Source organism: Anas acuta, chromosome 1, assembly GCF_963932015.1.
Source record: "Anas acuta chromosome 1, bAnaAcu1.1, whole genome shotgun sequence".
Taxonomy (NCBI): Eukaryota; Metazoa; Chordata; class Aves; order Anseriformes; family Anatidae; genus Anas; species Anas acuta.
In genome coordinates, this window is record NC_088979.1 from 185,353,750 (window position 1) to 185,425,838 (window position 72,089).

The window sequence follows — 72,089 nt, forward strand, 5'->3', positions numbered from 1 at the left end:
ACCCGGCCGGCAGCTAAACACCACGCAGCCGTTCGCTCACCCTCCCCCCTCCCTCTCTGGGACGGGGGAGAGAAATGGAAAGTGAAGCCCGTGAGTTGAGATAAAGACAGTTTAATAAGACAGGAAAATAATAATAACAAAATAATAATAACAATAATAACAATAATAATAATATGGTGATAATAGGGAAATAATAATAATATGTACAAACAAGTGATGCACAATGCAATTGCTCACCACTCGCTGACCGATGCCCAGCCTAACCCCGAGCAGTCCGGCCCCCTTCCCCCGGCTAGCCACCCCTATATATTGTTTAGCATGACGTCAGATGGTATGGAATACCCCTTTGGCTAGTTTGGGTCACCTGTCCTGGGTCTGCCCCCTCCCAGCTCTTACTGCACCCCCAGCCTGTCCGTTGGCAGGACAGAGCAAAAGACTGAGATGTCCTTGGCTTAGTATAAGCACTGCTCTGCAACAATTAAAGCATCGGGGTGTTATCAGCACTCTTCTCATCCTAAGCCAAAACACAGCATTCCACCAGCTACTAGGAAGAAAATTAATTCTGTGCTAACTGAAACCAGGACAAGTGCACCCTTACTAAGAGAGGATATCTGAACCTGCTTTTGAAGAACTCCAGTCCCAGCGCCTCAAGCTTCTTGCTCAGCAATCCATTCCTGTTCTTCACAGTCCTTGCCATTAAAGCTCTTTAATTGGGCTTTCCATAATTTGAAACTAAAACCATTGTTTCTTGTCCTGTAATGGACAGCACAATGAGAACACAGGTCCCCTTTGCAACAAATTATCTGGAAAACTGTTTTCACATCCAACTTTCTATAGCCTATATGGTAAACAATGCTAACTCTTTCATTGTTTACTGTGGTTTTGAGACCTTTGGTAACTGTCTCCTCTCCTTTTTTTTTTTCTTTTTTTTTTTTTTTTTTCCCAGTTAGTCTCCATTGTTCTGGAACTCTTGCGCTCAAACCTAAGTAGAATAATCCAGCTGAGACCTTGTAAATTTTCAGTGGAGTAGAAGAACTACTCTGTATGATTTTCTGATTATCAGACCTAGAATGAGGTTAACCTTTTGCAAGACTATGGCTATATTGACCCTAGATCACATCTGATCCCCCGTATCTCTGAAGTCATTCACCATTCACTGTGAACTAATACTTGTTCCCTTTTTCCTTCATTCTTTTTTTTTTTTTCCATATCTCTGTGTGGCACATAACTTATTTCCATAATAAATATTCTTACATTTCCACAATAAATATTCTCTACATTTTTTTGGTAGAGACTGATTTATGGATATCCATCAGTTCTGGTTTCTGGACATTCAAAAATATAGAAAAATGTTCTTCATATTGCAAAGTGAAGGTGACTTCTACAAGTACAATGAGTATGGTGCTCCCAGGTTATGTTATACATGTTGTGCTTACCCAGCTCAGATTTAGAACTTATCCAGACACATTTAGAACTCCCAATAGATGGGATACATCAGTTCTATCACTGCCAGTACTGTCAGCATATTATCTACCTGGATGGGCTTACAGGGACAAGGAATTATTTGCTTTTTTGTAGCTGTGTTTTGAAAAACAGCTTCAGACTATAATGGGAATTAATCTTATGCAGATATAAACCAATGAGCATTTAAACTTGAATTAACACTTTTTCTTTGCAAGCATTTATGTCTCTTACTAAAATAAGTTGTTGAAAATACTGTATGAAATCAGACAAATAAATGAATTCCATCTAGTTCATTACATTAAAAAAGTAGAAATACAGAAGATTCAATTTATGAAAAGAATGGAAAAATGAAGCAATGTCTATGAGTTTCAATTCACTGATCATAGATTGTGTTTTCTACTACCCATTGAACTACATAAAAATCCAGTTTTTAGATGGGATTTGAGTGGGGTCATGGAATGCCTGGGATGAGGTTGTCCTCCGTACACTGAGAAAATTGAAGCATTAAACTGAAGTCATGTCAGAAAAAAAAAGAATAATTCAATGAAATGTTTAATAGACAGACTGTAATAGCTATTCACATGATTTTTAGATGCATATATAATAGCACATCTGTGACCATAAAAGCATGCCATTACACATCTGTAGAGTACACAAATATTAATATGACCAGCAGGTTGAGAGAGATGATTCTCTTCCCCCCTTCACTCTCCCACTCCCCCACCCCCCCTTGTGAGACACCACCTGGAGTACTGCATTCAGCTATGAGGTTCCCAATATAGGAAAGACATGGATCTATTACAGCAAGTCCAGAGGAGGGCCACAAAGATGATAAGAGGGCTGGAGTACCTCTCCTATGAAGAGAGGCTGAGAGAGCTGGGGCTGTTCAGTGTGGCAAAGAGGCTGAACAGGTCTCTTATAGAGGTCTTCCAATACCTGAAGGAAATACCCACTTCCAATACCTACAGGAAAGCTGGAGAGGTACTATTTATCAAGGAGTGTAGCAATAGGACAAGGGGTAATGGTTTTAAGCTAAAAAGAGGATAGATTTAGATTAGATATAAGGAAGAAATTCTTTACTGAGAAGGTGGTGAGTCACTGAAACACAGTGCCCACTGAAGCTGTGGATGTCCCATCCCTGGGAATGTTCAAGTCCAGGTCGGTTGGAGCTTTGAGCAACCTGGTCTAGTGGAAGTTAGAACTAGATGATTTTTAAGGTCCCTTCCAACCCAAACCATTCCACAATTTTATGATCCTACCTCTACTTTTTGGTATCTCTTTTTTATATTTAAAATACTTGAGTTACTACTACTAGAACAATCTTGTGCTGTATAAAATACAATCCAGATGAGATTGTTCCCACACAAGTTTTAGCTTTTTATAATTTCAGTATGTAGTTTATGCTTATCTAGTTTCTTTTTGTAAACAATGGATGTGTATGTGGAGAACTGAGTACTTTGGGTGCAATGAATCTCTCTTTCCATTAACTACACAGAGGATGTGATCAACTAGCTTTAGAAGGATAAAGCTAAGTAAGATAAAGCCCCTTCCTTACAACTAAGGGAAGCAGAACTAAGAAGGTGGGGGAAACTTAAAGGTACAAATCTGCATTCTTGCATAAGAATGTTCACAGATTCTACCTACAATTTCAAGAAAGCGAGGCTGTGATCCAGCCGCATATGTATTTAAGTAATTTGTGGTTGAATGGAAGTTCTTTTCACTGCCTCTTCCCTGATAGATTTTTCATCCCTAAATTACTCTACTCTGTAATCACAAGAGCTTTTCTTTACAAGTAAGTGATAAACATGTTGGCCTCAATCTACACTACAAAAGAACCATACTTCAATGCACAGGTGTGAAACAGATTTGTTGCCATGCAGCTTTACTGTGTAGCAATTCGTTTTGTGAGTTTGTTGATGTGATATGCCTACTTGAGAAAGCGAACAACACAACTGCAAAACATAAAGTTGTCTGGCTATATTTCCCGCTGCAGTAAACTGATATATTTCCTTCCAGTCTACAGAACTGTACTAGTTAACACAAACTGAGGGCCTGAACATAATTCACCTCCTGGAGATGAAGGAGAGCACACAGTCACTCTGTGGTTACTAGCTATGTTTCAGTGTCAGCTAAGTCTCTGTGTAAGTAGAGGCATTTTCAAGGAAAAAAAAAATATAATACTCCCTTTAAAAAAAAATATATATATATATATATATACCTGGATTAAATGTGTGTGTTTTTATCTCCTTCTTTTGGAGCTGGAGAGAATGAGTAGAAAGGAACAATCAGAGAAAGAAATAAGATAAAAAAGAAAAACAGAAAACCTTAGTTGGCCCTGCTGAAAAACACATTCAAACAGCTCTCACACCAATCTCAAATGAGAGAGCTATTTAAAAATAATAATAATAAAAAATAATGTTTTGCTATTTGCAACAGTTGAGTGCATCTATAAAAAAAATGTCAGAAAACACTAAAAAGATTATTTAAGGGAAAATATAAAAGCAGCGGAAGAGAGACAGATACCTTTTTTTTTTGGGGGGGGGGGGGAGGAGTGAGAAGACACATAGGAATTTAAGAAAAAGCTGAAAACAAATGCTCCAGCAGTAAAAAGGTGGAGTAGGAAACTTGGTGAGCAGCTGGGAGAGAACAGAGACAGAAACTGTGCCACTGAGTGGAAAGGATTAACTTACGGTCTCTGATGCTGAGGAGAAGACGACAAAATCAAAAGTTGACTAAACCATGTAAGGAGACAGAGTTTTTAGGTAACTTTGCAGGATATTCTTTAACATGTTTTATATATTTTTGCTTAAACTGAATTTTGCTTACATACTGGCCATTTCAGATCCTATTTTCCATGTAGGACATTTTTGCTCAGAAAATGACCCATTTCTGAAACCAAGCCTCAGAATTCATAAGTCTGACTTTGAGAAAGAGTTGTCTTATGGAGAAGAGGGAAAGCTGGGTGAGGACCCACACACCTCCCTCTGCCCAGGCTATTCTTGGCTCATTCACTTCCCTGAGCACTGAATTCATTCACAAATTGGGAACATCTCCTGCTGTTACTTTCTAGCACATTTGGTAAAGTGATGAATCCCAAATTAGTACTGTGGTGTTGCTAGGTTTTGATAAATGTGCCTATAAATTCATTGCAGCAGAAGAGAAGTCCCTTCTTTAATCAGAAAGCCTGCTGCTGTCAATAACAGAAATATTGCTTGAAATTAAACATTTCAAAGAAAATACGCCTTAACAATAGGTGTAATGTTCTTCATGTACAGCTACAACAATGACCTAGCTCTATTTGCAGAACTATGACATTAACCCTTACACACCAACAATACTTAGGCTTTTAGTTAACCTCACAAATATTTTGTTGTGTGACTGCTGCATTAACATGTATTAGTAAGCAGTTGTCCATAAGGAATTTGTGGGATTGTCATCAAAGGCTAAAACAGGCAGTCCATTCTCAAAGTAAAAACACCTGGGGATCACAGCAATCACTCTGAAGGGAATTAAAGCAACAGATTAATTGACCGTAAGAATCATTTTCCTTGTTCATGAATCTGGATTTCCCTTGGCTGCCAGAATTGTAGATGAAAGTGAAAAACATCCTTGACCTTCTCTATCAAAGAAAATGCTTCTTTCTTTCTCCTTGTCTAATGTGCAGAAATGTGGATTTTTTGAGTGATTTAAAAGGTTTGAGAATTGCAAAGAAAAGGTGTCAATAAAATAGTATTCAGGTTCTCATTTATTCTGCTGTGTCCTGACCCATAAAAAGGTGTTACAGAACATTTCAAAAGTTGTCAGCTTGTATCCTTGTAGTCTACCACACTTCCTGACTTTAACATCTGTGATGCAGCTCTACGAGTTAGTGTGTGTAAATAGTATAAATACATGAAATAAGACTGCACAGATCTTAGAAAAACAGTGTCTGTCTGGAGAAAGGTGATACGTGCTCAAATCTTTGCACTCTCTCTCACTCTGTGCAATCCTTGGCAAAACAGCTAGTCTGTCTTCCATTTTCCCATCTGAAAAATATCCCTTCACAGAGTAGTCAGGAGGTTCTATCAATTAGTCCTTAATTAGGAAAACACTTAAACAAGTGTTTCAGTTAAGCCCTTTTCAGAATAGCAGTTTAAGCATGCTCTTAAATGGCTTCCTGAATTAAAGCTTAATGCTTACAAAACTCTTCATATCTAAATACAGAAGATAGTATATACATGTTATGTAGGTAAGTTAGGGTTTATTTATATGTTGTTCAGTAAAAGACTAGGCTGATCACTTCACAGGGCAATTAGCTTGTTTACCTTTTTACTGAATGTGCTTGCTGGCTCTTTCTACGTGCATTACTTCTGGATGGATTATATTAATGAACAGAGCTTGATTAAGACATAGGAACAACAGGGCTAAGTAGGGAATGAACTGTCTGACCTCTGAAATATTTTGAGATTGCAAAAAAAAAAATATGTTCCATTTCCATGTTGTTATGAAATCAAACCATTTCAAAGTGGGGAAAAGTATGCCTAGGGTAAGGGTAATTATCTGGGATGCAAGAGAGAAAAATTCAAGCCTCTCTTCCTCACTTTCCTGCTTACTAAACAGGTAGTAATTCTATCAACCAATAGAATTTTGCAGTGGGTCCTCTTAGTTTGACCAGAAATTCTACACTCATCTTCTCTCTCTCCACTTTTTTTTTTTTTTTTAACACCCAAGATGATATTTCTTTGAGATGTGTTTGGATTTTATAATATCTACATATTCTGATCAAATCATGTTTCCTTGACAGATCTGTTCTCTCAGATAACCAGTTCTCCACAGCACTTTGAAATGCTGTTAAATTCACAGTAGGATTCAGACACTGAAGCAGAATTTCTGCTAATTATAAGAGCAGAATATGTTTTATTTTCTTCTCAAACTCCTCTTGTTATAGGTCTTTATCTAATTAAATATTTCTTTCTTGATAAAGCCTGAACTTGGAGCAAATATAATCAGTTAATCACAACTATTCATTAATAAATGGCTCTGAATATGGAGATGTTATTTGCTACAGCTCACCTTTTAAAGCATTGGAATGGCTCACAGTTCAATTAATTTAATTATTTTTTGCCCCAGTTTAAATAACATTTACTTCCCAGTTAAGTTCCACTATTTCTTTGTAAATAAAAACTGAAATAGATAGATATCATTTTCATTTTGGAGTAATGACTCATCGGCAAGGTATAGCTTTGTGGGCTTGGAGTCAGGGAAGGTCTCATTGTGCATGGAGTTTTGTTACATCATGAGGAAGATAGACCTGTCTCTGATGAGATGGATAAGTAACAACAAACATTTGGTCCTTTAGGAATTTTCTAAGAATTGACTCATTATTTCTTTCATTTTTTCTCCCTATTTCTTCCACATACAGATAAATACCTGCTAATCTGTGCGGGTGTTCTGAGAATGAATTTGTTAATGGGCATGAAATGATAAATACTACAGAAATGACTGTGCACATATGTCCACACCCTCTTATTCTTCCCTAGTTTTGGTTACTACTCTTACCTTAACCTTTCCTATGTTTGGAGCTGCCTTTTGAAGAAGATCAAACACTTCTGTCAGGAGAGAGACAATCACACCTAACGAATGCTAAGGCCATTCCCTTTGTTTCTGGGACCCCACTTCTAGCTCCCTGTGGGTTATATGAGGAGGGAAAAAAATGAAGAAAACAAAACAAAAAGATTATATCTGTGTTATTAAGGATAGTGCTCTGTTTCAGAGGGATCAGTGTTGTCAGCAAAGTCAGATGAGATCTGCAGCTGCCAGAGAATAAAACCACAGTGGGCAGGTATTCCACCAGAGTGAATTGGTCAGGCACAAAGAGATTCCCAGTGTTTACTGAACATTTACATATAATTTCTTTTATTCCCGTTTCAGCTAATGGACAAGTGAAATAACAAAGGTTCTTCAAAGCACAGTGATGAAGACTACACATCCAGAAACAGCTTGTGCAGAGCACATTTGCTTAGTAACAAATGTCACTGTGAAAGCATTACCCTTTATCACTATATTGAAAATCACAGAACGTAGAATTATTTGATAGTATTGTTATCCATGGACAGGATCCATGGTCACCATATGGTCAACATCACAATGAACCCCTCATCTCCAGGGGCTATGAGAAGTGCCTGCTGTGTAGGCAGTGTGACTTCCAGGAGCTCTGACCTACTAGGCCCCTGGAAGACACATGTGGACAGAGGAAAGTAGCTGTATTGTAGCACAGGTACCAACCATCTTTGGAAATATCAGCCTCATCAGGCACTGACAAACTATCCAAGATGTCAATACTTGGTCCCCCTGCCCTCCACAGTGGAGAAATGTGCTGATGGGAAATAACTGTCATCTTCTTCCTCATCAAAATACAAGGTACAGCTAGGTGCTACTTAAGTACGTGTCTTGTCAGGTTGAGAAGTTCAGCCAAACCTCTTTGGGCAAGAGAGTACTAACCACAGCAAGAAGAAAAATCAGATCAATTTCTGCAGGCTAGTTTTACATCAGTATTCATACACAGGAAACAAAAACAACAACAACAAACGTTTTAAGAGATCTCTAAAGGGTAAATTTATTTTTTTTTTGTACAAATTTGACAGAAATACATACATAAATGAGTGTGTGTATTTGAGAGAATAGCAGACAATGCAATGCAGACGCAATTGCAATGCACACTAGGAATTTTTACTTTTTGGCTATCTAAACACATATACTTGTAAGAGCATAAAGACAAAATATAACTCCACAAAATAATTGAAAAGATCTTATGGTGAAGTAATTAACATGCTTTCCATTTACTAAAATATCTCACTGGTTGCCAGAAATACTCAAGAATATATGAAGTTAAATTCTAACACTGTGAAGTTGATCAAAATAATATTCCTACTAAATTCAATGTGAAATAAGACGTCATCCTCTTTCTCTTTAGGATTTTCTGGGGGATGATGCAAAGGGCATGAAAAGGAACAAGCAATAAAATAAGCAGAATACACAGGCCTCAAAATTTGCTCAGAAGAATGTGATAAAATGGCAACCACTGCTGTGAAAAAAACAGAAGCTGTTTTATGATATCCGTAATGGTTTAGGGCTGGGATACAGGAGTTCCTGGCTGTGGTTACAACCTAACCTTGAAGGAATGGCTCTGTTATTCAGTTTTCCTTTGCATTAATAAGGATAGTAAATTCCTGTTAGAGATAATTTATTAATGTTTATGGAAATATGTTAATTAGTATCAGAAAGTTCTATTTAAAAAAAAAAAAAAGAAGAAGAAAATATTAAATAGGTATTTGGATTAATGAATCTGAAGAGATATGTAGGTTGACTAGAGAAAGTAATGAGTGAGCTCTCAGGTGTTTCCTGTGTTAATAAGAGCTGTTAGTCAAATAAGTGACTTGAGTTTATAGTAAACTCAGGCTTATTCTGTTTGATTTCCTAAGGAACTTTTCCCAAGCCTACTAAATATAGTGAAACTCTCTTCCATGATTTCTTGTCATTCCAGAACTTCTGGGATCAGTCCCAGAAAGAGTAAGGAATGACTCTCATGAGAAAAGATAAAGGGTATGAAACTGGGGCAGAGGAGAAGTCCCAGGACAGATGCAGGGAAAATCCATTGCATAACTCAGGCTTAAATCTCCCCAGAGCAGCTGGGTCAGCAGGGCCTGGGGAAGCCATCCTCCACCCAACAGCTCACAGACCTTCCCCTTCCCATCAGTGAGAGTCAACATGAGAAACTGAAGTCAGCCTCAATCCCCAGGCTCCCTGACCCCACCTCACTGAGTTTCCCACAAAAAGGCATGAGATGCCTGCAGGACTTAATATTACTGGCTGCTTACATTTATGCAGAATCTAAGGGCACTTAATCACGTATATCAGCAGAGGGACCACCCAAAGTTTTCTAGAATTTTTCAGTTCCACAATCAGATATTTTAAGTTACAAGGGGACTTCCATTACTTTATGATCTTTTTTTTTTTTTTTTTTAATTACTCTCATATTTGCTTTTAACATAGTCCAAGTAATTTAATGAAGGAAAGGTGGTAATATGTGGGTTTACAAAGCTTTCTGTGAATCTGTGTAATACAGAAATGTCTGATTTATTTTATTAATCTTAGCAAAGCTTTGAGGAAAAACAGTATCAACTTAAGAAAATACAATAGGACCTAAAAGACGCTTTGTGTCAGAAATTCCAGAAAAATGTTTATTTTAGTGATGTCATTAATTGTTTTTTCTTTAAGGAAAATAATCTCACTATGCCTCAGCTGTGTGCATTACTGAAAAATTGTTCATGTTTGCTCAGATGAAATTTTTTAAAAGAGCTCAGCTCAACACCCATTTGAACTACATCAGTGTCCATGTAAATAAACATTACAGCCATCTTCCATTTAAATCAACTAATATCTAGTAAACTGTCCATTCGACCTAAAAGATTAGTATCGACCTAAAAGATTAGGTCAAATGGACAGTTTGCTAGTTGTTAGTTGATGATGGAAATGTATCTCACCAATATTTAATTATAGCTCTGTAGAAGTTGTTTCACAAATTAGAAATGTTTTGAATACTGTGTACTCTGAGGAGCTGTTAGTTTGCAATATAGCTAAGTGTTTCAGCTAACTGGTCATAAAAAGATGACATGTGAGTACATGATTCACATGCTGTTAATTAAAGTTGCTAATAACACTCAAAGCTTTAATACATAACCGCTAGCTACCTGGATACTTGGTACACATATAGCTGCACCTGTAAATGTGATTCAGACATCATGTGATGTAGAAGACCATCTGGAAAGGGGAAAAAATGAACTTCACAAGTGCAAACGGAATAGAACAAAGACAGCTCCAAGGGGAAAACAGTGACCAGGCCTGGAAAGAAGAGTCTCCATCCCTCTTTCTTCTTCTTCCTATAAACACTATGACTTTCTCTGAAAGGAAGATGAACACACTAAGAAACAAATCAAAATACAAAGAAGAAATATAAGAATTGTGAAATGATGTGGCATCATGGTACTATCTATAGAAGTGCAAATTAGAGAAAAAGACAAACTTGAGAAGTTTAAAAGTATTCTTTACCTGGTAAATTTTAGTCCTGAGTAGAACTGTTAATTTCAATAATATTCAGTAGTTTATTTCAGAAGGCCAATTTCAAAGATAATTTATAATGGTCCATTCTTCATTCATTAAACCCCTGACTTGATTATACTGGGAATTCAGAGTCTGCAAGACAAACAAAACTGTACAATAATGAGATGATTAAAAATAAATCAGATGAAATTGTTTTTTATTTAAGGCTCTTTATTTATTTTATTTATATCTGATAAATATATATCTGATATTATTTATCTCTAATATATATATATGAGAATCATACAATATCTGAGTTAGAAGGGACCCACAGGGATCATCAAGTGCAACTCCCAGATCCCCAAAGTACCACCCAATACACAAATAAATAAATAAATACATAAATCAGATTATGTGTCTGAGAGTGTTGTCCAAACGCTTCTTGAACTCTGGCAGGCTCAGTGCAGTTACTGCTTCCTGGGGAGCCTCTTCCAGTGCCCAACCATCCTCTTGGTGAAAAACCTTTTCCTGTTATCCAGCCTGAACCTCCATCTCATTCCCTCAGGTCCTATTGCTGGTCACCAGAGAGCAGAGCTCAGCACCTGCCCCTCTGCTCCCCTTGTGAGGAAGTTGTATACCATGATGAGGCCTCCCCTCAGCATCCTCTTCTCCAGGCTGAATGATCCAAGTGACATCAGATGCTCCCCACTTCTTCCCCTCTAGACCCTTCACCATCTTTCCAGCCCTCCTTTGGGTGCTCTCTAACAAAATTTTCTATCTTTCTTGTGCTGTGGCATCCAAAACTGCACACAGTGCTCAAGGTGAGGCCTCACCAGCACAGAGTAGAGTGTGACAATCTCTTCCCTTGACCGGCTAGCAATGCCGTGTTTGATGCACCCCAGGATACAGTTGGCTGTCCTGGCTGCCAAGGCATACTCCTGGTTCAGCTTGCTGTCGACCAAAACCCCCAGATCGCTTTCTGCATGTCTGCTCTCCAGCATCTCATTCTCCAGTTTGTACATATAGCCAGGGTTACCCTTTTACAGGTGCAGAATCCAGCACTTGCTCTTCTTAAACTTCATACTGTTGGTGATTGCCCAGCTCTCCATTTTGACCAGGTATCTCTGCAAGGACCCACCACCCTCGATGGAGTCAACAGCTCCATCCAATTAAGTATCACGCATGAACTTGCTTAAAAACCCTTCAAGTTCTTCATCCAAATTATTTAAGAAAACATTGAATAGAAATGGTCCTAAATGGAGCCCTGGGGAACCCCATTACTTACAAGTTGGCAGCCTGATATAACACTATTTACAAGAGCCCTCTGGGCCTGACCCATTGGCCAATTGTTCATCCATCCTATTTGTACTGGGTCTGGCTGGAATGTTAACTTTCCCGGCAGCAGCCCATACAGTGCTGTGCTCTGCACTTGTAGCTGGAACAGCAGTGTTATCGCACCAGTGTTGTGTCTACTGCTGAGCAGCAGTGGCACAGCATCGGGCCTCCCTCTAACCCTCCTAGGGGGTGGGCAAAAGGTGAGGAGAGAAACATCACTAGGGCAGCTGACCTAAACCAACCAAAGGGATATTCCATACCATGTGATGTCACACTCAGCAATAAAAAGTGAAAACAGGAAGAAGAGAGGAGGGGTGGACTCTCGTTGTGAAAACGTCGGTCCTCCTCCCGAACACCGGCTACGTGCGTTGAGGCCCTGCTTCAAGGACGTGGTCAATCATCGCTCATTTGTGGGAAGTAGAGATTCTTTCCTCTACACTTCCACATAGCCTTCATTTGTTTTATTTGTTTGTGTTCCTTCCTTTTTTTCCCTTCCCCTCCCCTTTTCCCCTTTCCCTTTTTATTTCCATTTAGTTAAATTGTCTAGTTCATAATAATCTTTCTTTAATTATTATTATTATTTCCCTTTAATTAAATTATCCTTATCTCAACCCGTGAGTTGTTCTTTGCTTTACTTCTCCCCCTCCTCATCTAAAAAGAGGGGGAGTGAGAGAGCAGTTGTGGGGTTTAGCTGCCCAGCACTAAAAACCACCACACTATTATGCTTTTATCTAACTGTATTCTGGTCATTTTGTCCATAAGGATACTGTGAGATACAATATTGAAAGCTTTATTGAAATCCAGAAAGATTACATCGACTGGCTTCTTTTGGTCAACTGTCTGGTTGATCTTGTGGTAGAAGGAAATTAAGTTTGTTAGACATGACCTTACTTTGGTGAACCCTTGTTGGCTCTGACCAATGACTGTGTTGTCCTTCATGTGTTTTTCAATAACTCCCAGAATCCCCTTCCCCATAATTTTACAAAGCACTGAAGTGAGACTGACAGGCCTGTAATTGCCTAGATCTTCTTTCTTGCCCTTCTTGAAAACTCAAAGCATGTTATCCAGCTTCCAGTCATCTGGGACCTCTCCGGAGTTCCAAGACACTTGAAAAATAATTGAGAGAAGTCCCTTGATGACATCAGCCAGCTCTCTGAGTACTCTGGGATGAATCCCTTCAGGTCCCATGGATTTACATGCATCCAGGTAGAGTAGCACATCTTGTAAAAGTTCAGGGTTAACTGGAGGTTTATCATTCCTGCAGTCATGGTCCTCCAACTCAGGACAGCTGGGGTCCTAGAACCCATCACTGGTGTTGAAGACAGAGGCAAAAAAATGCATTAAATGTCTCTGTATCATAGTACACATTTATATGTAACAAAGTGACTCATAGGGAATGCATGTGACCAGGTGAGTACTGAAAAAATGGCAAGTAAGAAAGCATTTTTAAGTTTCTAAAGATTATGTGAAGGAAGAATATCCATTCAAAACTAAGTAACATGTAGTAATGAGTAGAAAACACTCCACTACATAATCTTGCATAGTCAAGGTAGAAAAAAAAATAAAAATCTGTATAACTAATTTGGACAGTCTTACAATACTATCTCCTGTAAAGAAATAATGTTGATCTGTAGAAGAGATCAGTTAGAAATTGTAATTAGGCCAGAAATTCTCAGGAAAAAATAAAAAAATAAAAAGACCAGAGCATAAATATGGGAGAAAAGAATGGCAAGCACAGGGAATTATTAGGAATTATCGAGGAATCCACATCTTTCTTTGATGTAGTCCTTTAGTTGCTGGGGACAGGACATCAAGCACTCATGAGTTTCTGACTACAGTAGGATGGTTTTTTTCAGGGAATCCTATATCTCTGCCCTATAGCTGAATTGACTTTTGTCAATGACTTTTGTGGACATTAATGTTACACTGCTTTCATGAAGATGTACACTTGAAAATGGCTGAGCCAGAGAAATATTTCTCTTTGTGAATATATTAAAATCTATGTCTGGGAAAGCAGACATATATTAGCATGTTAAAGGCCTGTAAATGCAAAGCCTGCGTTTTGTTACCTTCTGAGGAAGTCTACTCTACACATATATTATACCATCTCAGGAGACAATAACAAGTTCATTCATCCATTGAATTCTCATTTAATCAAATTATTAAGTGATTTTTTTTTTTCTTATTGTTTAGATTTCAGTTTAGCTTCTTTTTCTCTGGATTAATTCATTGTTTATCCATTTTATTGTTTCTCCTAATGTTTTATTTCCTTCTGGTAACTGTTTCATCAACCCTTCAGTACAACTGAAGTCAATATATTACGGAGAGCTGTACTGGATCCCCCATAATATTAAATTTGGATTCTTTAGTGATAGTATGCTTTTCACAGTGAGGTATGAATTTCTTAATGAATTAATGAGATTTTGTAAAAAGTACTAAGATACAACATCATTTCAGCAGGAATTAGCTGCTTGATGTATTTTAAAGTTCACCTCAGAAAGCATATAATAGATACTTAGTAGATAACTTGTGCTAATGCTCTTGAGTGGCCCAGACAACGTCTCCTTAAAAAGCATTTTATTTGGGTAAGGGTGGAAAAGGTTATTCATCACAGTTCCCCTTGGGGAAACCCTGTTTGGCTAATTAATAGAAAGAAGCAAATAGCTGCACAGTCTAGCAGTAAAATTTTCTATGGGAACTCTAAACTCTTCAACAAATTCCAAAGTTAATAAGAAATGCTATATATAAAACACAGTATCTGAAAAGTAAGAGTAAGGAGACCAAAAACAAACAAACAAACAACAACAACAACAACAAAACATCTACCTGTGTATACTCAGCTGACATAAATCAACACCACTTTCTTGAAGTAGAGTTACAATGATTTATAATAGGAATTTTAGCCCAACATTGAATAAGCTTACTGAGACATTTTGAGTTCTATTTCCTTCCTGGTTACAGAAAATGATGACCAAAGTAATTGTGCAAAAGACCTGAAAACTCCACCCACCCATAAGTAATTGACCTTATGATAAAACCCCCCATGGCCCTTTACTGTAGAGCAGGAATATGTACAGCATCTTCAGGCAGCCTCCTAGCTATACAGGCCTAAGGAAATCCTTTATGACCAGCAAATTATTGATTCTGAAAAATGCATTATTTGATCATAAATCTTGGGCAAGCTCAACACAGGTCAGCAGAGAAAAAAAATATTTACTACTCAAAGTTGCTTTTAGAGTACTTTGTATTCCACTCTCAGAGTGGAATATATAGAAAGATAGAAAGATATACAACACATACACTTATCTGCAATATATTTTCTGTTTTGATTTTTTTTTTCATTCTTTTTCCCTGGAGGATTGTATCTTATGGTGGCACAGAAAATCCTTCCTTTTGAAATAATATATGTAGTCTTCCCATAAAATTGACTCGAGGGTGGAAACTAGTCTGTCAGAGACAGTCAATTTATTATTTTTTAAATTGCTTCTGTAGTGTCAATTGAATTAATCAATCCAGCCTAAGCACTGTGTTCCTTCCCTGAATATTTTTTGAGTTATCACCTAGTAATACATCATTAATTAAAATATGTTGAAAGTTTACCAGAGTACAAAATATTTGTGTTTTCTACTTTGTCAAGTTGAAAATATTCAAAATACTTTACATCTGAGACTTTTCAACAATTCTAAATTGATCCTGACTGGATTATTGATCACACCTTCTTGTGCCCAGGTATCTTGGATCTGAAATCCCAGAAACTACAGATAGTCTGCTGTCTGGTGCACTGTGTATCTGTGACATCCTGTCTCCTGGGATTGACTTGTAAGGACATACCAAAAGTAAATTTCAAATATTTTACAATCATGCTTTCATCATGGCCTGCATTTGTCCTAGAGAGACTGTAACACATAAAACAACACTCTGGCCTGATTTTTACAGAAAACTGAACAGATAATGAGCAGAAAACTAGACCTGTTTCCAGATACTTCAGAAAAAGAAGACATTTAGCAAGGAGAAGTCATCTAAAGGGTTTTTATACTTTTAATACTTTTTAAGTCTGATATTAACATGCTAAAAACTGCTTTAGGCTTCCTAAATTTCAACATACACTCTCTGAGGATATATGTTCTCCAATTCCTATTAGTCCAAATTTGCCATTCAGAGGGACCGTCACAGGCTTGAAAGGTGGGCCTGTGAGAACTTTATGAAGTTCAACAAGGCCAAGTGCAAGGTCTTGCATCTTCCAAGTGCAGGGTCCTGCATCTGCGCTGGGGCAATTCCAAACACAAATACAGGCTGGGCAGATTGAAAGCATCCCTGAGGAGAAGGACCTGAGTGTGTTGGTTGATAAGAAACTCAACATGAGCTGGCAATGTGCACTTGCAGCCCAAGAAGAAGCCAACAGTATCCTGGACTGCATCAAAAGAAGCATGGTGAGCAGAGTGAGGGAGGTGAAGAAATTCTGTACCATGACAGTGGTGAGGCTCTGGACCAGGTTGCCCAGGAAAGTTGTGGATGTCTCATCCTTGGAAACATTCAAGGCCAGATTGTATGGGGCTTTGGACAACCTGGTCTAGAGGGAGGCTTCCCAGCCCATGGCAGGGAGTGTGGAATCAGATGACCTTTAAAGTCTCTTCCTGTCCAAGCCATTCTATCATTCTGAGGGAAAACAAAGCAAAACAAAACAAAACAAAAAGTCAAATAGATCCATAATCAAGGTCAATAACAGAAAGGAAGGTTGTTGAGTTCTGAGCAAGAATTGAAAGGTTTGTCCTGAAAAGTCACATGAAGCTTTTGTCCTTGAAAAGTAATTGCAACTTGTCAGAAATACCAGTTGTTGCCAGATGAAGATAGAAGTTCAGCATTATTTATGGATCTACACTTCTCAAGTAAATAGATTTCCCTTAATTTGCAATTCTAAAATTGACTTTAAACCTATTTTTAAATGGCCCCTCTAAACACAGGGCAGGGTTAGTCAGGCAGTTTTTGACAAAATGTATTTTCTTGAAAGGTGTTGTTTTATTTAAGCTGAATCATCATGAGCTGAACAGATTTTGAGGAAATTTTCAATAAGATTTCTAAGGAAAAGGCCTTTGCCTATGTTCTGATACAACTGAATTTTGAGAATGCATACAGATATTTTGTTTCAACCTTATGTATTCCAAACCTCAAGATTTGCTATGAAGCAAAGCCATTGTCTTCTGTCCAGCGTAGAGGTCAATGGGAATATACCACAGAGCTCTCTAGTCCTTATCAGATTCCTGTATTTTTCCAGATGCTTTCTATAGACTTCAAATGAATTTTCATTTTATTCACTATCCATGTTAAAACAAGAAAAACTTTGTGGGATCCTTTTAAGGTTTGCAGTAGTTATTTTTGACACTTGGGCTCTGAGTAGAAACTAAACAGAAAATCATTACTCTATGTAGATAATGCGATATTTTTGAATGGTTTTGTATTGTTTTTGATATTTTATAAGTAATTTGGAATGGTAATAATAATTTTCTCTTCTTGCAGTTTGGTTTTATTTTGTTTCTTCCTCCGTGTTTGTATTTACCATGGCAGCTTGTATTAGCCAGTCTCGCTGTACAGCTCAGATAGGCTAAAAGAGACCAGCTCTGAAAAATACCAAAATTATTTTCATTAACAAGTCTTACAGTAATACATGCTGTAAAGAGATGTGACAAATCATATAGCACATACATATAATAAATATATGTTTAACATATAATAAGTCGACATTTTTTGACCAATTTGATAAACTACAATTAAATGACTGTCTTGTTAGATTAGAGGAGAGCAGTGGATACTGTCTGCCTAGACTTCAGTAAGGCCTTTGACACTGTCTCGCATCAGATTCTCATAGAAAAGCTGTTGATGTATGGGCTGCATCTGTAGGCTTCCAATGTGGATTGAAAACTGGCTGAACAGCTGGGCCCAAAGTGTGATCAATGACAAGAAGTCTGGTTGGAGGCCAGTAACTACCAGTGTACCCCAAGGATCTACATTGCATCTAGTCCTCTTTAACATCATTAATGATTTGGGTGATGGAATAGAGTGCACCTTCGGCATGTCTGAAAATTACTCAAAACTGGATGATACACCAGAGGATTCTGCTGTTATTCTGGACAGACTAGAGAAATGGGCTGACAGGAAACAGATGAAGTTCAACAAGGGGAAGTGCAAAGTCCTGCACTTGGGGTGGAAATACCTCAGGCACCAGTACATGCTGGGGGTCACCCAGCTGGAAAATAGTTTGGCAGAAAAGGACCTTAGGAGGCCTGGTAGACAGCAAGTTGAACTTGAGCCAGCATAGTGCCTTTACCACAAGGAAAGCTAATTTTATGCTGGGCTGCATTAGGCAAAGTATTTCCAAAAGCAAATGTGGTAAAACTGAAGAATACTATTAATGTTTCTGACTGTGTATTTTGAGCTTTTATATTATCAGTATTATTTATATTATAGTAGCAGTACAACTAAGGTAAAAATACATTTGATGAAGTTTTGTGCTCTGTGCTGTTTTCCGATGCATTGATTTGTAAAATTAGACCTGATGCAAGACAGTTTGGTAAGTATTATTAATGGGATTTATTTATTTATTTTTGACAAATGTCAATAGTAATGACTTTCTAATAATCGTGGATTATGTGAAAATAAACCTGTTTATCTCCTATGCTTGCTCTCTAGCTCATGTTTTCTGCTATTTTTAATGTTTTCAAGTAGACAGTTGTCTTGTTCAGAGAAGATATAAAACTCAGAGAATCAACAATTAAGGGAACTGAGCTCCTTTTTCATCCCTAGAACAAGCTCCCAAATATTAAAGGCAAGGCTCAAGGAGTGAGATGAAAAAAAAAAAAAAAAAATTAATATTTACTGCATTTATTTCACTACCAGAATCTTTGTTACTGTAGTTGCTATTATATATTTTCTGATCACTATGTATATGTCTTGATAATGCAAACTTTTGTAGGTCTTAATAATAATATAAAATGCAATATTTATAAATACTATAAATAAAATTTATAGAATGGAAATAATTTGATATTATTGAGTATCAGAGGAAGCTATGTGACTTCTGATCTGCCATGCTGCAGAATCAGTTCCCAAGAATAGGTTAAAGAAGTCTTAGCACTGAGATGTAGTGAATTCAGAAGAAAATATAATGAAAGAAATAATACTGGCAGGAAGACAGAGGAAGGATAAGATTTAATCTACCATAACTTACATATCTAAAACTTACACATCTAAGCCTGAACTATTCACCCCAAACTCTCTTTATAGTCAATGAGGAGAAATAGTCAGAGACAGATTTGACTCATGTTAAGATTGAAAGACAGCTCACATGAATTGCTCTGCTGCTAGCTTCTAACTATAAGGAAAATCTAAAAACGACTAGCTTAAATGTCTGTATTTTAGACATTTAAAGTTAAGTTAAATGAATCTTAGCCTAGCTAGCCAACAAGTCCTTTTTAATGAAATAGGCCTTATTTTAATGAAACTTTTTGGAGCTTGTAGAAACAATAAGGAACAGCAAAGTTTACAAAAGAACAGCACAGTCTCTTTTGTTGATTTCTTTTTTCTCTCACTACATCTCTTTTCTCTAGTTACATTAATTTTCAAATCAAAGTAGGTAGTTTTGGGATGAATTAACACCTGCCACTCCTAATTTGAAGTAGATGTGTGTCTGTATCATGTGTGATACCTGCTCACAGAGCTGAAGATTAAGTTTGATTTAGCACACTTACACTTGCACTATTTAGGGCAACTTATCTTATGCAGTGTAGCTTTACAGTGAGGCTTTCAAACTATTCCATGTTGTTCAGTTACTAAAGAGGTCAGAGTGGTAGGATGCTTATTTCTGTAAGCTCTCCTGAAGCCCCAAATCTATAGATCATCATACAAAAATACAAGTTATACAAGGACAAATCTAATATTTAGAGCACATATACACCATATGATATGAGCTATCCCATCTCTGGTGTAGTCAAACTCACACTGAATAGCAGACAGAAATTATCTCTCCAGTATAATTCCTGTCAGTCCTCAATAGTTTTCACAAAAATTTGTCTATATGGTATCTCCCATGTCAGAGTTCAGGAAATATATTTCAATACATATATATATATATATATATATATATATATATATATAAATACAGTAAGTCTTCTTACTGAAGAAATGCGTTAGTGTCTGTAACCTTGTCTCTATTTTCTAAATATATCAGCTCTCACCTTGCCTTTATGTAGTACCATCACAGGTTTGACTTCACAAGTACCATTGCAACTCTCACCACAAATCTTATAACTCATTTTGTGTCATTCTTAGTTCTTTTTAAGGTACAGGAAAACATTAAGCCTTTCGTTGGCTTTAAGAGGATTTCATCAGGTAAAATTCATCTCAGCCTATGAAATCTGAATGTTTCCTAACTGAAACTTTAATTCTTCTTGCTTACTGAAAACATAATTTTTCTGTAAACACAATTGCATCTGATTTGAGAGAGAGTGAACAAATGCCTAATCCTGACAGCAAAATAGCTCACAGCAGTATGCTGACATGTTATGTGCCTCCAGGCAAAGTAAGAGAAGTCTTATGACAGATCTAAAAGTTCAGGACATTACTGCAGGTTCAAAACATTACTGTACGTTCAAAACAGTACTGCAGGTACAGTAAATAAACCATTAAAGGAAATCCTAAAGTTATCATTTACTTAATATGGCTTAGCAATTAATTCTTTTCTATCGATCAGTGGCTAGAACTAGAGCACACTTCACTGGAAACAGAATTAGCAGAGATAGCATTCAAACTGACCCAAAGCAACTTGCTTTTTTTTTCTTTTTTTTTTTTTCTTTTTTTTTTTCTTTCCCCACAGCAGATGATAACTTTCTAAAAAGAGAAAAGATCCCAATGTTATCTTTGAAGATGAATCACAAAATATTTGTTTTTTCAATAAACCAATAGGTCACAGGTTAGTATGGCAGGCGTTTTCCAGGTTTTCTAGGATTTTTGGATGTCTAAGTCTACCTTCTCAGGCTTATTTCACAGGAGTGGAGCCTGTTATTCTGAGAACCCACCCTTAATATGCTGCTTTTTCTTAGTGCAGATGGTTGCTGCTAAACTGTGGGTGAGGTTGGAGGGGTTTCAGCACATTGTGCTCTGCATACCCCTCATGCCAGTAAGCATTGTGAGCCCAAATCTGTATCCTTTAAAGTCTAAAAGATCAATGTTTCCTAAGGTTGTGGCTAGTTCTTTAATAATATGTTTGTTTTATCTCTGTTTTCTCACATCTCCTGATAGCTGCTGGCCGAGATATCTAGGGAAATGTAGCCAGGGCTGGTTACAAAGGTTGTGAACTACAAGGAATTATTAACAACAGTCAACTGAGTCTGAAGCCTATGATTGCTTGGCTTTTGGCCTGCGGCATGTTCCTGTGAGACAAATAGTGCTCCCTGGGAGTACAGCAAGTGACCTTCTACCTGGGATGTGAGGAGGCATGACAGATGCTCAGGTGCCATGTGCTATTTGGGACACGTGGCGCTCTGGCTGCCCTTCACCTGCCACCAAGATGATGAGATCTAGAAAAACAAGGACTTTCAGAGATTTTGGGCCTCATGCCATATGTAGAGTGAAGTTTGAAGAAACAGCTTTTCCCCTTTAGCCTACTCATCTCCTACCCCTATTCTCTTTTACCCCACTATTGCTGGAGAAAGTAAAACAGAGCAGCTATTTTTTCCCCTTTTCTCCACGTGGCCAAAACTTTCCAAGATTAATTTCCCTGGACACAAGTAAAAAATAAAAAAAATCAGCACTTATGATACACTTCACATCTGCTTTTTACTTTTTCAGTTCTGCAGTTTAGTTTAAGAAAACACAAGGCCTTGCACTGTTTTCATGCACCGAGATGAATTTCACCCTGTTCAGCATAATGCATCTGCAGGGACAGTCATCTGATGTCTGTTCCTGGAAGACAAGGGAAAGAGCTACCCAAACACCAAGCACAGCACAAATAACATGCACAGGCAGCTCGGAGCCCTGGACCAGCAGGAGAGGCAGGCTCTTTCTCATTGCACAGCTTTGCTTGTGTAAGGGAGAGAAGAAAACAGAAGCAGCCTGGCAAAGCTCTAAATTGCTGCCGTCAGTGTTGCAGGGGATGACAAAAATTGGGAGCCCCTTAACACGGGCTCTGGCACTAACAAAGTAACCTCATTGTATCCCTCAAAATGATTGCTAAAAGTTCTAAAAATGGTTGCCTCTTTTTTTCCACAGATGTTGAGGAGGAAATTCAACTGAGTGAAATCCATTCCATCTTGTTTATTTGTTACATTAGCTATGTGTGTGTCTGCATTTGTCCCATCAGATTCTGCTGTCCTTTCCCACTTTTTAAAGAGAATTATTTATAGTTGCCTTTGGACCTAAGTAAATGTTTCATTCTTGCAAAAGCACTCATACAAAAGTGCACAGTATTATAGTTTGTGGAATGTCTCTCCAGTGAGCATCTGCAGGGCAGGCATTTAAGGTTGATGCCATGGTGGCCTAGAGCACCCCGGTCATAGGAAACACTCAGAGAAACCTTTCACATATTTTCCTAGCAGAAGTAAACTATTTATTATATACATAAATCAATTTCAAACACAAACCACTGAGAGCTTTGCTGGCCTTGAACTAGGACATTCAGGGTTCATACACTCCAGTACTATATAAATAGGAGCAAGATTTAAATGCCTTGCATATAAATGCATTTTGACTGTAATGGCCTTCAAACATGCAAGCAATCCTTATGAAGCATGTGCCTTACTGTGTATCTAATGTCTGGTGAGATTCCTGGAGAAAGCTTTCCTTTTTCCAGAGTTCACTCCTTATTGACTTTTAGATGTCATTTTCTGGGCTGGTTTGTTTGTTTTATTTTCATTCACTTCTGAAGTTGCAGATAATATTTGTGACGTATTTTGGAGATTTGAAGTGCAGTGTATCATTGTTCAAGTCTATATAGAGAGAATCAATATTAAATGAATGTTGGAAAGTAATGCATTTGAAAAACAGAAAATGATAAAAAATACACAGACCTGCACCAAATGTCGTTTTTCTCCATATGTCTAAACATCAAAACACTCTTTAATGAAATGTTCACATTATTTATTTATTTTACCCCTTTCTGAATTCCTGCCCACTTCTTTCAGCATTAGTTCTGGCTGGTGCAAAATCAATGTGGATGTAGATCAGGGTCTGTTTTATCCTAGTTCTTCCTTAATCATTGCATTCATACTAGCCTTAAGACCTGTTTCATTCAATGATCAGTAAATGCTCTCTGGTTTATAAGAAATGCAATAATGCAGCAAGATTAACTAGGAGAGAAATAATTAAGGTGAAAGTCATGCAAATGTGTATTTTAAGTAGGAAAATGCAGTACTATAATTTACTGCCAATTTTTTGTTTGTTAGTTTTCTAACTAAATGAAAAAGGATAGTAACATTATAACTACTGATTACTGGGTGATCTTTAAGCCATACAGCTATTTAAATGAAGGGAGGCAGCACACTCTTGAAAAGTAGCGAGTTAACTCATAGTTATGCATGCTTGATTTACTATAGGTCACAGATCATGCTGCATGCAGGAAGATGTCCTTGAAAGGGCAAATAAATCAGTTTTCTGATTTCATTCTGGCATAACAAACTATCAGTTGAAGTGAAAAATTTTGAATGTATCTACACTTCCTTAGGGAGAAGTTTGAATCCCGTGTTTTTCTGCTTTTAGGTGATTAGTACAGGAGTTAGAAAGGTGTTAGATCTTGGTATCTGTGTGCTTTTAATATTTGCATACTCAAGAAACAAAAATTTCAAATTATAGCAAATTATTTTTTTCACATAATCTGAATCACTTAAGGATGATATTTAGAATTTAACATGCACAAGAAATCAAAGATATATACTCACCTATAGAATAGAAAATATTTTTTACACTGATTTATTTAATATTGTGAGCAAATAAAAATTGGTATTAGAATGAAATTCCAGACATACAGTGTAATTTTTGTCACTGCATATACTTTTACATTTCTTATTCATCTACATATGGAACAGATAATGATGTGTTGTGATGAGTAATTTTCCCTACTCTGAAGGTGAGGCAAGTCAGTGGTTAAAACAAAAAACCTTCCCAGACCACTAGCTTTCCAGGTATCTAGTTGCCTGCAGTCATCTGGGCACCTAACAAGTCAGAAATTCCACTAGAGAGCAAGCAGCAAAGAGTACTTGACACTACAACCTCAAATTTAAGTGACCTTTCACAAAAGATATCCCATTTCTAGGACTTGGGATATTACAGTGATGCAAGTGTTATGTTTGTTGACTTTCATATGAGTTTTGTTCATCCTGGGCTTCAGGCCAGGGTAGTTCTGGGGGGATTCCATATTTGGGCCCAAAAGCTGAAATACTTGTCTGTATTACAAATTAAATAAAAGCTGCAAGGGAAAACTATGCACATCTGCCCCAAGTCTGGAATATTTTACCAAATCTGAGAGAAATACCTTAGTAAGCAAAAAGCAAATACATGGCCAAAGGTAAAGCAGACTAAATTATATATTTATGTGTTCTATGGCAATACACCAGTTTTTCTAGTTGAAAGATGGTTATTGTTGAGGTTTTTAACCTCATATATGGACTCTGGGCTACAACTAATTGCTGCCTCTGTAAAGAGTTTCTTCAGCAAATGCTTTGTTTTTTCTCTGTGAAATGGGGATTTATCACTGTTGAAGTACTGAGAAAAGAAAACAAGACTTTTTCCTCAAGTATATATAAAGTTTCTAGAACAGGACTGAACCAGACTCCATGTCAGTGCATAAATAACAATAATGTTTTTGTTTACTATCTGCTGGTTCCTCTGGTTAGATTTTCTTAAAGACACAGGGGTAATACACCCTAATATTTACTTACAGTGTTTCACATTATGTGAATACTGGTTGAGGTAGGAGGAGCATTATGGTCATTAACACCCTCTTAAATTCACCTTTAACTTTTACCAGCAGAAACCATCAGAATATATCCTGTGCCCAGACTATAGTATGGCCAGAATCTCAGTACCCCCCTACAATTCCTTTTAGGCCCACTTCTCTTCTGATTCACCTTTTGTATGAAAGGTTCAAACAGTAGCAAATGTACAGCAGAAATTTAGGCTATACTCTCCCTTTGTTCTTTTTTCTTCCCAGAAAAGCTGTTCATTACTGGTCAAAGCACCACAGGGATAAAAAAAAAAAAAAAAAAAAAAAAAAAAAAAAAAAAAAAAAAGATGTTCTTTTTGAGGATTTTCTAGAGATATTATTCTTATTAAGGAGGCATGAGAACTTCCCATTGCTGAAGCTCCTCAATTTATAACACCTAGTACTAAACTGTATATTTGAAATGGATATTAAAATAAAACATTAAATAAATATTATACTTGCTAATATGCATAGGCCATCAAAATATGCTAAGAACATTTAATCTAGGGTTTTAATCTATGACTGGGTTTCTCTCTTGGTTTACATCTGTCAATTTACTGACTTTAATACAGATATTCTGTCTAACTAATACAGATATTATGTCTAACAGAGAAGGATCTGAGCTGTTTTGTGTGATTTTAGGGACAGTACTTGAAGCTTTGAAATCTTCAAAAAACAAATATGCTCTGATTTTGGATTAAAAAAATATATTAGCTGAGTCCATTTCTCAATCAAGAATATTTATCACATCCTTCTGGAAATTTCTTTAATTATTCTTTTTGTTGAAATTGTCAGATATTTGCAAGATGTCTATGAAGTTAGGTAAGTCTCTCTGTGTGGTGGTTTTCCTTCTCTGAGTCTCTGGATCATCAGCTATGGAAGAAAATAAATAATAATAATAACAATAAAAAAATAATAATAATAAAGCTGTTTGAAGGGTTTTCAAAATAGATATATAATATACTTGATTTATACCTTTTGGAGAGTTTGTGGAATTATAAGCAAAGCTGTTGTTGAGTATATTTAAGTTCCAAGTGTTAATTGACAATGCACATCTTTCTTGATATCAGCTTCTTCGTTAACGATAAGCAAAGGACACTTAACAAAAAGAGGAAGAAGCAAAACTTGGAGGAAACTACCTGGGATTTTCTATAAAAATCTAACCACTCCTTGTACACATTACAGCCTGAATCAAAAACACCATCTGGTTTAGAGTTCAACAAAAGAGAAGAAAAGGATCATTTTATTCTTGTGTTTTGTTTTCTCCACCTAGGGTCATTCCATAGAAGAGAACACAGAACAACGACAGGAAAGATATTCTCTGAAAAAATTGCCCCACTTTTTTTTTTTTTTTTTTTCTCCTCCATTGACAAGGCAGAAGTGGAAGATGCTTTTCTGCTGTTCTCGCTCCTTTTCTAAGGGAAAGTGACAATATGCAACATCATACATTCCTAATTTCCTAATATAGGAGAAAGATTCTCCTCTACCTGTCTTTGTTTCTCCTGATTACCTCATTTACCCACAGGACTGATTAAAGGCTTTTGCTAGATGCTACTAGCAACTCAAGTTATTAGACAATTTTTTGTCACTTCCACAAAAGAAAATCCTCCAAGCAATTAATCTTATTTACTTATTTGGCAAATGATCTGTCTTAAGATGCAAATTTGAAATAGCTCTTTGATACTTAAAATTTAGTTTCTGTTTTGTAGCATTTAAGTAGTTCCCAGATAATAAATAAATAAGAACAATTTTTTTTTCATGCACTGTCCCAAAGTTTCACTCACTGTAACATCAGTTTCACAACACACTAGTTAGCCACTTCTACAAGAATTTGATGTTTTTTCTAGTGGCTAAGCTATAATCTAGCATGAAAAACAGTAGTAGCATGTGGACTTTGAGGTAGGATTTGGCTCTCAAATCAAGACATCAAAACTGTTTTCCACTCATGAAACACGTAATTGTCCTTGTAAAGAATTGAGATTGGGTTACTACTGCCAGTGAAATTTTAAAAGTGATTAACCAAACTTAGCTGTTCATGTGATGTTTTGTTTATCTAGATACCTAGATACAGGTGTTTTCCTTGGTGGCCTGGACTCTATTCTTTGCATGGGATTCATCTACCAGAGCACAAGCATGCAGTGTTGTTCCTCTTGCCTAAGGCTATCCTATCTGACCTCCACCTGCCAATCAGCAGAAGATTGTCTCTCATACTTCCTGTGTCATATCCAGCTGTCACTGACTGTCTAACTGCTGAAGTCTCACAATGGCATAGGACAATATTTTGAGGCAACTTTGTTAAGTCTTGCACAGACTAAAGTTACTGACACTTAAGCAAAATTTGGAAATTAATTTGGAAATTTAAAAAAAAATGTGACTACAACCCAGTATCAAAAGGTCCTAGTTTTGAAAGCAATTTATTTTTGAAAGCAATTTTCACATTTTTGCTTTTCTGAAAGCAATTTAATTTAATTGCATTTTAATTTGATTTGCATTTTGAAAGCAATTTAATTTTGAAAGCAATTTTCACATTTTTGCTCTATATTGTTGTAATGTCTCAGCTGAAGCTAAGGGCTAGCTCTACACCACGGGATTGGACAGAACTGCTTAGTGTGATAGTTCTACCAGCCTAATGTAACCAAACTGTCCATGAACTTAATTTTGCACTGAAGTTTAGGATTTGTTCAAACTCTTCTTTCCCCATCCAAACATGCCACTTACAGCTTGAGATAACTGAATCTAGCACAATGCTCACAACAATCTGTGACAAATGATTTGAATTATATTTATTTTTTTCATAGGTCTAATTATCATTTTATCAGTGCCTTTTATACACATTCTATACTTTTGTGCAAAAATCCTTGGGTTGTTTTTGTTTGGTTTAGTTTTGCTTTTCTTTACTTTACTTTCTTCCCATCCCCACCCCACCCCCTCCAGCTGTTAATTCATTATTTTCTTAGGAAACTGTGTTTAGTCTCACATTTTTTCACTGGCATTTTGTCTTTAATGAGACTATGAGGAAAACATAACAGTATAGAATCTGGGTAAGGACCCATCTGAAAATAGATATCTAATGCAGATATGGCAAGCTAAAGCAGTGTCCATCTAATGGCCCCCATTTGTTTTCATATGGTCACCAGAGGTCAGTTCAACAATGTCCCCATTGATCCATTTAACTTTCACTACCATAAGAACAAAGCCCACAAAAGAGAAGGAAGAATGTGTTCATTGTGGTTCAACCGGAATTCACAAGCACAGAAAAGATCCTCTCTATTGGCTGTTTCCTTCTGCAACTTGACTTCCGAAATAGGGCTACTCTTTTGTACAAGATACAAAAATGAGATGTGAAAAAAAAAAAAATCCCACCAGAAAGCATGTGACTTCCAGAATTGCCTGTAGCTTTCCTGGCACTGGATTGAGAAACATTTCTTCATCTCGTGTTACATAATCATCCCTGACGCATTGTTTGTTCCAGCTCAGTGCTGTTTTCATCAGATAGGAACCAAAAACCTAATGGAATATGAAGAGTGTCCCCCTTATGTTTTTTTCTTGAAAGTTTCATGATTATGAAAATTATTTAAAAATACGTACTGGAAGGAACACTTTTTGAAACCACATTTCTTGTTGGCTGATGTTCATTCTTCACAGTGCACATTTCCCTTCTTTTTCCAGTAAGCACACTGTTTACAGCACACCAAGATCCCATTCAAATGAATGAGAGGAAGAACAAGGAAGTGAATGAATGAACGTATATTTGACATAACAACCTCTTAAGTTAAATCTGCTAAGTAATAACTCAATTTACTTTAATAAAATTACTCCAGAGATTAATTTATCCAGTAATGTTTCAATGGCATATTCTAAAGAATTTACTCCAAATCACATGAAGTCATTGTAACCTTTCCATTGATTTCTGTGGATCTGGATCTAGTTTCAGAAGAATTAAATAACTGCTTATCACTTCTCCTTTTTTTTTTTTTAATTCACAAAATAGATCATTTTCTCCAGGTAAATCATTTCACTGGATAATTGCTCCTTGAACTGTCTGTGAAGACAGCTCTCCCATCTCCTTATCAAACTATGACTTCCTTTTCTGCAGTTTTCTGTAATGTTTGACAGCTCAGACATATCATCACTGTTAAATTTTTTTGTCCTTAAGTTAAAACCAAGTGAATACTTTTTTTCTTAGCATTCCATTTATTTTGTCTTGTGGAAGAGAATGCCACAAAGTCCTACATAGCCCATGTTCTGGTCCCTCTGAAGTTCCCAATGTCTCTGAACTCTGTGTAACATTCAGTGGTAATGTATTCATCTTTTTAATCCAGTCACTTTCTCTGCAAAGTTGTACCAAATTTCATTTAGAAAACTTACCTTTAAACATTCCCTTGTAATACCCTTCATGTACTTTCATAAGCTCTACTTAATATTCCAATACATAAAATTTGCTCTCTCCATGAAAAGAGTTTCACTGGACTCCATTACATATCTAGTGCAGCACCTGATCTCACTGCCTCAGAAGCACATGGAAAAACAAAACGCACCTGAATCACACTTTGATTCACTGGTTGTCATCTTGTTTCAGGGTGGAGAGAAGCAAATTGGCTCAATTTATAAATTATCTCAGATAGTTCTTTCATCTTCATGTTCACAATGAAATATGAGGATATATTAAGTAAAGCTTATTGGATGTGTGCTTTGAGCCTAATACTAGATATTTTCATTTAAATTTCCTGAATGATAGAAAAAGGAGTAAGAATATTATTTCTTCAGACAAAATCTAATTGAAATGGCCTGAAAGCATGTTTGAGGATAGGACAAAGACTCAAAATGATTTTTTTTTATTTGAATAAATAGCCTGGAGAAGAAAGAATAATTTTAAATATGGAATACTTGTAAGGAGAAGTTGAACTTACTACTATTTAGAGAGAACAATCTAGGCAAGGCAAGAAGGGCTAGATAAGCTCTTTAAGTGGAATTGTGCTGAGTTACCATCTGGACTTGAATCAGCAGTCATGTTGTAGGAAGACAAAAACCAGACAAACAGGACTATGATCTGCAAGATGGGGGAAGGATAGCACTGACAAGGTCTTGCTCGGGGTCTTCTGATCAGGGACTGTTTTGTCTGTCTGCCCAAACAACATACATGTTCCATGTGCATGCTGTTATGACTAATCACAACGATTTTAAATTTCAATAAGGGAACTTCAGTTATGATGCTGAGAAGAACATCCTAACAATAAAAGTAGTGAAGCACAGAAATAGATTACTTGAGATGATCACGGAATAGCTTATCCTTTCTTGATCAGTGAGATAGATTAAATAATCTTTTGAGGTATTTTCTAGCTCAATTATTTTATTTATGTCTAGGACTATACTGGCCTTGCTATACAGACTTCTGGTCTGGTGAATCCAAGGCTTCATCTACACCTTCTTGCTGTCCAGTCATGTCTCATGTACCAGTGTAAGACAGGAAAAGAGCTGTACAAAACAGGGTATTTCAGACTTGGGAAAATAAGATAGACCTCTAACTTTTTTACATATAATTTATATTTAAGTTTAAAAATATTTAATTGACCAAGGAAATATATCTTATGTATTCCATCTGGGACAGAGAGTTATTATTTTTCCCAATTTCCAAGGTAAGGGAAATAATGCAACTAGAATTTTATCCATTTCTTAAAAAATAAAAAGCCATGTCAAAGAGCAATACACATTAGGGCTTGAATTTGTACCTTTCCACAAGATTAAGAGAATATGATTGTAACCAAACTAAGCTCTCTGTCCAGAAGCATGGAAAGGTTTAATCCACAAGATAAGCCACTTATGGAGAAGTACAAAATTTAGAGAACTCAGCATACTGTTTGACAATTTGAGGTGTTAGCTTTATGTTGTTATCAGAAGCAGAACTGATAAGATCTAGAAAAACTCAGGTCCTCTTTTTTAGAAAACACTATGATGAAGAGTACACAAGCAGACAGACAAGCAAATACTTTTGTCTACATCCCAGGTGCTAAAAGTTAAGAAACTGAAGGTTAAACACTGCTTAAAAACTACTGGCTTTATAAAAGTGTATTACTGTGTAGTAGAAACATGAGGACACAGGTTTCAATAGGTCAGTGGCTCTTTTTCTTGTCTCTGAAATAGTGTTTTTACTCAAGATGGTATGACCATTTGTAATTCAATGAACTTTTCCACTTTGATATATGTATTCTCTTTCTGTACAAATAATTGAATGAAAAATAGCTGCTGTTTTAGAGGTAATTACCACACATATAGAATACTAGACTAGAATACTTCTATGAAATATATTTAGGTCCCATATGGATAAGTCTTCTGAATTGCTCTTTAAGTCTTGCTCTTACATAATCACTGGCAAGTTTTCTGCCAGAGATGTAAGTAAACTGAAGAGAGTGAGGGCTGTAAAGAGAATTATATTTCAATCGGTGTCATCAGACAGATTTCTGTCTGAGTCAACCAGGGTTTCTTTTATTGCTTTCCAGGGTAGAATGTACCAAAAACAATAGCTTCATCACCCCCAGAAAGGGTTCTTACCAGCTTACACCATCAGCATATCATTCATCCAAGCTATTCATAAGGAACTATGGGACTGGTTTTGGACAGCTAGGTAAAGATCTAACCTCAAAAGTTGGGTTCTCAAAACCCCTATATTTTTAACCTAGGCCTCAACATTAGTCTAGATGGTGCAATGCAGCATCATACAGAGATTATGATGGTAGCTGTAAATGAATTCATTCAAGTGCCAGCAGTTTTATAAGCCACGATTTTAACTCAGGCAGATCTCTGTACTAACTTCTGCTGCTACCAGTATCCAAGTTGGATTGTCTAGCATTGGCTTAGGTAATGATTTCATTATTTCTACTACTTAGCAGGAAGTCACACCCATTACCCCTTTCAATGAGAGCAAAGCCTGTGTTTTTTTGTGTACAGTTTAGAACAATGTACAGGAAAAAAAAAATAACATTTATTATTGAATCTGCAGGCCTACAAAATTATGATTAATACTGGGCCGATGCTGATTTACATACACTGATCACATGAGCAATATGCCTTTAGCTAAGACACAAATCTCAAAAAAAAAAAAAAAAAAAAAAAAAAAAAAACCATTAAAATCACACTGTGAGTTCATTTCTACATAAACAAACTAAAGAAATGCAAGTAAATACGACAGCATACCAGGGTAAGAGGCCCACAGATACTGATACAGATACTGATAGCCTAGGGTGGATTGTAAGCCTTGCTTTAGCCATTACCACCAAGTTGATGAATTTAGATACTAGAAAATTGATCTCAGTGACTATTAACCATACTAACCAGCCTGAATTCCAATTTGCAAGCTTTATTCTGTCCTTGGTGAGTACACACTGACAGCAAGGATAAGTCATTGTTGGCCCTGTTACCCATGGGAAGCAGTTAGCAGTGTCAACCATGCAAATTAGGATAGTTGTGTGTCAGATTCAGTTTCTGTAGACTGTTATGTTTACCTCTTTTACAGTGCCAGTACAGAACTGCACAGCAAAGAGAAATGCAGAGGGGAGATTACAAACATAAATGAAAAACCAATGGTTAACAGTCCTCATTCTTAAGCTTTTTACCCAATAACCAGCAAAGGGTAGGAGCAGATATGTTGCGTGCCCTGTCTTTCCCCTCGCTTTGAAAAGGAGGTATGTATACTGTCTGTGGGCAATGCTTCTGGTCAGGTCCCTTCTTCATTACATAAGAATCATAGGCAGTCTTCAAGCAGAATGAGAAAATCAAGTCAGTTTTCAGAACAAACTAGAGGGGAGGACTGAGAAGTAGGCCAAATTTATTTGTTCTGCTGACAGCATGATAGGAGTTACTGTTAAAAGGAGCCATTGGATGATAAAAAAAGGTCCCAAACATTCTCTGTCAAATCCTCCTATCAGGCTTTCATGAGTTCACATCAGGTCACTATGAGATTCTTTTCATCTCATAACACTGACTTCATTAATTTCCATGACCTATCTGAAACAGTAGCATATACGGAAAAACCCCTAAATTTAGATGTATGACTAATCTGTTTTTGTTTTCCCTTTCTTGGATCCTCTTTCACATACAAAGTGGAAGCTCAGCCTTGCTGCAAAACATCATTTTGCTTGTTATATTTCCAGAACGTTGGTCTTATATCTGGTGCTCTTTGTGTGTATTGACGCTAATTGATGGTAGCAGGGCTGTGACACTGCAGTAAGTTTTCCCACAGTACAGGCAAAGCCACGGCTGCCAGCCAAGCTACTTAATGCTTCCCTTTGCATTCCTTTCAGCTCCCCAGGGAAGAGCTATTTTATGGACACCTGGCTGTTGAAGGTCCAGGACATTATCACCTCTATTGCTGCTGTTAAAAAACTTACATAGAAATGGTGTTACTGCAGAATCCTATTTCAGAAGCTGTAACTCATAAAGGAGAAAGGATCTGAAAGGCTTTGGCTACACAATTTGTCATTGAAGCTTTAAGCTAATTTAATTAAAACTGTAATCAAGCATTTAAAAAAAAAATGACAGCAGATATACATCTTGGCCCAAGACTGGTAAGACATAGTAATGAGGTGTGCAGATAACAACTCCATACGCTATTAGCTGAATATAAGACAAATTTGTTCTATCTTCTACTGTTCCTGCCTGTGCTATAGTTTCAAGGCAAACAAAGGAAAGTAAGAATAAATGAATACCTGGTTCACATAGCTGTTAATGCATCTGATGTGCCTATTTTCATGTAACTGAGCTTGCCTATTAGTCATTGCCCTGGTATCTGTGTATACAGATTTGTCTGAGTGTCCTCAGACTAACTCTAGTAGAAAAATAGTCTCAAAGAATAAGCATTAAGTCATGTGATGCCGTTTTATTTTTGTTTTCCCATCCGTCAGATCAAAATTTGGGAATATAAGATCTGACCTACTTCTTTTCTGCCTGACCTGAAAAATCTTTTACATACACTAAACAGACTGCTTTCAACCAGACAATCAAATCCTGGGTAAGTTCCCAAAGGCAAACATAGAGTTTTCCAAGATTATAACATAAATATTGACACAACAAAATTAATCTGCAGAGGAAAGGAGTTAAAGAGATCCATATTCAAAAGTCAGCCTTCTAAGAATCCTAAACTACATTACTCCGAGAAAGGGCACAACAGGTATTGATTGGAATAGAGAGCTGAAAAATCATGTTTTATACCTGATCAATGGTGAAAGCGATTTTGCCTCTTTCGTGGTTTTTACACCCAAGGCTGCCCTGTTTCAGCATCAATATGCAAAAGACAGGGCAAGTCAGAAGATCTGGAACAGACCAGAGATGAAACTGAGGGCAAAAATAATAATAGAAAAACAGCCACTTTCTGATCCTGGAACACCCTTGCTCAGTAAAAACCTCTGTGTTTGACTTTTAACTCCTTTAGGGACTCTTCTCCATGTATGTACTGACTGCCCCAGCTAGTGCAGTTCAGTCAATGTTCCCTGAAGCACTGTTGGAATATAACTACTAGTCATTATTTTGTTTAAGTTTTCTACGGTTTTCAATCCAGTAGATGGGCTTCAAATATGCCCAGGCTGACAGTGCTAAGCTCCTTGGAAAATGCATCCAAAACCAAAATCAGCATCTCTTCAAAAGTTTTGGAGTTGGGACACACATGCACACCTGACATATACACACATACAAACAGACCCCCTAATTCTCTTTTCTAAAAGGCTGACAAGTGAGTCACCAAATGTAAGCCCAATGCTTTCCTCAGACAGGAACCTAGTCATGCAGTTTTGGAGTTTACCCTCAGCTGTTTGCTGCAAGACACATGATCCTATGGGGAGGAAATGGGAACCCCAGCACCCTTCCTCCAGCATAGATACTTAGATCCAGCCATGCATTCTTAACTCCATGTTCTCCACTTATCAGGTGGGTGTGCAGGAGAGGTGGAGAATATCCTCTTACTTTTGCTTGCAGTTGAAATTGTCAAGGAAGGAAGAAAAGGAGGAAGAAAGGAAGGAAGGAAGAAAGGAAGAAAGAAACTCCATTTAGGGCTTTAGTGTCCTTTGTGGGCCAAAGAGATATGAAGAGCAATAGATATGTGTGATGGTTTTACCTTGCTAGGCAGCTGAACTCCACCACAACCGCTCTCTTGCTCCCCCTCAGAAGACAAGGGGAAGAAGAAAATGAAAGAAACAACTCACCGGTTGAGATAAGGATACTTTAATTAAATAAAAAATAATTGTTAAGGGAAGCTTATTTTTAATTAAAAATTTAACTAAATGTGAAGAGGAAAACAAAACAAAACAAAATAATAAAAATAAAAAAATAAAAAAAAAAAAAAAAAAAACAAGCAAAAGCCATGTGGAATTACAGAGGAAAGAAATTACTCTCTACTTCCCACCAGTGAGTGATGTTTGACCACGTCCTTGAAGCAGGACTGCAACACACATAGCTGTTGTTCGGGAGGACAACAGATGTTTTCACAAGAGCCTACGCCTTCCCTCTTCTTCTTTTTTCCACCTTTTATTGCTGAGTGTGACATCATAAGGTATGGAATATCCCTTTGGTTGGTTTAGGTCAGCTGCCCTGGTGATGTTCCTTCCTCACCTCTTGCGCACCCCCAGCCTACTGGCTCTGGGGGACTTGGAGGGAGTCCTGATGCAGTGCCAGTATTGCTCTGCAATAGACACAACAGTGGTGTGATACCAGTGCTGTTCTAGCTACAGGTACAGAGTACAGCACTGTATGGGCTGCTGCAGGGAAAGTTAACTCCATCTCAGCCAGACCCAGTACAACCTCCACCTCTTATTCCACAACATAGAGTGATCCAGTACAATATGTTATATTGACAGGATCAGTCTGTGTCTGTTGGCTTCAGAGGCAGAGAACAGTCTCCTTCCCTATTTTGCTTTGCAGTGTAAACCTGGTTGAAGTCTCCCAGTCCTGAATGAGTACTCTCCCCCTGAATCTACTACTAGAAAGACAGAATTGTGTCCATCGGCTATATCTCTGTAAGTGAACAATTGCTTCCTGGTTCTTTGAATGAACAGCTGTGCTCCTGCCTACTCTCTAGAAAGGATGTGACTGGAATAGGCAGTCACTTCCTGCATCTGTGAATGAGGTGCTTATTTTCTGAGGAGGGATCAGCTTTCTCTATTTTCTAGTTGTAAGCAAATTCCACCTTAGAGTGAACTTTATTTTGAGGTGTCTAACTTTCATTCTGTGTTCAATCCAGAGCCTCAGTGCCCTTAACCAGATCTGGGTCATCTTCTCAGCCTGATTGCCAAAAAATTTCTTAGAGTCTAAGGTTAATGCAATCAATGCAATCTGGTGGTTTTTTTTTTGTTTGTTTGTTTTTGTTTTTGTTTTTTTTTTGGGGGGGGGGGGGGGTTGTTCTAACCTTACAGAGAATGTTAGGAAACAGTCACTAGGAACTGTAGGAAGAAATATTACTGTAGCTCTATATGGCTTTGGATTTCACCAGGCTTCAGGCTTCTCTAAGGATTGCTGACATACAGCAACCACTTTGAGGTGAAGTGGCTGTCTGACAGAAAATAGTGACTGGATTACCCATCCTGCAAGGCAAAAAATTCTAGGGGTAGGAGAGAGGACATGTGGTTCAGTAAGCTGTATCTCTTTTAATTTGAGTTTCCCATTCAGTACAGAAATCCTTAGCTTCACAATGAATGCATTTTCCTGCACCTGTGAGCAGACGGTCTTTTTTTTTTTTTCTTTTTTCTGTGACAGTTTTTATAGTGAGAGCATACTCAACAAACACCCCTCCTGTTTATTTGAAGCTTTTCATGGGTACTTTTTTTAGCTGTTTATTCCTTTACCTCTGCTACTTTTGCTGCAAAAATATTGTTCCTTCAGACGTCTTGTAACTAATCTGTTTACACCAACCCAGTGTTTGGGAAATGTTTAGTGTGTTTAGGTAAATATATTGCAGAATTCCCATACAATGTCTGTTATCTATATATCATCCCATTTCTTCTTGGTATCTTAGTAATAGTTTTGAGCAGAATCATATGGAGCTGTTGTCTTTACACTGTTTTGCCAGGCCTGCTCAGCCATGAAACAGATATGCTGGAGGTGTGGACACAGGAGGCAAAACTGCTACTTCTAATACTGCTACTCAAAGATAGAGTAAAGGTGGCAAATTAAAGGATTAATCCAAAGTACATGGTGTCATCATCTGCCTGATCCATGTGAAAGCCTGAGGAAGATTCTGATTTTGAGGAAAAAGGGAAATTCAGTCAGATTCAGAATCTGGCCTTTATCCCATGTATGTATGTGTTGATGAGAAAGAGTAAGTACAAGCTCTTCTGTCTTCATGGTATCTGCACCCTCTGGAAAATATGCACATTTCTATACTTCATTCTCCTGCAAAATTTGTAGTCTTCAGCAGAGGAAAAAATAAATTCACTTCAGTGTTATGCAAATTATGATGGTCTTTATAGGTCACAATGGAATATTCCTTTCACCATTTCTCAGGGAAGAATAATGGTATAGTCTACAATGGTGGACTGTACTTCCACTGGGTGGAAAGATAAAAACAAGAAACAGTACGACACACCCTTGATATTCCTATTTTAATTCACTAAAAATGTCAAAGTGGGATCCATCATGGAAGATATAACCATCTTTCAAATTCTGTTAATTTTTTTTTCTTTTTCTTTTTTTGAGACTGAACTTTGTTCCAAATTGGCTGCTGATGGCAGTGTTTTGGGAGATCATATTTTACTGAGCTACCATAAAGAAAACATGACCACAATAAGAAAAATTAGCATGACAAGATCCTTGCTACTGCACAATTATTAATTTATTTTCAATTTAGCAGAAAACATTGTCACGGTGAAAAGAAACTGAGGAGTGTGGCAACAAGACAGGATAGGCCTGGGAAATTCAGAAATAAAATGAGCTCTTATATATTTGTATTTGCTTTTAAGGCTTTTTAATTTGCAGTGAGATTACTTCCTTCTCAATCCAATGCAGCAAAGGAGTTATTAGTAGCTAATAGCTAGGGGCCAAAAGTATCTAAAGATTTTTAAGTATTTGACATGTTTTTCAGACTTTTAATTCTGTATCTAAGAAATATATTCTCAAGGAGATCAACGTTATTTAGATGTGTTAACATCTGTTAAATAAGTCTGGTTTAAATATATATATATACATGTATTTTTAAACAAGAATGGTTTCTTTCACGTTTTTTTCTTCCTTTTTTTTTAAGATATATTTATGCTTTTCCTCTGTAAATGTTTAATTTAAAGATGGAAGCATTGAATAAGAATAGTGAAAAACAAGAAAATGATATAAAATTTTCAATTGACTTGAAACCTTCTTCACATCACCATTATCAATTATATATATGCGTTAAGGAGATGTTCTGCAGGCTAGATGACTAAATTCAGTCAGAATGCCCTCTCCCAGTCAGTATTTCCTGCAACAGAGAAATGCAAGAACCTGGAAGTTATTAGTTATAATTATTTTAGGAGTATTTTTTTTCCTATTTGTGAGGAGAAGATGAAATAAATGGTCTATTTAACAATTCATCCTTGTTTGCTATCAAGAGTGGCAAGTGCATTTGATTAACCATCAGTTTCTTCCATCAATACTCAGACTCAGAGCAGCAGAAAAAAAAAAAAAATATATATATATATATAAAATTATGAATCAGGAGAGTCAGCTTTGTTTACACCAATAGACAAGAAATAAGTTTCCTTTTCCCAGCTGTAAACTTCAAGAAAAGGATAAGTAAATACATCAATGTATCATTTATCTTGTGCCTGAAATGAAAATTAAGTTTAATGGGAAAAACAAACCTACCATCTTCTGCTTGGGAAGTAAAAAACAATCCATTATAGCATAATGTCATTTGTTTGAGAATTATGAGGCAGTATAATTCTTTAACAAGATCATGTTGTGCGCTGTTGATGTGGAGAACATTGCTAATTCCATTTTGTCTAGTTTCCCACACAACATAACTTGTGATACGGTGTTGTGGTTTTGTTTGCTTGTTTGTTTGTTTTGTTTGTTTTTCTGAAGAACTCACTTATTGGTATGTGAGCTTAACCCTTCAAGAAATGAAAGGCAATATATATAGGGAGATAAACCTTTTTTCTTAAGAATAAAGTAGAGAGCAGTGTCAGCAATGACATTATGACCAGCCTTGGGAAATTTGTGTCATCTCCTTAATTTTATTTCCATTTCATCAGCCTTTATGGTGAAAGCCAACATGCAACTCATCCTTTCCATCAAAATTCAATAGGGTTCACCCAGGTATACTCATTAAGTGTCCCACAACTGTAAAATACTTGTAGCAGTTTCTAGCACAAGCATTTTTGCCCTCCCATGGCGTCAACTAGAACCATTTTCAGTGGGTTATTTCTTGAGTATACTAAATGATAATGCTAGAAGGGAATACAGATAAGCCGTGCCAGCAGGAAGGCACTAGAATCTGTGCAGAAGTTCTAAAGTGATGCAGAACGCAAGCAGCTCTGTGACAACGTGCTGTTTCATAATACCTCTTTAGGTCTTCTCATGCTCCTGTCAGGTTTTTATTTTTACAACACAAAGATTTTTCAGTCAGATTTGAATTGATATATATATATATATGTTTCCTTGACACCAGAATGGGATTTAAGTCTAAATCCCCAAATTGGTAGCAAATATGATAGGAACATTGCACATCAGATATTCAAACCTGATATGCATATTGAACATCAGTCTTAAAATGGCATGCAAGCAGGTGAAAAGTTCAGGGTCAGAACTCCCAGAAAAATAGTTTAAAATGGAGGGTTTACTTCCAGACTTGGAAAAGCAAATGCTACAGAAGTTTTTCATCCATGTATGTGGAGACAGACTTGTAGAAGCTCCCATTTAACGACTGCTGTCCATTCCAGAGTCAGGTGGCAAATACCCTCCTGTGGGGTTTTCGACATCAAATTACACATTCTGTAAGTCTTAAGGATAGGTCTTGCTCCAGTACAGCTGCTGACTCAGTCTGCAGGAAGATAGGGTTTCTGTTTACAGAGAAAACGTAAAGCTGGTAGGACAACCTAGTGACATATTGGAGTTCATCTGGGGGAGGAGGGCTTGAAGTGACATTGCATGTGTTACACTGCCATACTGCAGATCTTAAAAATAGAAGTGTAGTGAAGCAGATGGTTTGCTTCCACCACAGACACCATTTCGATAGGCACAACTGAGAAGTAGCTTCTGATGATATGCACATATATGCATATATACATACTCTGTATGTGTGTGCATGCTAGCAAGTGTACCTTGAATATGAGCTATGCTTCTTTACATACTCTTTGATGATATACATCTTTTTAGACAGAGCATGTCTTTATGAACAGTTGTTTTCAGTTTCATCTATACACATCTTTCTAAATTTCCATTCTCCCACCAGCCAGTTACCTCTGACATTACAGATAGTTCACAACATGTTGACCACTTCTGAAAGGTTTTTTTCTTATCACCTCTGCTCTGGGCAGCAGCTCAATAACTTTGGAACAAGACCCAGAGGAAAGTCAGGGATTTTTGAGTGGAGATGCATGACCACTCTTGGGAGTAGAGATGGGGGTATGGCTGGCAGGAGGTGGCTAGAATACCCTAGGAAACATGGCTTCCTTTGCCCACCATCATAAATTCAAGCTCAGGAATGCTATGCACTTTTGGCCTTGAGGTGCCATCCTCCTCCTCCTCCTCCTCACTGCAGTCCTGGTTCAGTTTGTCAGTCCTTCCTCATGGTACTATATGGGAGCAGAGTTTGAGGGGGATGCAGTATGGAGAAGGAGTACAAGGGGAAAAGTCAGAGAGTGTTTGGCTGGGGACAGGTCATTAGCTGACTCTCCACAGTTCTCTGTATGCTTTGACCTTTAAGGCAGCAACTAATGACACAAAGCTTAAATGTAAGGTCTATCAATGAAAAGTTGAAGCATTTGAACTTTCTTCAGTTTGCTATGCTGGTTCAAAACAAACAAAAAAAAAGTCAAAACCCAAGTAAAGATTTAGATTATGTGGGTGTTGCCTCAGCTACTCTTGAGAACCAACATTAAGAAAAAAGAAAAAAGAAACGAAAAAAAAAGGACTTCCTTAAAAAGAAATAATAGCAATTAAAAAAAAAAAAAAATTAATTAATTAAAACTAGTACTAAAAGGCCATCATCTGGTACTGAAAAACCATAATTTAGAATTATTTCACAAAAAAAGAATTTTGAAAATACTTTATTATGGATCATTTGACTTAAGCATAAGTCTAAAGCATTTTGCTTAACTTCAGCTCTTTTGTGGTTAAGTTTTATCTTTTAAGTTTAAAATAGTGATTCATATTTAAGTGAAAATTAGTTAAAAAGGACACTAACTTTTTCATCAACATTGATATGTTTTATCAAAAACCTATTCATTCTGTATAAAAGTAATTTTTCATGAAAGCCAAATTGTTGACCTTAGCCACATCTAAAGGCCACATCTAAAGGCCACATCTATACTAAATGATAATAATAATAAATAATAATAATAATTTCTCCTTACCCTTAAAAGTCCTAAAACTGGGAGAACTATAATGAGCAGGAGACACTCAGGTTCCTGTCTGGAGCTGTATGCCTGTTTTGGGTAACCTGTGGTTACCCTTATATTTTTACCTTATACTTTGCGAGGCAGCAGTTGGTATGTCAAGTCAGTTCGTTTGGTCCACTTCACAGAATCACAGAATCACAGAATTTCTAGGTTGGAAGAGACCTCAAGATCATCTCATATAATGTCCTAACAGATTGTATTTTCATTTTCTTGGGGCTCTGTGTTTGCTAATGCATTTACTTACTTGCTTTCTCCCTTCTGAAGTATCAGGCTACCTGTCAAGCAATGAGTGTACTGAGATCTGTGCTGCAAAAGTTGTGTGCTTATCCTGAATAATTCCTGTTTGGGAGAACAAATAAAAATATACAAGAAGAAAGTGGCTCATCTGTGAAAGAAGTGAGCAAAATAAAAAGAGCAGAAAACAATATCACAAAATCAACTGATAAGTGTGATGAGTTACCATGCAAGTTAAGCTCCCTATCATGCTCAAACCCATTCCCATGTGGCGATGCATGTCTCTGTAAGAAGACACCTTGTCTTTGCACCTCAAGTCTGTATTGCCATGTGTGTGGCAGCAGCTGGTAACCCTCTGTCACAGCACTCACTGGGAGTTGCATGAGGACACAGACAGCACCGCAAACAGGCGGTCACTTTAGAAGCGCAAGATCCTTTGAAGCAGTGATAGGAATGAACAAGGAAGGCAAACAGGTGCGGATTTGCTGCTGAAAGTATGTTGAGACTTCCAAGATAAAAGATGCATTCCACAGACACCACTGCATTTAGGAAGTGCTCTCCGTACGTGCTTGTGGACAGTCATGTATCTGGACCAGGAGACAGACAACTGCAACTTGTCAAGATCACTCAATAAATCTCTAGGAGGCCAAAATACAAGTTTGGCTTCTGATCTTTAATTATGAACTTTCTTCAGACATGTTGTGTCTGTTCAGTAGCTGGATAACTTCTGTTTCTTTTCATTACACAAGAACTAAAGCTATACCTTGGGGTACTTATTTCAAATTCTATTCATAAAACGTTCTTGAGAAACCACTCCCGGGTATAACTAAACTCCCTTCTTGAATACACAGACTGCAGGTGTAAGATTCAGAATACCTGGATTTAGTACTTGACTTTGTTAATGAGTTGAAATCACTGATGTATACATCAGTTCTTTGTTGATCTTTTCTTTCCTTCTAGCCTTTGTGTTTTGAGGATCTGTTAATATATATAGCATGCATATATAAGTTGTATCTAGCTTCTAGCAAGAAGGGAATTTTTAAGCAGGAAACTTTCAAGCTGGAGGGGATTTTCAGGACTGGAACTGAATAAAGCCTGCAACATCATATCATGTGTGGCTTCATGACTTTAATATAAATTATATTTTATGGTGCATAAAAGTTTTTTGGAGAGCCAATTCAGTCTTTTTCAAGGAAAATTTGCCTAATTTGTATTAGCCTATACAGATCAGATACTGACAGATTCCCAACAGCAGTCCAGGGCAAGGCATTTAACTATACAATTTACCCAATGTCTTTGGTAGGTCATTTGCATTATTTTCTAAGCTTGACCTAGACCACTTAAAATCAACTTAAGTGTGTGAACTACAGATATACCTTTGAACTGTATTTCAAGCATACCCTGAGAATGTAAACAGCCAGAAACAGCAAGCTTCTCAGCTTCTGTATATATACTGGCTATACATCATGTTTTGCCATATAAGAAGTAGGTGACAATGCTACTGTAATACGAATCATCAATAACATTTTATTTTTTTTTGGGGGGGGGGGGGGGGGAAATAGTTGAGTAGTTGAGTTTAGAACTTGGAGATGTATTTGAATTGAGACTACGGTTTTCTTTTCATAAGTCCCTACCTGTTCTTCAATTTAAATAAATTTAACATTTTGGGGAGCATATTTCACTTAAAACCGTAATATAAATGTTTTCTTCATAATTTCACATTAAAAAAATCATGAAAAAGATGTAAGGCATTGCAATAGAAAGGCAAAGAGGCATCCATGAATTCTGCTTTCTTTTATCCATCTATACTGTACTTCTAATCAACTCAAAAAATCCTATATATTTTCATGCACTGCATTCTAGCACTGAGGAAAACAAACAAACAAACAAACAGACAAAAAAAAAAAAAAAAAAAAAAAAAAAAAAAAAAAAAAACAACACTATTATAAGAAACTTTCAAAATGGTAATTGAAATGACACAGACCTGACCTGGCTCTCAGAAGAGGAGTTAGATGACTCCAAATACTTAGGAACATATTTCAAACTATTATGTAAAGTCATGAAAAGAACAGCATTTCCGCACTAGGTTTCTTGTGATAACAAAATAATTATTTTTTTTGTCCCTTAAAGGATGATATCTTGATTAACAGCCAGATGAACCAGCCTCGTGGAAGGGCAAACAAGAGAATGCAATAAGAAACCTCTGTGTTGTGGCTGAGAATCTCAGTCCAGCATCTGTTTAAACTGTAGTATACAAGATAAGTTAGGCCAGCAGACCATGGTCCCAAGATGAATGCAGTTAGCCTAAGGCACATTCACCTTGTTGCCCAATTGCTTTAAGTACTCAAGAACAAATCATGGAACAAAACAGGTTATGCTGCCCAAAGGAGAGAATTGGGAGAAGCATGAGAAGTGGGGAATCACAACGGGGCTTTACTTTTTTTTTTTTTTTTTTTTTTGAAGCAATCTCCTCAATAACATTTAGCAGGGCACTTGGATACTGAATCTGGACTCTTCTGTCCATGGAAAAAGAAACCATTATCAATTTTAAGGAATGAATTTGCTTCCATAAATTTGATTCTTGGTGTAATGTGTCAAGAGTGGTAGGAATTTGTTTTTCTTATGAGGGACCCTCTTCTTCATGTTGCTAAAATAATGTTTTCTTTGAGACTGCTAGATGAAAGCACAGATTCTTTGATATATTTGTAAATATGGCTCACTGTTTCCCTGTCTAAATGTTTACCCAGCCATCTGCATACAAGGATTGCCTATTCCAGCTACCTCTACCTCAAAAGATCTCACTGTTCCTACCACTAGTACATGGCAATAGTGTAGATCAGCTGACTGTGCTTGAATGAACACTGACTACAGCTAGAATTAGCTGGCACACTGGATAACACTGAAATTTACTGGTATCTCATAACTCCCCCTTCCTCATTCCAGCTGCTTTTGCCTGAGCTTGTAGCAAAAGCAGAAAATGCAATTTGGTGTGTGAAAGTGCTATGGCTTACTAGTGTGGTAAAGGTTTTGCAGGATCTAACCAAGGCCTCATACACAGCTTTTGTTATTTAAACTATGGGTACAACATAGCTGAACAAGCAGCTTACAAGCTTCTGGCTTGAATTTCTCCTTGACTACACAAATGTGTATACAAATTTTTTTCAGAGTCAGAGGAAGGAAAGGACGAGAAAGAGATAAAGTAAGAGACAGGGATTACTGATGTTGTTTAATCATATGCCCAGTAGTCCAAATATGACTTCATATGTATGACAGCTTTCCTACCAAAGAGCTACAAGACCCTTAACATTTAGTTACCATTTAGGCAGAAGATACTATAAAATTTTGTGTCCAGAACTCTTGAAGCAGTGTTAAAAATATCTGCCATGAACTGATGCACAGAAAATAAACACATAAATCACAAATATTTTACCTCAGAACAATGAGTTTTCTTTCTAGAGATAACTCCATGCTGCAAATAATGAATTGGGTACCTAGGTTAATGGAAGAAGGTTTTCCATTTCTATTGAGCTTACTGAAAACTAAAGGTAGAGTTTTTTCTACACACTTAGTGTGTACACTGAGGTTTTTTTGTTTGTTTGTTTGTTTGTTTTTTGATCAAAATACACCTCAATGACCTATTTCCTCCATAGATCCTATATCCTCAATGTCATTCCTGTCGGATGCAGAAATATTTTGCATTTATAATCTCTATATTCAGATCTTCCCTGGATTGCTGAATATTGCTTCTACTTCATCCATGGATCTCTTCCATGGATGGGAGTGGAAACAGGGACCATAGAAAAACCCTAAGCATTTGTTTCAGCCTTCAAGTTTCACATTCACCTGCTTGCATCTGGTTTACACTAAACTACCATTAGGAAAGTTCTTCATAGTTTTGTCCTTTGCTAAAATAAATAAATTAATTAAAAAAAAAAAAAAAAAAAAAAAAAAGTTTTTAATTGAAAATCCTTGGAGGAAATTTACATAAATATATATATATATATATATATATATATATATATATATATATATATATATATTATATGATTATATTATATGTATATTGTCACTTCATATGTATATATAATGACAATGAAAAACCATGGCTGGCTCATAGCAAAATCTTTTTTTCTTATGAAAATTACTTTGGCTTCTTTAATTGCTTGAAATATCTGGGACTGTATTTTGGCTCTTCACCACACAAACCAGCAGGCTCGCCATCTGCCCTGCACTGGCCTAATGCTGGGACAAATTCTAACTGACTCATCACCAATGAATCATTGTTTTAATTGGGGATTTCCTCTGAACTGTCCCACTCCAAGTCATCATGCTAAGGACATTCTCCTTCGACATTTTAAATACAAAACAAGGAAAAACAGAAGAATTAAACAATTCAGTTTCTACAGCATAGGAAATCTGCCCAGTTCTTGAATATCAATATCAGTTTTGTTAACTACGGTACTTTCTTCTGTGGCTTTGCATTTTTGGAAAGGAACAAAGGCCTTTTAAAAGCATTCACTTAGTGTGACAGTTATACAGATCACTTTAATCATGTCAGAAGTTGTCCATTTATATAAGCTACTAATTGTTCTCCCCTTTAGCAGTAGCACTGCTCTCTGAGGTGTGCTGTTAATCGATCTTGCTAAAGACATGAATATTTCTCCTAAATGCCAATCTAGAAGAAGTAATTAGATCAACAGTGGTAAAGGTGGGGGTCTGTTGCCAGGCAGAAGCAAGGCAAGAAATGAGATTGCTGATATTAAGAACAATTAGAAGTGAACCATGTAGGCAATGCAAATCATGATAGAGAGAAGCAAGATGAATGTAGTGGACAACGTATGGTATGAGAAAAAATGAGGACAGTGATCTGTAGATAAAAGAAAACATAGTGGAGTAAAGGGAAATTCAGATGAAACAGATATTCTAGAGTCTGCAAACTTCACAAAGGACTTAAGTATTTATAAGAAGTGAGTTTTCTCTATTGCATTTATCATTATTATGGATTATAAATTACTTGGGGAAGCTCTGCAGTTTTTGATATTTATATAAAATTTAATACAGCTTTGTTGCTGATGCTCTGCAGTGTAACACAGAAGCTTGGAAACATGCAGCATGTAATGATGAATCAATATACCTTAGCTAAAAAGCTTGCTTTAAGGCCAGTTTTCTACTTCAAGCTCAGTGACAAGTTGAGATTACTCTAGCAGAACCATTTTCTGGGCTGACATGTCTTTGTCAGACCAACTTTCTCTTCATCTTGCTTTGTTGCAGAATAAAAATATACCCAACTGAGTATTGAAATTGATTTTCTTATGTGTGTGACTGTTAAACAATAATATCACAATCTGAGGTTCATATAGATGCAATTATTACATATTATATAACAATATATTTTCTGGTTGTTGGCCTTTGTTTTGTTTTGTTTTGTCTCCTCAAGGGAAGTGTCAAATTTGTTCCTGTTTGTTCAGCTGATTTAGAATAAGAGGTCAGATCACGCTGAATTTTCAAACAATACAATGCTAAAAGGGTTGTAAACAGACAAAGGCACAGGGTTAGCAAACACGACTGGTTCCAGGGAGGCCAGTGGACTGGCAGGAATCCATGAGTTACCTAATGAACAAATAATCCAAAACAGGGATGCCCAGTGGAGTAGAGCAGCTTGGAAAAGTGTTACATTATGAAAGCAAATTGGAAAACTGTTTGTAAACTGCAATTTACTGTCCAATGTTAAATGTAGTGCTCTCACAAAATGACCAATAACATTACGGGTTTCGTGCACTCTGGAGAATCATAGAAGCAGTGTTTATTTTCCTATAATTTTAGCAAAATATTTTCATTTTGGTCTCTTAATTTTATGATGTCAAATACAAATGAGCATTTTATGTGACCTAAAATAAGAAATCTTTAAAAATGCAATGTGTTGTCTCTTCTTTACAGTCTTAACTTTTTTTTTTTTTTCTCAGTAATAAAGACCAGCAATGAATGCACACCCAAGCAATAACCCCTTACCCTTACATTCATAGACTCCAGTGGAAACTATATCATGAGCCTGATTTTAATTTTTTATGAAGATCCCACGGATATCCACTGGCCATCTTTTAAAGACTGCTTCCATTTTGTCAAGGATGTGCAAGAAGCCTTTGGTCATAAGAAGCCATAGTCAATGAAACTACCTAGTTACTGGAGCTCCTCCTCAGTGTAGATGTGTCAGAAAAATATATTTTTATCTTTAATTTCTCTCTGGGAGATGATGTCTGTATGTTATGTACCAGGATTTCATTATTAACTTTCAATAGCAAAATAGTGGTTTAGGAAGTAAGATCCAATGCCAGCTCTTCTGATGATGAAAATCTTTTTAAATTAGTGAGAATGTATATTTGAAGTAATAAATAATATCACAGGTACTGGTAATATACATAGCACAACCTTTATTTCTTCATTGTCCGGAAGAGATTGTAGGTTGATTATTTAAATGTAATAGTCAATTAAAACTATTCAGAACTATTTTAACCTTTCGGGTGTGGACAGACATCCCAAGTTTTTCTACAGAGCCTAGAGCATAATGAGAGCCTCCATGAAACTAGGATAGCCATCCATTAATCATGCTGTCAATTTTCCTTCACCTTGTTTTCCATGCAAGCACACCAACAAAAAAAAGGTTCACTTTGGAAGAATATTTTGTGCAACCAGAAAGGTCAGTGATATCTGGCTACAAAAGAACAGAAAACCTTTTCTGTATGTAACTCTGTTTTGGCTATGCATAAGAAAATTATGGTGTTCAGGAGTGCCAGGAAAATAGTGATCTCAATCATAAACCAATTAGGTTTAATAACTCTAGTAAGTAGCATAGGTGTTAATGCCCCAGGGATATTTAGGGATTCCTGTGATTACAACTACATTCAAGCTCACTTCCAAGTCTGTCATGGTTGGTGCATGTAACTTACAGTAATGGTATTAAGTATCAACTGATAACATCACAAGAATAAAGAGAAGAAATAGAAATTGTTTCTCATTTTTAAATGTTTCAGACTGATTCTCTCCCTTTTATTTTATTTCCACAACAGACTCTCTGATATGGCAAAAGGAAGAGTTACACCATGTTGTCCAGCTTACTGTCAAACAATAGAAATTGAACTTCCCAAATTATATTACTGGTTTAATACATAATATACAATTATATTAGAAGAGTTGCTAAAACAGTGATGAATCAGCTGCAGCCTTGCAGCAGCATCCCCAGGTGTGAGCTGGGACCTCTGGGAGAGACACTGCCTCATGCTCTATTTAGAAATACCTTCTGTAGCTGAAAGCAATACTTTCAGCTGTTGGGGTCAGAATAGATGCAATCATTTTAACTACACATAGCCTGGATAAGATATTTGAGCTAGCTTCCAGTCAGCAAACACAAGACTACATTCTCAGCTGGTGTAAACTGACTTCAATGGACCTAAATCAATTTATACCAGGTGGGGATTTATCCTAAGCTTTTGTTTTCTCTTAAATCAAAGTTTCACCAAAGGTAAACCCAAAACCTGGTCACATCGACTCAGAGCTTGTTGACATTCTGTGTAGCTGCTGTCTGTTGTGACCACTGTATTGTCTAAATATGAGACAGAACAAGCGTGCCTCTGTGTTTATTGACTGTACTTGTCACCAGTGTAGCTGCACAGAAACAAGTCTAGTCCACCTCTTTGTCTATAAGCAAAACAGTGTGTGTCTTGCTTACACAGGGAAATAGGGAAGTGAACATAGCATGTGATCTTCTGATGCAGTAGCTGAATTTTTAAACATTAAGGATAGAGAAATGTACTTTTTAGTGCTCAATTTCATTAGAGATTAAAAGATTGTCAGTTTTTCAAATGGTGTAAAAAAGAAATTATTCTGTGAAGATATAAAATTGTTTACAGAAGAGAGTATAAAACTTTTGCTTAAACCTCAAAGAAAAAAAAGTACTTTGGAAGGGACGGCATATCATTGCGACCAACACATTACTCACTAAAAGGCAGAATCAAATATGCAAAGTCCTTCTAGACATCAGTGCAATCATTTGCTATATCACACTCTTATGCAGACTTGCTATCTTGCTAGTTATACCAGCAAGAGATTACTGTCAATCCATCTCATCATCATTAATATAGGTCATCTGAGCAGCCTAGAAAAACTGCAACCAGAGGTGTACTCTCTGTATTTCAGAACACGGTGGTTTAGTAATTGATAGGCAAAAACTGAAAATGAGTTTAAATGACATTTAGTTAATCTGCCAACTTCGACAAGGCCATTACGATTGTCTGACTGGGCCCTGGCCAAGGAGTAGCAGCAGTCTGAGGTTCTTCCACCTGCACATGTGGAAAAAAAAAAAAAAAAAAAAGAGAGAGAGAGAAAGAGAGAGAGAAAGAGAGAGAGAGAGAGAGAGAGAGAGAAAGAAAGGAAGGAAGGAAGGAAGGAAGGAAGGAAGGAAGGAAGGAAGAAAGGAAGGAAGGAAGGAAGGAAGGAAGGAAGGAAGGAAGGAAGGAAGGAAGGAAGGAAGGAAGGAAGGAAGGAAGGAAGGAAGGAAGGAAGGAAGGAAAGAAAGAAAAAGAAAGAAAGAAAGAAGGAAAGAAAGTCCATTTAAGCATAATGACTTACAAAGTGGAAGTTTCTGTAAGTACATTTTGCAATAAAGTCACATTTTAGGAACATGATAATCTATTTTTGCTTTTCAGATTTCATACCAGTTTGCATTTTTCATTCAGTTTCTTTCTTTTACAGGCATGTGTGTAGAATTGTGTGTACATGTATACATGTCAGGATCTAAGAAATTCTGGAAACTGTTAATCAGAAAGCTTCCGCTATGGCATGAAAAAAGGAACAGCCCTATGGTGCAACAGGTTCTGCATCATGTACTGCTTTGAAATCCCCATGTTGAATTTCTCTCCTGCTCATAGTTCCTCTTGGGATAAGTTAGAAAATTTACCATTATATTATAACTCAAGCATATTTCCCTAAATTTCTTGTCAAAGCCAGAGCACCTCAAGAAAACCTGTGATCTTTGCTGCTGCAAAAGACTTCAGCTACTTCTTTCTTAGAACAACTGAGGATTTGGATGATCTAACTTTCCTTGGGCAAAGACATCTGCCCTGCTGATGACCCCACCTACCCTGTGCACAGAAACTGTGTCTGAGTTGCTTTCAAGAGTGCAGACTGAGAGCCAGTGAGACACTTATGATCCAAAAGCTTTCAGCCTTTACGTCTCACAGATCACTGTCATTGGCTGGAGCTGGTGTGCAGCAGGAAGCCAAAAGAGGCTTTTGTAGTGGGAATTTGAGAAAGTGTGAGCCCTGCAGCCTTGTCTATTCCCCATGTTTAAAGTTTGAAGACCTCAAGCAGCCCCTTGGGCCTACTTCTTGCCTCACATGCTGGCTGTGCCTTAGCCTGTGTTTCAGCTGTCTCTTCCGTAGCAGAGATCAATGGCTTTCTGTGGTTATGACAGATGAACAATGGCTGACATGGCTACAAGATTTAACGTGTTTCTGACCCAATTCTCTCTCCCTGGCAAAGCAATGCATTGCACCCTCTCAGACACTTCAGCTGACACTAGGTAATATTGCCATGGCATTTGTAGTGTTCCCTAGGAGTTCCCTGTAGGCCAGAAATAGTGCGGCAACGCTAGCTGCTTATCAAAGGAGAAGTGGTGGGGTTGGAAAGCCAACCCCTATAACAGAGAATGTCTGATTGTGGTCTGCAAGCACAGAGCCATGTCACCAGCACTCATAGGTGTATAACCCCTAACACACAGTTCTAACAGAAGGAGCTAAAAAGGGAGCCTGAGGACAGCCTGTTGCAGCTGCTTGCACCTCCCAGTAATGCTGGCTGTCACAGATTGTGCCAAGCAGTCACATGCGTCGGACCGTGGAAAGAATGTGTGATGCCTGGGATGGAGAAGTGTCACTTTGTGTGACTCCCTTGCAGATGGTGTTTGACAGTGGTTAACAGACCGTCTCCCTAGCTGACCCCTGAGTACAAAGGTGCTCTCAATAGATGCTGTACACAGCCTGCACTTCAGAGTGTGTTTTTTGAAAGTCTAAGTTGGTTATTTAAGCTGCTGATCTGCAGGCCATTCTAGAGTCTGGTGCAGGGACCCCCAAGCTACCACTAACTGGGTTCATTAATTCAGTGAAGGGAACATTTCAGCCCTGAAATGCTGCACAATCATGTTAGCAAGGACTTGCACTGAAATGCATCAGTCTGGGCAGAGTGCCATGGTCATAAAATCATGGAAAATAAGACCAGAAAGAACCTCAAGAGGTCATCCAGCTCATCTCTCTGCCCAAAGGCAGGATCAGCTCTGTCTGAATAATTCCTGACAGATATTTTTCTAATCTGTTCTTAAAAATCTTCAATGATGGGCACCCCATAAATTCCCTGAGCAACCTATTCCAGCATTTAACTGTTTCTAATATCCTAGACTTTGCTTCACTTAAAGCCTATTATTTCTAGTCTAGACATGGCAGACTAGGCAATGTTTATTTTTCAGTTTATTCCTTTGTTTTCTACAGTTTTTTGTATTTTGAAGATGACTATCTCCACCAGTTTTCCCAGATTAAACACCATCAGGTGATTCAGCTTTTCCTTCTATGCCAGAATCTCTTAGTCAATAATCATTATTGACAGCTTCCTCTGGACTGTCCCTGATTGCTCTCACACTGTTTCTGGTTTCAGAGAGAGTTTGGTGTAGACATGCCTTGAGGGTTCTCTTAGGGAATATGTCACATTTTCTCTGCTTTTCAGCAAGATATGCAGAGGGGAGCCAAGTACTTGTCAAAAATTTCTAGTTAGGGTTTATAATACTTAGGGTGCATTGTCACTGAGGTCTCTGCAGATTTGTCAACAAACCTAAAGCAATTTAAGTTGCCTATGCCCCTAGAGGGATAGCTGCCACATAGGACATGGCTGAGACTAACCACCTGAGCACTTACGCAGTCTCAGGAAGGTTCCAAAGCTAATAGCCCACACTACCACTCCTGCAGTCCTCCCGGACCACTGGCTTCAAAGCTCACTTGATTACAGCTACACAAATGTCTCTACTGTCTATTCTAGGTCTATTCAGCAGTACTGAACAGTTGCACAATGTAGGCTTTCTTTGATTTTTTTTTTTAATATACATATTTTCTTCTGCCATATCCATAGATATTCTGTGGCTACCTTTTGATCACTGGAAATAATCCAGTATCTATATTTGTGGAAAAAGAACAGTTAACTGACTACAATTCTTTGTTCTGAAACACCTCAAACAACGTCATATCAAAAGTGGTATAATGTGATTTATAACCCTGAGCTGCCTAAACAAGATGCAGACTATTTACACTAAATCCCCAATTCAAAAAAATGACAAAAGCATTTTTCTGGTTTTTGTTTGTTTGTTTGTTTTGTTTTGTTTTGTTTTAATAGTTCTTATCTTTCCTCTTTGACCAATGAACACATTGAGGACATATCACTGTCATCCTCCTTCAGGTAGGCATGCAGCCTGGGCTGAGCCCCATGTCCTTGGGGCTGAAGCATCTCAGGAAAATGCCCACTTCTGTGTCAGAACCTTACTCATGTATGTAAGAATCACACCAGGTTTGTTGCCTAAAATGTAAGTTTTTATGAGTACAGAAGTGGATGTGATATTTAGCTGTAAATGAATTTGCTTTATGATAAATAATTTGATCAATGAATCAGAATTGTGTTATGTGTCAAGGTCAAATTCCTAGATCTACCTGGAGCAATTACTTTAATTTATAATAACAACAATGTAGACTTACCAAAAAATAAATAAAAATCATGTTATTCTAACAATGTAGCTCTAATCAGATGTATAACTTTGGGGTCTGAGAATAACACATCTTGTCCTTACACAAAATTCTTCCAATTCCTTTCTTATCTGAGCTTATCTCCTCTCCATTAGAGGCATATCCAAACACTTTGTGCCACATTCTTATTTATGTTATAGTTAAAACCTCTTAGTAGTGTCTTAGCTGTTCTTGTACAGTTCAGCATGTACTTAGATGACTACTCTCAGAATGTTTTCAGTCATACATTGTTACACAGTCACCTAAATATTCATCATTCTATTCTCACTTCTGATACTTTTTTCATTCTATATCTTCACCATTGTTCTCTGAAAGCATACAAACAGTTCCTGACAAAATCACTTGCATCAACAACATCTTTATAGTGCTTTTGTTTTTCTGAAAAGAAATGCACTTCAAACAAGCATATAGTTAAAGGTGAAAAGTTTTTTTTCTTGCCCTGTTTTATAGAACTATTAAGCATATGTGAAATCGTCTGACTTCAGTTAGAGATATGTAGAGATATGAGTAATCTGTATTTATAAACATATATATTTGTCAGGTCCTGCAGATGTTTTAGCCAGTCGCAGATTTAGAAGCAAAAAGTATATATTCTTATGATGCTTCAGGATAATTCCATAATCAACACTACTATCAGCGAAAAGCCCTTGTGGTTTAAAAAAAAAAAAAAGAAAAAAATCATGCTGGGGAAATAGCAAGTATAGTGACATTTGTGCAAGGATAAGAAAGGCTGGAGACACAATAACCTCCAGACAGTGTCATCCAGAGAAAGGCACATGAGGGGCACAATGTATATCTGCAGGCACACCACTATTCAGCCCACACTGCAGCCAAACCAAAGTGTAAGAAGTGATCTGTTGTCTGGAAAACCTCCTCAAGTGGTCTGCCAGCTCTGCAAATGATAAATACAGTTCTATGGTCAGCTTAATTGTTGAGGCCCTTGAGTGGTGGATTACTCAGTACAGTGCTTCTGAGATTAGCTTGAGGTACAAGCATCATCAGGAAAAAAGCAAAATTAATTTATCCAATATATCATTAGTTCTCAAGATGTGGTCTAAAACCATGATGGATGGTTTTGTGTGAGAGAGCCTGTGGAGCACTGTTAAACATGAAAATTTACAAATGGACCGGTTAGAAATGTGATAATAGATATAGAGTGGCCCCTGAGAATTACAAGTTTGTCCAACAAGTGGAAATTACTGTGCGAAGAATAAGAAAAGCTTATCCAGAAAAATACATTTTCATCTGTAGCAAGCATGTGAAACATGAAATGTAATAACTTTTCAAAATTACTCCAAAGTTTGGAAGCTTTTGTTTTATTGTAACAATAGCGTGGGAAGAAACATTTGTTTTCTTTCTATTTCTAGATCTGCCCTAGTGGAATGGGAATGGAAATGGTGGGAATGGAACAAAATCCATGTGAGAAATCTGTAGTTAGTTTTGTTTCTGGGATGACTTGAGGTCAAATTATGGTAGTTTGGATTGGAACCAAACAAATCATCACCTATATCTACACAAATCTCACTTCCTTTACACCAGTACTCATCCCCTATATGTACATGATCAAGAAAGTTAACAATACTCCAGAAAAATAAACAGGCAGAGAATTTACTAGCCACCTCTTTTGCAGCTAAAAGAAAATCTGCAGAATGAAAAATAATCTCATATTTTGAACAAAGCACTTTTACATGATGTAATTGAAAAGAGGTAAAGGATTTAACTAACTCTGAATTTTATTATTTTTTTAATAATATGAAGTGGGGAAAAAAAAAAAAAAAAAAGAGTCCAATGTTAGAATATAACAATTGCACTAATGGGGCCAAACTCCTGTCTCACCCACCACAATCACAGTGGGCACTGAGGCTCTGTCTCTATTAGTGTACAAAGAAGCCAAGGGACATTTTTTGGCCTTGTAGACAAAAGTCATGGCACTACTGTCAGTAAAGCTAAATTATCTAGATTTGGATCTCTACCTTAGCTCTATTTAGTTGCTTAGAAAAAATGGAATATATGGAGAATGAATATAGGAAATATATCTAGTAAAATGATCCTTTCTTCTGATATAGAGTCCCAGCTTCTGCAGTTCAGCACCTTTGGGACTTCCTGAGCCAGAAACGGCAACGACAATTTAAAAAATGCAGATGAACCTCCCTCATGTCTTTTTCAGTATTATTGTGTGAAAATGTGCTTCCTCTTATTTGTTGCAAGCCTGGTACCTAATTCTTATGCTTCTTCAGCCTTCTTAATTCTTATGCTATAAAAAACACTGAATTCTTTTTTATTCATCTTTTCCAAATTTTTATTTTTATTTTATCAGACTTTATCATTTTCTCTCAATCATATCTTTTCCAAACTGAAGTCTTATCTACTTTATCTCTGCTCTATAGAAATTATTCTGTAGTACAGTTCATTTTTGTCACCCTTATCTGTTCTCTTTCTAATTCTATTATAACCTTTTAGAAAGGTATTACCCAGAACCACATTTATTGTCCAGATATGGATTTATACATCTATTTGTTTTTTTTTAATTCCTCAGTCTTTTCCCAACAATTCCTACTCCGACTTTTTTTTATTTTTATTTCAGAAGACATAACTTAATATTTCATTGATGTTTTCAGGGTCTTTAAGATCGTATTCAAGAGTAGTAATATTAATTTGGAGTGTTTTTTTTTTCTCTGTGCATGACTTTCCATTTATTGACATTGATTTCATCTGTCACTTCATTGCTCAATATCATGAGACTGTTCTGTCACTCCCCACATCCAGCTTATGCTTTTACTATCCTGATTAATTCTGTATCATTACACAAAAAATCACCTCACAGCTCACCACCTTTTCCACAGCATTCATGAATCCCAGCCTTCCCTGCAGCGCTGATGGTTCCTTGCTGTGAAAAATTATTATTCACACTACCCTTTGTTTCCTATCTTTCACCAAGTAATCTGGGAGAAGCTTTACCCTTTTACCCCATGACAATTCTATTTCATTAATATTGTTTATCTCTCTTTGAAAATTCAAGTTCATAAGTTTGAATCAACATTATCCAAATGATCCTTTTGACTTCAGACAATTGCCATAGTTTTGCAAAGTATGGCTTTCCTCTACAAAAGCTGTTCTGATACTTGCCAAATATATCATATTTTCTCTTTTGTCTACTAATTATTTTTGTTATAATTCCTAGCAATCCTCTTGATAATCAAGTTAGAATTACTGGTCTGTTGGAGCAAGGAAGAGCCCTTTTTAACAGCTGGTTTCCCATTTGTCACTTTCTATTATTTTGGTATAAAATTATTAGGCATCAGTCTCTTCAATTACCAGTTCACACTGGTAGAGTCCTCAGGTGTTTTACCTATAAAGAAAATCAGCAATAAAGGTACCTCTAGGATCTTCCCCATAATGAACACAAATTAAAAACAAAATAAAAAAAAAATCCTCTATAAGCATGTGTTAGATTATTTGTTTATTGTGGTCTTATTCACTGATGAACTCAGACTTTAGCAGACTTCTTTGCTCCCCAAGTACTTAAAGTTAATTTCTTGTTGTTGTTGTTGTTTTGTTTTGCTTTGCTTTCCTTTGTTTTCAGGAAAACTCTATCCCATTTCTGAGGGATAATTTTTTCATTTTTTTTCTTTTTTTTCCTTTTTTTTTTTCATTTTTTCTTTTAGTAATTCCCTGTCCAATATGGACTTATGCTGTTCAATCATAAGTCTAGGGAAGAAAAATTGTAGAGACTGTCCTTTCACAAGCATTCTTTAATGAGAATACAAATGCTCTGAGCTTCTAAGGTAGTATAAATACATCAGAATTTTACCTTTTTAATTAGCTATTCCTTTTTACTAATTTCCTATATTTTATGTAAATTTATTATTTAACTGTAAATATTACACGATTGTGGTGAGACTTTTTGTATGTTTATTACTAGTGTGATTTTTTTCATACTTACAAGGCTATGAAATTTAAATATTCTGTGTCCATTATTACATGGTGACTCTTGGGTAACTGTTGTTGAATTAGATGTGCATTAAATCTTGAGATCTAAATTTAGAAATGATCCTTATTTTGAGACTTTTCAACTACAAATTGCAGTGTGCAGTCAGTTACAATGATGCATATAGTCAGTTAAAGTTCGTCAGATGTGGATTTGAGGACTATGTTAATAATCTAGACACTTCAATTGTGCTTTGGATGTCAATGTTCTTTCTTGAATCTTTGTTTCTCTGTTCTTTCATTCTCCATCTGTTAAATGGTAACAACAGCACTTATTTACATTGCATTGGTATTATGAAGATAAATATACTATAAATTATGAGGTATAATCGGGAGATGCAGCAATAATAGAGTTTATATAAGCATTCAAGAAAAAAAAAATCAAACCTTTCAAAGGCATCTGGCTTGCACATATGGTGCTGTACTGAAGACTGTACTATTATCAACATTAATGCTTATAGACTGTACCTCTACATTTCTGCTAATCTTCAGTATGTCTGTAATATGCAAACTGTGTTAAACCTACATTATGCAAACACTTATAGAATAATAAAAATGATAATAAAGGGAACAAAGGTGAAACTATACATAAGAAATATTCCATACTTTGTTAGTTTTGTTTTCTGCCATGTTGTGAGGCTTTGAATTGGCTGAATTTTGTAGCCATATTGGCAAAGGTTTTTGCAGAGGAAAGAGGTGAGCAGTGTGGAGACCTCAAGGCAAACCACTGATCAGAGGCACCAGTGAAGAATAAGCTAAGAGAAACAAAAAGGAGCTGAGTTAAGCGTGTGAACTGGACAGACCATAATAAACTTTTCAGTGAAGTGAATAAGGATAAAGCAAAAAGATGTCAGCAGCAGCCTCACTTGTGAATAGGGTTGAAGTGCCAACAGTGACTGGAGCACCTATCATATGAGGACAGGCTGAGAGAGCTGGGCCTGTTTAGCCTGGAATATAAAAGGCTGAGGGGAGACCTCATTAATGTATATGAATATCTGAGGGGAGGGTGTCTAGAGGATGGAGCCGGTCTCTTTTCTGTTGTGCCCAATGACAGGATGAGAGGCAATGGGTACAAACTGAAGCACAGGAGGTTCCTGCTCGATATGAGAGGGAACTTCTTTACTATGACAGTGACAGAGCACTGGGAGAGGTTGCCCAGAGAGGTTGTGAAGTCTTCTCAGAAGATATACAAAACTCACCTGGATGCCGTCCTGCACAATGCACAGGGCATCCTGCTCAGCAGGGAGGTTGGGCTAGATGATCTTCAGAGGTCCCTTCCAACCTCAGCCATTCTGTGATTCTGTGATGTTGTAGTACTTCTTTGCAAGAGGCATGAAGATACATTTATAATGTATTAATGTCATAGCTTATTGTTCACAGAACTAGCTAATGCTCAGATGACCAACATAAGTATGGAAGAAAGTGTTATGTTCCAGGTGACTTGGCAATTTGTAAAATATCATTATGTCATCTAAAATCCATTAACTTATGTCCTGATATGTCCTGAGGAATGATAAAACCCAATAATTTGACATACCTGATTTAGGAGACTACATAACAGTTTAAACAGTATAAAAGAAAATATTTTAACAATCAGAGCTATAAATAATTTAATAATCAAAACAAAAAGATGTGTTGTGAAATATTCATATATATACATATATATTTATACTTATCAAAAGGGTCATCCTAAAGGATAATTTAGGTTGGAAATTAGGAGAGATTTCTTTTCAGAAAGAGTATAGGCATTTGTACAGGTTGCCCAGGGAGGTGGGGGAGGGAGGTGGGGGAGGTACCTGGAGGAAAGGTTGGATGTGGTGAGTAGGAACATGGCTTAGTGGGTAAGCTAATAAACAGAAAGTCAATACACAGAAGCCAAAAGCAGAAACTGACCAATAAAGCATTCCATCAGGTAGCGGTGAAAGGGAGGAAATGAGGACCCTATCAGAACATTCACAGAAAAATTCACAGGGAAGTGGAAGGCATAAGAAAATAGAAGACACAGGATAAAATGTAAAGGTACCTCTGCTCAAACCAGGAATAGCAGGTACTCCTTCCCTTTAATTTCTTAATTGAAAGAGTTTGTGTTCATCTGTCAGGTGCTTTTGGAAGGAGAAAGAAGAGAGGCCCAAGCACCTCTGCCTCATCAGCAGTGACTGGTAAAACATGTGATCTTCCAGGATCAGTGCAGAGCAGCAACTCTGATGTTATGCAACTTTCCTATCAAAAATGCTGTTACCCTAATCTACAACCCATGGCCACTTTAATAACAGCTTCAGCTGTCTGATTTGCCCTAAATTTCCGTATAGTCAAAGGGAGCATTTTTTTTTTCCCTTCGGCTTTCTCTGTGGTCAAATACATTATTTCTATAATAACAGTCTTTATCAAGATACTGGTTTCGATCCAAATTTTTCTGTCACAATCATGCACCACTTTGCTTATTTGGGTTTATTTCACATCCTTAATATTAATTAAATGCTGAGAAGTGTTTTTTTTTTTTCTTTTTTTTTTTTCCACACTAATTTTATTTTCTTAGATTTTTTCTTTTATATAGCCCCCCTTGCCCCCCCTCCCCCCCCGTAATTGCAGTAGGATTAACTGCATTGTTAGAATTAGAGTTCTGAATACAAATAAGAGGGCTTTTCCCTTTTTCTTCCCTGACTACATTTCTATTACTGCAATCACAAGTATTGTTAACAACATTAAAGCCCACAGCAGATGTGAACCAGGCTATAGAGAATATTTTGATTCCACAGAAAGGTTCAGTGCTGAAACATAATGTTCTTGCTTCCCAGCTATTACAGGGCAAACTAGCATGCACTTTTGAAAGTTAATATCTAATTTTCTAGATGCCTGCTGCCAATTTGTTTTCATTCTACTTCAATATAGTAGGCAATGAGAAGGGATTTTGCAAAGATTACTACTGGGCTCATTATTATTGCACTAGTAGTTCTGGAAAACAAAATACCAAAACTCAGCTGATGATGACATAGTTATACAACAAAACAGGTTGCTTAGAATTCAGACCTTGGAATGAGCCCCTAGAGAAGACCTCGGGCTCACAGCCTACAACTTAAATAACTCTGACTTATCTTTTATGCTATATTCTTAGTTTTATTGCAAAACTGGATTTATGTTAAGAGCTGAAGGTCTATGCAGTCTTTAACCTCTCTTTTTGTCCGGTGTTTGGAATACAAACCAGGCCAAGAGTGACAACTGAAAGCTACTGCCATCTGATGGCTGCAAGATAACCAGTGCAAAACAAGCCTCCTGCAAGCAGGTGAAAATCCTACAAGTTAGTTACTGCCACTGGCACAAGCCTGGTCTCTTTTAAGCATGTTTAGCAAAAAGTACCAGCAATCTATCATGGCAGCTGAGCTCTCCTCTCAGCCTGAGTAGTTCTACCTCTGATAGTCATATCCATCTTGTGTTGCATCTTCCCTCTCTCCCTCAACTATCTTACAGAAAATGAATAAAATAAAGGTATTTGCCTTTTGTAGCAGTGTAAGAATTACCAATATATTAGTACTTTAAGAGCCATTTGCCTCTGCTGCTGAAGACAAATGAAGCTACTGGTTACAGAACAGAAAAAAAAAAGGGGGGGGGGGGAAGGATTACCTTTTCCCTGGAATATTTGTTGCGGGGAGGGGGGGAAGGAGGAATATTGGTTTGGCTCCTGTTTATGGGGGTGAGTTACTAAATATGACCTGGAACAGTATCTGAATTTCAAGTTGATCCAGTCCATAAAGCTTTATATCATATGGAGCATTTCAGTGAAACTATATTCCATTTCTTAGTCCACTTTAATCATTTGATTACCCTAATATCCATCTGAAATATACCTTAGCCTTGAAAGGCTAAGGTAGCAAAAACTGTAATTAACCAACAGCTAATTAAGAGGAGGTATAATTAAAGAAAAAAAAATATCTTAGAAGCCCATTCAAAATCTGTAAAAATGCATGGAAGGATTGCATGAAAATTGGTCCAAATTTAAACAATGAAAAGCATTCTGTAATACCTTCTTTATCACAAATGGGTATAAGCTAAGCATGTTCAGTAGCCCTGAAATAGTATTTCCTTTTCTAATTAGGGAAAAGAGCTTTCTAGGGATGTCTGCAGAATGATACAAGATTCTCTGAGAAGCTGCCAAATTATAGTGGAAATGTGTTTGCTCCCAGCATGAGTAGAAACAGTTGAGATCCTAGTTGCTTAGAGGAACAGAGATATCAGATGTTATCATGAATGCTTTCTGTATTCATTCAGGTAACTCAGAGACCCTAATTATTTTACTCTAGGCCAATTCTTTTGGCCTAGACAACACTTAAACGCTCAAAAAAACCCCACTTAAATCCAATGTATCGAGTAAAGTCTGAGACCTTTGTAAAGGAGTATGTACTGACCACAAGGAACCCAGTGTGTTAAGAAGAATCTTTCCCCATATTTGAGTGGAGTTGAGCTAACTGATTCTGTGCATGCTCCTCCATACCCTGCAAAACAAACTGCACTGATGGATCCCTTCCTAGTTTTGCAAAGTGTGCTTTTTGCAAATTCTCAATTATCTGACTTAGCACAAGGGTATATAGTATTTCTTCCCCTTCTTGTAGGATAAGACATCTCAAGTTTAAGCAGAAGTGGTTGTGAAGGACCCAAATACATTTGTAGGTGGTAATGGAAGAGGTGAGAATTTAAATGTGTGATTTCCAGCTCAGTAAAATTTCTTTAACCGAGTCATTATGTAGTAAAGACCATCTTTACCATTTCATATTTTCCTCCCTCCACTCATTTCCCTCCTCACACCAGAATGTATTTTATAATCGCAAGATTGGAAAATAAGTGTAATAAACATGCAAGTGCATGAGCTGAAAGGATAAAGGGGCTGTAATAATGGCTGCTAGAAAAGAGGGAAGAAAGGCATGATCTTCACAAATAGTAATGCTAAATCTTTGATGAAGTAATTAATAACATTTTAAAAGCTCTCCCACTCACAGTACATTTGTTTCTGTAATTGTGATACACTAGGAGATTCAGTGTTCAATTGCCCTGAAACTCATTTGCAAGTCCCTTGGTAGCAGCTAAGTAATTCCTGTACGTTCCCAATGACAGAGAACATTTTTAACCTGCATTTCCATATTAATCTGGTAATGCTTCCATACTATTTCATAGAAAATGCTGCTTGCTCTGCAAGGTCAGTCCTCAGAGAGAATTTCAGAAGTGACAATGACGTATAAATGTACTCTGTGCCCCTGTGCACCTCATTTCTTTTTCTTGCCATTCCAACACATCCTAAAAACAGATGACTTGCTGATCCCAAGAGTTGGGGAGTAAATTATGCAAATACCAATAGTTTTTTACTAATCATGAAGGAGAAAAACTTCTTCTAAGTAAATTTTATTGCTGAGTTTTGTTTGTTTGTTTTTTTGCTTGCTTGTTTGTTTGTTTGTTTCACAAGTTCATCAGGATGATTTCTCTTCTGTCAAGATTCTTCATAACAGAAGAGTACAGAAAAGTTCCTGCAGTTGCTGTTCAGTGGAAGTAACCTGTTGTTTAACACATCTTCTTCTATTTTCAGAACTTCTACTAAGCAAGAAATCTTTATTTGGCACTATGTCTAACCTGTGAGTTAATTTTAGAGATGTTATCCTGAAAGCCCCTCAATGCTGGAGTTCAAGTTAATCTACAGCAAGTATTCAGCTGATAAATGTATATGTATATATATATATATATTAAAAAAAAAAAAAAAAAAAGAAAAAAAAAGAAAAAAAGTTCTTCTATAATAATGTTGGGAATTACACTGTGCACTTAATGGATCCCCTGACAGCATTTATGTGACCTAGGTTAGGCAAAGTCAGTGACTCTATCACTGGAAAGAAGACATGCTTAGGTAGCTAACTACTACTCTGTGACCTGTATAATGAAAAAGGCATGTTCCCACAGAGTGGGTTAATGTCTTTAAAAAAAAAAAAAAAAAGGAAAAATCAGAGAGCTTCAGCACATCAGCAGCTATATCTTGCTGCTGTAATCTGGACAGAGCTCTTTGATATCAAATGACTGTTTTGTTTTAATATGTTTGCCCCTCCAGGGCAGAAGTTGTCAGGCCTTTGGTCCATGGAGTACAATGAAGTGTTTTATTTCCTGATATTTTGTACAAACTATTTCCTACCCCAGTTCATTAACTAATATAAACTTTTTGAATGATTCACCTCATAGTCAAATGGTTAAACCTCCATTCGCTACTGTACTGTACTCTGCTCACAACTACTTAATGTCGGGTTTTACTGAATTTTTCTTAAGCTTTTAATGAACCTCAACCAAACTGGTGGGAACCATCAATTTTGGTAGCCCTCCATGAAGCAGAAAGGGGAATAATCACTGCAAATCTGGCCATCACCAAAAATTCAATGCATTTGTACTACAGTAGATAATTTCTGAATGTTTTCTTGTAAAGATTTTGTCATAGTTTTGTTTGCTGTTGTCAAAAGCCTATCCAAATAGATCATCTGCACAATTCATGAGGGAATGTTGGAAGAGTCTGTGACAGTAGATATTAAACTATACCCAAAGGCTCTTTCAAAGAAAAATGTTCATATGTATATTGAACTACAAATTATGAGAAGAAAATATATTTTGTTTGTCACACAAACAAGCATTGCACGGTAACTGCAGAAGACGAGTTGTGGCATTAAGAACACAGTGTGTTCAGATTCACTGAAAATGAAAAGTTGAAATCACCTTTCACTGCTTCTTGTGTAAATGAGATGTCTATAATAAATATAAGAAGAAGCCGAATAAAGCACAAGCCCCTCCCCAATGAAGATGCTTCAGAAAGCCCGTGAGCTTTTTATCTCCCTCACATATACTTACATTTTTAATGCCACAAAGCATACATTAAATTAAAGATTCTTGTTTATGCAATTATAGCATTTTAAAGAGTTTGTTCAGCAGCTGTTGAAAATAAGTATCAGCCACTCTGGGCAATTAAATTTCATGGCTCAAAACGACAGAAGGAGTATTCTCCATTAGCACAATCAGTAGGGAAGCAGATATTATCTGAACTTGGAAATTATTCTCTTTAAAGGAAAACTGGAAAGGCAGTTGCCAAATAAAATTATTATATTTAAAATATATATTAATTTATGCTGTATACTGGAGGGACAAAGAGTTGCTAAATCTACTATATGCTTCATTTATCCATGATGCATATCAGAAAGCTTATCTGTGTTTTCAAGAACAAGAATTTTCTTCTTGACACTTTTTGTACCATTCTCAGTACAACTGAGCTCTAGTACCTGTGAATGGGCATTATAGTCTATGATAAGATTAATTATTTTATTAGTGTAATGATGGAAGAGCTGGTTGGGCTTTTTTTTTTTTTTCTGTTTTCATTTTCACAACAGCGCAAGGACTTCAATTAAACTATCTACACCCTTACAACATTCTCACCCTCCCCAAATCACAGGTTGTCTAAATATTACATATTGTTTAAAATTAGTGGGTTGATCAGGAAAACAAGTCAACATATGTTTTTCATATTCAATAAATCTCCAAATGGTATATATATATACGGATGGTATATATATATATAACCATATACTGTAATTACATGATGTACAACATGATGTACAAAATTTAGATTATTTACATTCTTAAAAAAAATAATAATAATTAATAAAGGAGATGGTGGCAGAGATGCTTTCTAGCATCAACTACTGTCTTGTCACCCAGAAAGACAGTATCTGCCCAGCTTTGTATACTGTTGCAGATGAGTAGTTTCACATTATACCTGAGTCTCAGACTCTGAGACACACACAAAAGATATGACATGAACAGACTAAGTCACAGACAAGGTGAGACCTTGAAGAAAAAAAAAAAAAAAAAAGAAAAAAAAAAAGTATTTTAGGTATTATAGAGGGGATCTGCTAACTGATTGCCCATAAATCAGTGGTGGCAAAACCCAGCAGTGTTAGAGCCTGCATAAGCAGTGTGACATGTGCCCCAAACTGAGGGTCATACTATGAGTCCCAAACTTCATGATATGCTTTGGAGACTGGTCTCTAGAGAGACTAGGGTGCTGAAGATATTTGTCTTTATTCTTCTAAAATTTGTCTATAACATTGTTTTCTTTAGACTAAAACTATCCTGCAATGCATAAGGAGGAACCAGGCTATATCATATTAGTGTACCTGTGCATCCCTGTTGTTTGAGCAGGAAACCTGGGTTTGCCAGCTCTGGGCAGGGACTGATCACCCCACTGATCTTAAATGTCAGAGCAGCTCCAGCTCCTAAATCAGGTACCTATGGCACATCATCTGTATATAGCCCTTTGTTCCCACTTTTTGTGCAGGTTCAGATTAACATGCTTCCAGTTAACATCCACAGTGCACTTTGGCATTGCATTCCTATGACAGGAGTAAAGATAGAAACATTCTTTATTGTATTATTTTACATCTTAATTTTGCAATTTATACTTTTTTCCATCTGCCATGTTATGGGCACAAAGATCAAGCCCAGAATATTTAATTTCTTATACAAGGTTTCCTTTTTGTGTTTTCCTTATAATTTCAGGTTAATAGCCATTCTGCAAAATTTACCGATCTATTCTCTGCATACTATCTAAGGATTTGCATACATAAGTCTTATCTCTGTTAATGGTGCTGAGAAGGATGTGCATAAATCCCTGCATAGGGAGATAAAAGAATGGGACTCTTAAGGCTTATTTATTTCATACTGGAAAACATGGTATAGTTACTGCAATAATCTCTATAGCTCAGATTTAGTATGTGAAAGAGCAGGTATTCTATATATTGCTATGTAACTTCTTTTAATGATTACTGTAAAACCCACAAAAACCTTTCTGTAAGAAATTTTGATGCATTTCAAGTGCTTCTCATCCATTATAATATATATTTTGACTGGTAATTAATACTCTCTTTTTTTTTTTCTTTATATATAAAACATTTTTTTCTTTATATTATAATACAGTCTAGATACAGTGTATGCCATTTTAGGTTAATAAAATTAGACTCCTGCAATTATTCTTCACAGAATCTAGTGATAGTATTAATCATTCCTTCAAATTGTTCTTCCAGATAATGTAATGTTCTTCCAGTAAAATGTACAAGATGTTCTTATTGAACATTTCATTAACTAGTTCCCTTAGTACTCTTTGGAGTATGTTTACTATGACATCCGTGTGTATATAAAATATTTAGAGCTTTCCTTTAAATTCTTTGTATGCTGGCCTTGATATACTTTTTTTTTTTTTTTCCACCACAAAGGGGCTTATTTATGCATTATGCTATAGTTACATAGCCCTATTTTGAACTTCTGCTATAACCTACCCATTTCTTTTCTATGTGAGTAGATAAAAAATATGGGTCAAGGGTAAATCTTATCCTAGTGGCAGTGAACAGTGAAAGCTGAACCTAACTGATCTGGTAGGTGTCTGTAATCATGTGAGCTGAAATTGCTGTGGATCAGATGTCAATTCTATTTGAATATTTGGAGAATCAACAAAGTGAACTTGCTGCTAGCCAATAAACATTTGTTAACTACAATGGTTAATTTTTAACTTGAAGAGAAGGGCTAAAAGTATAGCAAGTTATTAAACCCCTGGTTTTTAAAGTAAAATGCTTCTCTGTTTTTCAGTAACTGATGACAGAAAATCAATACCTTAGGGTATGTGCATATATTCATGGGCTCAGCAAATAAACTTTCTTGAACTTTAATCTGCAGGCTAGGAAGTATGGTCAATAGGGTTTAGAAAAAAAATATTGTAGCCTGAAAACATTTTCTTTTCTGAAAAAAAACCATAGGGGTGTTATCCCTTGCCCTTGGTTAAGATAGTTGTTCAAATATTTAAGTTTCTGAATGGACTTAAAGAGCTTAACCAGCAGATGTCTTAATCTCAAGTGTGCCCCCATACATGTCATAGCATCCAAAACAAAAGTATTTGTAGACACACAGAAACAGAGGAAATTTTCTGAGTTATGCTTCTACAAAGATGTGAGCTCCAAAGCATGAAAAGGAGCAGAGGATCTTAGAGAAGCAAGGAGAAAAAAAAAAAAAAAAGGAAAAAAAAAAAAAAAGAAAACATGCAGAGAATCTATGAGAGAATCTATGTTGAGTGAGAGATATTTTTATATATATATAAATGCCTGAAGAGAGAATGCAATGAAGGAAGACCCAGGCTCTATCAGTAGTGTCAAGTGCCACAACAAGAGGCAATGCACACAAACTGAAGCATGCAAGGTTCCATCTAAGCATCACGAAACAATTTTTACTGTGCAGGTGACAGAGGACTGGTACAAGTCGCCCAGAAAGATTGTGACATCTCCATCCCTGGAGATTTTCAAAGCTGCCTGGACATGGTCCTGGGAAACCTGTTGTAGGTGGACCAGATGATCTCTAGACATCCCTTCCAACATCAGCTGTTCTGTGATTCTGTGAGAGGAGAGGAGGAAATATCAGAACTAACTGCTGGGGGAGAACAGGCTGTCACCCTGAGCTCCATCCCAACTCATACTTAGCACTGGAGAACACGAGATTGTAACTACACATTGCAACTCACAGGCACTGCAACCCTACCAGGTGGTTCCCCTGGCTGGCTGTCCCCACTACCTGACAGCTCATGAGCAAGACAGGACATCTATCCCAGCAGGCCACCCCCTGCAGTTTCATAATTGGGGCATTTATGGATATGCAGATCAGAAACACTGCAGGTGTGTGGCGGAAGGAGTGGGGTGTCCATGCTTTCACTCCACCACTCACGTGGCACCAGGTTAGTGGTCAGTCTGGCCACAGCTGTGCTGGGAGGTTTGAGATGTTAGGCAGAATTTAGGCAGCTTACTGTAACAGAATTTGGACAGGAACTGCAGCCACTAAGGGAAATTGCAAAAAGCTGTCAGGAAAGATCTAACATATATCAGTGCAGAGAGAAGCAGCAGCAGCCACGCTGGGACATAAGTAGAGTGAAGGTATTTTTGTTGTAAGGCAGGATTTCATAGGATTGGATTTAATCTGTATGATCTGATTTGCATAGGTGGTGAAATCCTTTTGGCTTCAATATTTAGATCAGGGATATTATATTATACTATATGACAAGATATGTATTGAAAAACACACAATTTTTAACAACCATTTTCCAGAATTCTTCTTTGATGCAAATGCTTATATTGATACACCTACATAAAAAGAACCATCTCCATAGAAACCTCCCAAACCTTATGTCTTAAATAACTGCTTTAAAGGGCTTATCTTGAGAGTTATTGAGGACACTCAGCTCTCACTGTCTCCTAAAATAGTAATAACTCTAAAAACTGCAGTGCTATTTTCCCCTTTGTATTGACAAAAGCATAGCCATTCAGTGCAGATTAATGTAAAGAGTTCAATATTTTAACAAATCAAAAAATAAATCAATTTATGTATTTAGCTATATCCAAATCTTCTTTAACTTATTTTATATTTTATTTTGAGCTGAGCACATTCATGCAATGCATATGAAACTTTAGATGCCTTTCCACTAGAAGGAATTAATCATCAGATATTGGTCTCAGACAGTCAGCCCATTCTCTGTCGTCAACACAGAAAAACAGATGCTTGAAGACAAATATTTATTCTATCTGGTTCAGATGCCTTCTTTGCACAGGATATCAAAGAGGTCTTGGTGAGTGACACAGACAAGATGCCTATCTTCTGGATGACCGAAATTGGGTGAGATGAATCCTGTTTCTTGTTCTAGTCAACTGCTAAAGCCACAGCCACCATCATTCTAGCTAAACCAACATGAGGTATCCAGCTGACATTAATTGTTTCCTATAAAAATACAGTAAGCAAAAGCTCTTTGAAAATGATACGTATAAAATAGTTTTCAAATACCGATAGTTAATACATTTAGTGAGAAGATGGAATTATTTACAAATCTGTATTACAAGATATTTTCTTGGTTGTGGGAAAATTAAACAGCTTATTCAAATCCTTTGTGTATCTCTGTTTATTAGTTATGAACATGTACTCCTTGAAATCAGCAGGAATTTAATTGTTTTGTGTCGGCAATGTAATGCAATACATGGTGTAACATAAAGCCCAATACTATGAAGTATCAAAAAATGAAGTGCTGAGTGCCTTCATCTCCTGTTGGTTTAAGCAGGGCTGAATGTTAATGGGACTTGAAGTCCTTCAAGATCAGTTCTCTGAGGGCCTGTTCAGCTTCCTCACCTAGACAGTACCTACCTGAGAACTGACTAGAAATTTTGGGAGGTTGTTTGCTTCTGTTAGGGAAAAGCTTTTACCTCTCCAAACCAACATCATACTCTGACCAGGAGCTTTACAATACCCTACTAAGTACTATCAGTGCACAATATTTTGATCAAATGTGGAGCCACCCATAATAAGTTAAAACTGAAAACTGCACTTCCAATTGCTGTTTGTAAGTCTGTTAACAAGTATCCTCTGTTAAGTACTGATACCAGGTTACTATTCTCAAGCACCTTCGCCAGTCTGAGAACTTCGTCTTTCAATCTTGAGATTTTCCTCAGCCTGAGAGCCAACTGAGTAAAGCTGAAGTCAAATCTTACAATACAAAAAAGAAAGAGAGAAAGAGAGAAAGAGAGAGAGAAAGCAAGAGAGCAAGAGAGCAAGAAAGAAAGAAAGAAAGAAAGAAAGAAAGAAAGAAAGAAAGAAAGAAAGAAAGAAAAGAAAGAAAGAAAGAGAAAAAACTCCATCACTAGCCACCTCCACAAATAAAAAGAGAAACAAAACTTTCATTTTAAACCAGGTATGTTGCCTACTCCTGAAAAGCTACACAGCTTAATCCTGGAGTAGCTAAAAGCAATATTTGGTATCAAAGGATAAATAACAAGATTTGTAGATAGAATTAGATACAGAATTGAAGACTATCTCAGATTTACTTATGAGCAGGGATTTTCCTCAGACTCAGTCCTGAAGTCATTATTCAGGAATGCTTCCCTCAGTGACAATGTCTCAAAACAACTAGTATAAAGCTGCCTGGAAGGCAAGTGGAGCAGTTGTGCCATGCTGCCATGGGTTCTAAAAGGAGAGTAATAAAGCAGATGTCTGCTCAGGATTAGAGGGCACTGGAGAAGTAAGTATTGGTAATAAGTATGCAGGAGCTTATCCCCATAATATCCAAGCAACTTTGAAGCATATGATCATTTACTGCTGTCTTTATTTTAAAGGAAGCAATAAAATGCATGTTCAATTAGGTGGAGATTTTTTTTAAAATTAACTTGTGATTTGATTGTCGGGGGCTTTTTAAGGACATCACTGACTGGCTCATTTCAGGAACATATCAAGCACCAACCATTTGGAATTACCCAGACTCATCTAGTTGCTGAGAGTTATGCATCTAAAAACATTGTTCATTTCATTTACAAAGAATTTAGCTTGTATGCATAAGAATAGTGATTCACTCATGAAAAAAATAAACAAACAACAGCAAAAAAACAACTTTTACAGGATGCCTTGTATGAGTAGCTTCAAGCATCATCTTCCACAAACAGCCACTCTTTTGACCTAGAGGACAGCAGATTTCCATAATGATCTGCAACTCCAGTTAATATATAACATAACATAAGTGTAACAGGAGACTATGGGATAAAGGGGAAAGGCTAACTCTGCTTCGGAAAAGCTTTGGTGATCTAGTATCTACAAACTGCTCTACTGCTTTGGAAGTGTGCATACACATTAAATTCTATTTACCAGTTCCACTAAGGTTATATTAAAGTAAGCATGAATAAGTTTTAATTACCAAGGCCAAAAAGGAAGTGTTGTTCTTAATGCATTGCCTAAGCACATGGCACATGTGTGTTTTATATATGACTTTAAACCCTGAAAAGATTTCTTTTGCATCATCCTAAATTAAATACAGGAAGGTGATGGGACAGGATGGTTTTGCTCAAACCAAAGATGACCTTAGTGTAATAAAACAGAGCATTTCCTCCCAGTTGTTCTTCTACCTTTTGCAAGATCACAGACTATGAAAGGTAGGGACTATCTCTTTCTCATTTTTCGCCTTCTACTTAACACTGCAGGAGCCAGGAGCTTCTGGATCCTACCACAAAATGGTAATGATAAATACATGTTTGGATACTAAGAAACATGACAGCAGTAAACACATTTTTAAATGTTTTGCCCTGCAGTTAGAATAGGTGTTTGCTCGTTGCAGCACAGCATGTTAGCTGAGGTTCAGTGACTCACTAAACTGTAGTCACATGGGCTTTTTGTGAGCTTAGAGCATGGACAGAGGTTGCTTGTGTCTGCCTGCACTGCACGCATGGATGTAATCCGAGTCCTTTGTGGGTCTGGGTCTGAGTTCTAGAGCTGCACGGATAATAGATCTTTTTTTAACATTGTTGCTGAGTCAAAAAGTGTGTATGTTTGCATACATGTATGTGTGGTGAAGCCAGCAATGTGCAAGCAATGGTATTTCATTCTGCTTTAGCAAGAGTAGTTTGATTTGAGGGTAACCCTCCAAGTGGCCTTATTTCTGACAGTCTGTGTGAGTTTCTGCTTTCACAGGGCTACAACCTCTGATCAGACTGTAGGAGCAAAAGTGACAGTAACTACATATTGCAAACAAGACCAGATACTGGCATTACAAGATGAAAT

At 36.9% G+C, this 72,089-nt stretch overlaps 3 long non-coding RNA genes across 5 annotated transcripts; 2 read left to right on the plus strand and 1 right to left on the minus strand.

Annotated features, from left to right (window-relative positions):
- Nucleotides 1–5,594: 5,594 nt before the first annotated feature.
- Nucleotides 5,595–10,710, plus strand: LOC137849751 (uncharacterized). The gene is made up of 3 exons (XR_011092058.1): nucleotides 5,595–5,692; nucleotides 7,217–7,285; nucleotides 7,375–10,710. It is a non-coding gene; the product is annotated as an uncharacterized lncRNA (long non-coding RNA).
- A 17-nt stretch (nucleotides 10,711–10,727) lies between these two features.
- Nucleotides 10,728–59,663, minus strand: LOC137849749 (uncharacterized). 3 transcript variants are annotated; one of them, XR_011092055.1, is made up of 4 exons: nucleotides 59,488–59,663; nucleotides 58,664–58,783; nucleotides 58,071–58,219; nucleotides 55,209–57,713 (listed from the first exon to the last, which is right to left on the minus strand). It is a non-coding gene; the product is annotated as an uncharacterized lncRNA (long non-coding RNA). The 3 variants fall into 3 exon arrangements; XR_011092057.1 differs by lacking the exons at nucleotides 55,209–57,713; nucleotides 58,071–58,219 and adding an exon at nucleotides 10,728–13,186 and having other exon boundaries at nucleotides 59,488–59,659; XR_011092056.1 differs by lacking the exon at nucleotides 58,071–58,219 and having other exon boundaries at nucleotides 59,488–59,655.
- Nucleotides 34,866–42,738, plus strand: LOC137850317 (uncharacterized). The gene is made up of 3 exons (XR_011092467.1): nucleotides 34,866–35,381; nucleotides 35,750–35,844; nucleotides 41,680–42,738. It is a non-coding gene; the product is annotated as an uncharacterized lncRNA (long non-coding RNA).
- Nucleotides 59,664–72,089: the final 12,426 nt, after the last annotated feature.